This window comes from Drosophila kikkawai, chromosome 3R, assembly GCF_030179895.1.
Source record: "Drosophila kikkawai strain 14028-0561.14 chromosome 3R, DkikHiC1v2, whole genome shotgun sequence".
Lineage (NCBI taxonomy): Eukaryota > Metazoa > Arthropoda > Insecta > Diptera > Drosophilidae > Drosophila > Drosophila kikkawai.
Genome location: NC_091731.1, coordinates 87,991 through 149,050, shown reverse-complemented (window position 1 = coordinate 149,050; position 61,060 = coordinate 87,991). Strand labels below are relative to the sequence as shown.

The 61,060-nt window shown below is 51.4% G+C and overlaps 3 protein-coding genes across 3 annotated transcripts; 2 read left to right on the top strand and 1 right to left on the bottom strand.

Moving 5' to 3' along the window:
• Nucleotides 1-3,298: 3,298 nt before the first annotated feature.
• Nucleotides 3,299-4,114, top strand: LOC138928948 (uncharacterized). Its single transcript, XM_070287303.1, has one exon. It carries the CDS (start codon nucleotides 3,299-3,301, stop codon nucleotides 4,112-4,114), a length of 816 nt encoding a protein of 271 aa, XP_070143404.1.
• Nucleotides 4,115-13,753: 9,639 nt separating this feature from the next.
• LOC138928946 (uncharacterized) lies at nucleotides 13,754-17,238 on the bottom strand. The gene is made up of 3 exons (XM_070287302.1): nucleotides 16,408-17,238; nucleotides 16,261-16,328; nucleotides 13,754-15,992 (listed from the first exon to the last, which is right to left on the bottom strand). The coding sequence occupies exons 1-3, from the start codon at nucleotides 17,236-17,238 to the stop codon at nucleotides 13,754-13,756; spliced, it is 3,138 nt and encodes a 1,045-aa protein (XP_070143403.1).
• Nucleotides 17,239-41,031: 23,793 nt separating this feature from the next.
• On the top strand, nucleotides 41,032-41,430 carry LOC121503260 (uncharacterized). The gene has a single exon (XM_041777522.1). It carries the CDS (start codon nucleotides 41,032-41,034, stop codon nucleotides 41,428-41,430), a length of 399 nt encoding a protein of 132 aa, XP_041633456.1.
• Nucleotides 41,431-61,060: the final 19,630 nt, after the last annotated feature.

Genomic DNA, 61,060 nt, shown 5'->3' with positions numbered 1-61,060 from the left:
CGACGTAGCGGTGGTCGTAGTCGCCAAGGAGCGCACCGCAGCAGAAGCTCTGGCAAACGATGCGATCACATCGATCGAATCGTGGCTCGCGAGTGCGGGCCTGGAGCTAGCGGCGCAAAAGACGGAGGCAGTCCTGATATCGAGTAGGAAGACCGTGGAAACGGCCGAGATCCGAGTTGGCGGAGCCGTGATTAGATCGCAGAGGGCAATAAAATACCTCGGCGTTCTGATTGACACCCGGCTATCATTTAAGGAGCACCTGGAGTACGCCCAGAAGAAGGCCAGTAGGACGGCAGGTAGCCTGTCTCGGATACTCCTTAACACCAGAGGACCTAAGCAAACCATCAGGAAGCTGCTGACTAGCGTCGTAACCTCCCAGTTGCTGTACGCGGCACCGGTGTGGGCTGAAGCCGTCGAGACCAAGTCCTATATGCGGGGAGCGGAGTCTACATATAGACTGTGCGCTGTCTGAGTGGCAAGCGCATTCAGGACGGTCTCGGACGACGCCGCGCTTGTGATAGCGGGATTGGTCCCTCTGAGGGAGTTGGTCCGCGAGAAGGCTGAGCTGCGCAACGCGCTCCGTGGGCACCATAGGCCAGATCGCGCCGCGAAGTCCGAGGCCAAGATAGTGGCTAGAGGAAAGAGCTACGAGAGCTGACAAGCCAGATGGGACGCCTCGTCCAAAGGGGGATGGACGTACAGCTTGATCCCATACATTGAGGGATGGATGGAGAGGAAGCACGGGCAAGTGGATTTCTACCTGACCCAGGTGCTGAGCGGGCATGGCTGCTTCCGTAGCTACCTAAAGAGGTTCGGCCACGAGAACGAGGACGGCTGTCCGGAGTGCGGATCCGGCGTACAAGAAGATGGCCGCCACGTCGTCTTCGAGTGCCGAAGAAAGGGCAGCGCTGGAGGCGGTAGCAGGAATGGAGATCAGTGTAGGCACGCTGGTGCCGCTAATGCTGGAGAGCCCAAGGACGTGGGAAGCGACGGCGGAATTCGCGGCGAAGGTGATGAAGTCACTCAGGCTCCTGGAGAGGGGCAGGAACGAGCGGATGAGCTAAGCGGCCTGCCACTGTGCGAAGCAATGCTTTGCGGCAGTACCGCACAGTGAGGGCCACGGTTTCGTCCGCGAGAGAGGATGAGATAAAATTGCACACTATATACTATAGTTGTAATTGTTATTTATAGTTGTAAATAATAAATAAATTATATTGAATACAAAAAAAAAAAAAAAACACCCGGCATGATGCCATACACACACACACACTCACACACGCACACATCACCAGGATCGTGCCTGGAGTTTGGCGTTCACTGGGCTCCAGACGCCCAAAAGTCCCGGCAGCCAGTCCGCCGCAGGAACTTGGAGGTAAGGGGAGGGGGAATCTCTCACCTCTCTTCCCAGCTAAACGCCTTCCACTTTCACTACTCTTTCGCGGTTTCCACTTTCCACGAGCCTTTTTTCCCCGCGTTTTCTTTTGGCACACACGCACAGCTGATCGCAGCTGATCGTAGTGTTGCGCAACGCCAACGCAGGAGCTTCTACAGCCGCGCTTAACAGCACGACACATTTAGTGTTGGAAAGCGCTCGCGGCCAAGCTTCCCGCCCTACCTCTAGTAGTGTTGGGAAACGAGAACAGCCCGCGCAAATTCGAAAATTTAAATTAAAAGCTAAGCCAAGTGTTGGCCTTTTAATTTAACCCGCAACTTGCACGAACAGCTGGAAGGCCAACCTACACGGTCCCAGTTTCCGCACCTGGCCCCATTTGGGAAAAAAAAGGCAGAAGGCCGCGGATCTGGCCATCATCCAACCCCTCCGCTGCGGCGGCCTCAAAAGGGGCTCTGGGGACCGAGAAGGAGCGGTATAACTCCCATCAAGCATCCGCTGGGGGAAATCCCTGTGCACCGAGGGATCCCAAAAAAGGAGCAGGTGCGATGAGCAAGGCTAAGCCAACAGGCCGGGACGATGAGACCCAGGCCCTAGCGATAGCGAGAGCCGAGGAGGAGCTCCTGCTAAGCTTCCAAAGGACGAAGCAAAAGGTGCACCACTCGCCACCCGCGGGCAGCAACGAGACGCACCCGATGTCAGCGCCCCCGAAAGTGCATGCGCCGATATTCACCTTCGGCGAAGAAGATAAAGAGGTGGCCACTCCCAAGAGATGCCGCGATGCAGCGAGTCCTGATGGAAAGCAAACGGGGGCCAACAAGAAGCAAAGGGTCGAAGCAAACACGGCCGTTCTAGTGGAGAGACTGGGCGCAATGCTGGACGAAATGGTGACCAAGTTCACCGACACGAAAGGCAACAACAAGAAGGTGGTCCTCCACGTTACGCAGGGGACGATCGACGCGATGATCGCTATGAAGAAGCTGCAGCTTGAAATCAGCGCGTCATTGGCCGGCAGCCACACCAAGGGCACCACGGCTTGCGCAAGCCAGCAGACCACCCCCACGCTGTCTGGCACGGCCCCTAGTGCTACACCCGCGAGCAGCCGTGTAACTGTGTGTCAAGCGCAAACCAAAGCCCAAAGCCCCCCACGCAATGGCGGAGAGCAGAGCCCAAAAAGGGGAGCAGGCCCCTCGCACCATGAAGCCCAGGAAGCAGCGCTCCGATGCTATCCTGATTAAGTGTAGTGAAGGATCCTATGCAGACATGCTGAGGATTGTTAAGACGGAGCCCTCACTCCAAGGACTCAAGGAAGGCGTGCAAGGCCTGCGAAGGACTGCCAATGGCGGACTCCTTGTACGGATGCAGAAGTCCCTCGACCCATTCACACGGCAACTGCAAGCGGCCCTCAAAACGGCCATCTCCGGCAAGGCGGAGGTGACCGTCATGCAGGAGACGGTCCAGGTGGAGATCCGTGATCTTGATGACTTGACCAGCGGAAAGGAAGTCACAATGGCACTATTTGCCGGAGAGGACTGCGACATTCCAAGCGACGCTGCGTCCAGAATGCGGAAAGCGTTTGGAGGAACGCAAATTGCGACGGTAAGCCTGAAACCCGAGCACGCGCGGAGACTGCTCGAGAAGGGCAAGATCCGAATTGGATGGGTAGTATGCCGCATCCGGGAGAAATTGGAGCCGAGGCGCTGCTATAAATGCATGGGCTTCGGTCACACCTCGGCAAGATGCCGCGCTTCTGAAGCTACGGCCAAAGCCACACAGGAAGCATGTTTCAAATGTGGAGGCACCAGCCACAAGCACTATACTTGCCAGGGCAAGCCCAGATGCATTCAGAGCACGCGACCCTGAGCAGGATCTGCCCTGAGTACGTGAAGGCGGCCAAAAACAATATCAATGGTTAAGGTTCTTCAACTCAACCTTAACCACTGTAGATCAACCCAAGATCTACTGTCCCAGACGGTCAGCGAGCAGAACATTGACGTCGCTATACTGAGCGAGCCCTACCGGCCAAAACCAGAAGGAGTCTGGCAGCAAAGCACCAATGGCGGCGCAGCCATTTGGAGCTGCGGGCAGCCCCCGGGCCACATAGCGCAGAGGGCGACGAGGCCTGGCTATGCCAGGGCTAAGTTTCAAGGGACAACCATATACAGTTGCTACCTAGCCCCGAGCTTGCACACAGACGAGTTCAGGGAGATAGTGCAGGAGATCGATCAAGATGCTCGCGGAAGATCACCGGTGATAATCGCTGGAGACTTTAATGCATGGTCCACAGCCTGGGGGAGTACGAGAACGACCCAGCGGGGAACTATCATCCTTGACGCCTTTTCCACCCTGGATGTCTGCCTACTAAATGATGGAAGAAGATGCACATTTAGCAAGTCAGGCCGTGAGTCATACATTGACCTGACCTTCGCTAGTCCGGAGCTCACCAGGAACAGCTACTGGGAAGTCACCCACCTGCTCACCTATAGCGATCACGCGGCAATCGTCTTCCAGACGAGGCAAAATCAGCTTCACCAAACCAGCCGGGAAACTGCCTACAGGGTACACACCCTAAACTACGAGGTGCTCCTAAACTGCATGGATGCCAACACCATTACAGGCGAGGCAAACACCTGCGCGGATGCCATATCCGCCAGGATCAAGGCAGCCTGCGACGCGGCAATGGAAAAATCCACTAAGGGAGGCGGAAGGCGACCAGTCCCCTAGTGGAACCAGGAAATAGCCTCAGCCAGAAGCAAGTGTCTCGCTGCAAGGCGGAGATGCCAAAGAAGCCGAGGACGCACCACGCAGGAGCTGTACGAGTCATGGTACAGGGAAATGAAAAAGGCCCTCAAGGTGGCGATCAGGAATTGCAAGCACAGGTGTTTCCAGGAGCTGTGCGATGCGGCTGACCAAGAACCGTTTGGCTCAGCCTACAAAATGGTTACGGGTAAGCTAACCAGGCAGCCGACCCCAACCTCCCAGCAACATCTGGGAACAATAGTTGACACGCTGTTCCCGCCACAGCCGCCACTAAGACTACCCAGCGTGGCTGCGGGCGAACCGATCCCCACCTGCGAAGAGGAAGTCCTTAGCGCGCTGACAAGCTGCCAAGCATCTAAGGCCCCCGGACCAGATGGCATTCCCAATGCAGCTCTGCATGCCATAGTGAAGGCTTACCCGAAGCTATTTGTGCAGCTGTATAACATATGCATTGCTGAGAAAACCTTTCCAAGAGTTTGGAAGAAACAGAGACTCGTGCTCATTACGAAGCCTGTCAAGCTGAACGACGACCCGTCCTCATTTCGGCCCCTATGCATGCTGAATACGATTGGCAAAATATTCGAGCGCATTATAGGCAATAAACTAGAGAGGGAAATCGAGGAGCGCGGTGCCCTATCAACCCATCAGCACGGTTTCCGCAAGAAGCGAAGCACTATTGATGCGATCCGCGAGGTAACACAGCTTGCGGAAAATGCCATTAAAGGCGAAAGATGGCAAGGAGGCTCCAAGAAGTACTGCCTCGTATGCACCCTGGACGTCAAAAACGCGTTCAACTCTGCAAACTGGAGTCTAATCCTCCAAGCACTCCAGCGTGGCGGCATATCTGGCTATATTATCCAGCTGATTGCCGATTACTTCAAGGACCGCGTCCTGCTATACAGCTCCGACGCCGGAAACCAGAGACATCACGTGACAGGAGGCGTACCCCAAGGCTCAGTCCTCGGGCCACTTCTGTGGAACGTCATGTATGACGACATACTGAGGCTGCCACTACCCCAAGGTTGCTCTGTAATTGGCTTTGCAGACGATATCGCACTTGTCACGGTGGAGAAACACCTATCAGACGTCTCTACTAAATGTAGCCACGCGATAGACATTCTGATGTCGTGGCTAGCAGACAACGGTCTCTCCCTTGCCGAGCAGAAAACGGAGGCCGTACTTATCAGTAGCCGAAAGGTTGTCGAGAAGGTCAACTTCCGGGTCGGCTCGACCACCATCGAGTCCAGCCCGACGGTTAAATACCTTGGGGTCCTGATCGACCACAGGCTCAACTACAAGTGTCACTTGGAGTACGCAGCGGCCAAGGCGTCCAAGGCCACTGCCGCCATCTCGAGGATGATGGCCAACATGCGCGGTCCTAGGCAGCACAGTAGACGGCTGATATCAACAGTCGTGACGTCAACCCTACTCTACGCCGCACCGATATGGGCGGAGGCCATGCTGGTTGCGAGCTACAGCCGCCAATGCAGGACGGTGTATCGACGCTGCGCGCTGCGCATTTCCAGCTGCTTCTGCACGGTCTCTGAAGAAGCTGCGCTGGTGGGTCGATCCCTATGGACCTGCTGGCAGCGGAACGCAGGACCGGTAACTCGGGCAGCAGAACCCAGAGGAGCATCACTGTCGCAAGGTGGCAGGCGAGGTGGGATAACGCGAGCACTGGACGCTGGACACATCGGCTTATCCCCGATCTGGATCAGTGGATACACAGACGTCACGGGCAAGTAGACTTCTACACAACGCAGCTGATCACGGGCCACGGATGTTTCAAAGCCTATCTTCACAGATTCAAGCACGAGGCCGACCCATCCTGCGACTATTGCGGCGATGCATCCGTTGAGGATGCAGAACACGCCTTCTTCGAGTGTCCGCTTTTCCGCGCGGAAAGAGAGGCAGCAGAGGCAACAACCAACCGTCGCCTTACACCCGAGACCATAATTGGGTGTATGCTGGAGACCCCATCCAACTGGGATGCGGTTACGGACATGGCAGCAACCGTCATGAGGGAGCTAAGGCGCCGGGAGCAGACCCGACGCACTGAGGGCCTTAGATGAGCGGCAACCTGACCGCCAGCCACCCCGCGAAGTATAGCTTCGCGGCAGTCCCGCGGGAGTGGACTCCTTCTCAAAAACTTCCACTATCCTAATTTTTTGTAAAATTACTTCCTTTTCATCTTTAAATAATAAAAAAAAAAAAAAAAAAAACAGCACGCACACATCACCCGGCATGAAGCCAACGGCATGAAACCAAATAAACCCCGCGAAGGGAAGTTCAAAACGAGCACAAAGCTTTTGAAGTTACGCGCACAAGTGGCAACGCTGTCAGCGATAGTATCAGCATCTGGCAAGCCAAGATCGATCGCGGCAGCGCTGTCGGCAGATATTAGGTCACGACCACACTGCGGAAATTAGGTCAATTAATTCTCGCAAAATTCTCCATCGCGCAAGTCGTGCCGCTCCGCAAGTGAAAAAGTCTAAGTGCCAAAACCGCGTGTCCGCGTCGGGACCAAATTATACTGCAGGACCTCCAAGGATATCCAGCCAGGGTGAGCATGGCCGCCGGCCATTAAGTATATTGGGGATTTATCCCACACCCGCCGCCAGAAGTTATTTTCCCGAATAAAAGTACCAATTAGAAAACATGTGCCTAAATCAAATTGCGCGTTTTCCCTGTCTTCGATCGCGGGCCGGCGCCCCTCCCCGGCAGTGACCAATTCCCCTCCTGCTTTCCCCGTAGCACCGGAGTAATTCCGGGTGCGGGCAAAAGCCGGATTTTTTGCTGGATTTTCTCCGAGCCAGTGGTCCCGCTGCTGGATTCTTCCGAGCGTGGACACAGGCCTTGGCTGCTGGACTCCTCCGAGCCTTTGTCCTGCCCCGAAGGCGCCCCCCTGCTGGATCATTCCAACCCTAGGCGTGGGCGTGGCCGCTGGATTATTCCGGGCCACTCGTCCCGCCGCTGGGTAATTCCGGGCGCGGACGCGGGCTTGACCTCTGGATTATTCCGGGTCGCCCAGTTTCCTGGCCAATAAGCGAGCCCTACCGGTCAAAACCAGAAGGAGTCTGGCAGCAAAGCACCAATGGCGGCGCAGCCATTTGGAGCTGCGGGCAGCCCCCGGGCCACCTAGCGCAGAGGGCGACGAGGCCTGGCTATGCCAGGGCTAAGTTTCAAGGGACAACCATATACAGTTGCTACCTAGCCCCGAGCTTGCACACAGACGAGTTCAGGGAGATAGTGCAGGAGATCGCTCAAGATGCTTTAATGCATGGTCCACAGCCTGGTGGAGTACGAGAACGACCCAGCGGGGAACTATCATCCTTGACGCCTTTTCCACCCTGGATGTCTGCCTACTAAATGATGGAAGAAGATGCACATTTAGCAAGTCAGGCCGTGAGTCATACATTGACCTGACCTTCGCTAGTCCGGAGCTCACCAGGAACAGCTACTGGGAAGTCACCCACCTGCTCACCTATAGCGATCACGCGGCAATCGTCTTCCAGACGAGGCAAAATCAGCTTCACCAAACCAGCCGGGAAACTGCCTACAGGGTACACACCCTAAACTACGAGGTGCTCCTAAACTGCATGGATGCCAACACCATTACAGGCGAGGCAAACACCTGCGCGGATGCCATATCCGCCAGGATCAAGGCAGCCTGCGACGCGGCAATGGAAAAATCCACTAAGGGAGGCGGAAGGCGACCAGTCCCCTATTGGAACCAGGAAATAGCCTCAGCCAGAAGCAAGTGTCTCGCTGCAAGGCGGAGATGCCAAAGAAGCCGAGGACGCACCACGCAGGAGCTGTACGAGTCATGGTACAGGGAAATGAAAAAGGCCCTCAAGGTGGCGATCAGGAATTGCAAGCACAGGTGTTTCCAGGAGCTGTGCGATGCGGCTGACCAAGAACCGTTTGGCTCAGCCTACAAAATGGTTACGGGTAAGCTAACCAGGCAGCCGACCCCAACCTCCCAGCAACATCTGGGAACAATAGTTGACACGCTGTTCCCGCCACAGCCGCCACTAAGACTACCCAGCGTGGCTGCGGGCGAACCGATCCCCACCTGCGAAGAGGAAGTCCTTAGCGCGCTGACAAGCTGCCAAGCATCTAAGGCCCCCGGACCAGATGGCATTCCCAATGCAGCTCTGCATGCCATAGTGAAGGCTTACCCGAAGCTATTTGTGCAGCTGTATAACATATGCATTGCTGAGAAAACCTTTCCAAGAGTTTGGAAGAAACAGAGACTCGTGCTCATTACGAAGCCTGTCAAGCTGAACGACGACCCGTCCTCATTTCGGCCCCTATGCATGCTGAATACGATTGGCAAAATATTCGAGCGCATTATAGGCAATAAACTAGAGAGGGAAATCGAGGAGCGCGGTGCCCTATCAACCCATCAGCACGGTTTCCGCAAGAAGCGAAGCACTATTGATGCGATCCGCGAGGTAACACAGCTTGCGGAAAATGCCATTAAAGGCGAAAGATGGCAAGGAGGCTCCAAGAAGTACTGCCTCGTATGCACCCTGGACGTCAAAAACGCGTTCAACTCTGCAAACTGGAGTCTAATCCTCCAAGCACTCCAGCGTGGCGGCATATCTGGCTATATTATCCAGCTGATTGCCGATTACTTCAAGGACCGCGTCCTGCTATACAGCTCCGACGCCGGAAACCAGAGACATCACGTGACAGGAGGCGTACCCCAAGGCTCAGTCCTCGGGCCACTTCTGTGGAACGTCATGTATGACGACATACTGAGGCTGCCACTACCCCAAGGTTGCTCTGTAATTGGCTTTGCAGACGATATCGCACTTGTCACGGTGGAGAAACACCTATCAGACGTCTCTACTAAATGTAGCCACGCGATAGACATTCTGATGTCGTGGCTAGCAGACAACGGTCTCTCCCTTGCCGAGCAGAAAACGGAGGCAGTACTTATCAGTAGCCGAAAGGTTGTCGAGAAGGTCAACTTCCGGGTCGGCTCGACCACCATCGAGTCCAGCCCGACGGTTAAATACCTTGGGGTCCTGATCGACCACAGGCTCAACTACAAGTGTCACTTGGAGTACGCAGCGGCCAAGGCGTCCAAGGCCACTGCCGCAATCTCGAGGATGATGGCCAACATGCGCGGTCCTAGGCAGCACAGTAGACGGCTGATATCAACAGTCGTGACGTCAACCCTACTCTACGCCGCACCGATATGGGCGGAGGCCATGCTGGTTGCGAGCTACAGCCGCCAATGCAGGACGGTGTATCGACGCTGCGCGCTGCTCATTTCCAGCTGCTTCTGCACGGTCTCTGAAGAAGCTGCGCTGGTGGGTCGATCCCTATGGACCTGCTGGCAGCGGAACGCAGGACCGGTAACTCGGGCAGCAGAACCCAGAGGAGCATCACTGTCGCAAGGTGGCAGGCGAGGTGGGATAACGCGAGCACTGGACGCTGGACACATCGGCTTATCCCCGATCTGGATCAGTGGATACACAGACGTCACGGGCAAGTAGACTTCTACACAACGCAGCTGATCACGGGCCACGGATGTTTCAAAGCCTATCTTCACAGATTCAAGCACGAGGCCGACCCATCCTGCGACTATTGCGGCGATGCATCCGTTGAGGATGCAGAACACGCCTTCTTCGAGTGTCCGCTTTTCCGCGCGGAAAGAGAGGCAGCAGAGGCAACAACCAACCGTCGCCTTACACCCGAGACCATAATTGGGTGTATGCTGGAGACCCCATCCAACTGGGATGCGGTTACGGACATGGCAGCAACCGTCATGAGGGAGCTAAGGCGCCGGGAGCAGACCCGACGCACTGAGGGCCTTAGATGAGCGGCAACCTGACCGCCAGCCACCCCGCGAAGTATAGCTTCGCGGCAGTCCCGCGGGAGTGGACTCCTTCTCAAAAACTTCCACTATCCTAATTTTTTGTAAAATTACTTCCTTTTCATCTTTAAATAATAAAAAAAAAAAAAAAAAAAAAAGCACGCACACATCACCCGGCATGAAGCCAACGGCATGAAACCAAATAAACCCCGCGAAGGGAAGTTCAAAACGAGCACAAAGCTTTTGAAGTTACGCGCACAAGTGGCAACGCTGTCAGCGATAGTATCAGCATCTGGCAAGCCAAGATCGATCGCGGCAGCGCTGTCGGCAGATATTAGGTCACGACCACACTGCGGAAATTAGGTCAATTAATTCTCGCAAAATTCTCCATCGCGCAAGTCGTGCCGCTCCGCAAGTGAAAAAGTCTAAGTGCCAAAACCGCGTGTCCGCGTCGGGACCAAATTATACTGCAGGACCTCCAAGGATATCCAGCCAGGGTGAGCATGGCCGCCGGCCATTAAGTATATTGGGGACTTATCCCACACCCGCCGCCAGAAGTTATTTTCCCGAATAAAAGTACCAATTAGAAAACATGTGCCTAAATCAAATTGCGCGTTTTCCCTGTCTTCGATCGCGGGCCGGCGCCCCTCCCCGGCAGTGACCAATTCCCCTCCTGCTTTCCCCGTAGCACCGGAGTAATTCCGGGTGCGGGCAAAAGCCGGACTTTTTGCTGGATTTTCTCCGAGCCAGTGGTCCCGCTGCTGGATTCTTCCGAGCGTGGACACAGGCCTTGGCTGCTGGACTCCTCCGAGCCTTTGTCCTGCCCCGAAGGCGCCCCCCTGCTGGATCATTCCAACCCTAGGCGTGGGCGTGGCCGCTGGATTATTCCGGGCCACTCGTCCCGCCGCTGGGTAATTCCGGGCGCGGACGCGGGCTTGACCTCTGGATTATTCCGGGTCGCCCAGTTTCCCTGGCCAAATAATCACGTGCAAATATTTTCTTCCCCATTTTTCCTCGCTAGCTGGCCAGAAAATTATCGGCGCTTCTCCGTTCTGGGTGTCTCACAAATTATAAATTTTGTGAGGGGACTCTGGGCCGCTGAGGTTTATCCCGGCCGCCCAGACGCTTTCTTACATGGCGCCGATATTTTTTTTTAGGTCAGAAAAATATATATATATATAGGGAGAATATGTGGCACAATGCAAACAGGTCGCGCCAATTCTGCGGCAGACGGCAGCGGCGAAGCATAATACAAAGAGAAATAGGCAATACAATTTTCCACCCGCCACGCGGGATGGTAGGTAGGTAGGTAGGTATAAGTGGTGAGGCAGCCCTGGCCGCCTCCAATTAGAGCTGAGCTCCGTTTTGATCCACACCCTCGATTTGCTGTTGTCTGCGCCCTATTTAGTACCAGCCCGTGTCATTCAGGTAAGCTAGGATGGCCGCTACTGGCTGCCTTCCAACTTCCCCTAGTGACTCGAGTTGGTGTGCTCCGAAGTGTCGGGCTCATTGATTGTTGAGTGCCGGGAGGTGGCACAGCAGATGCTCTGGTGTCTCCTGCTCGCTTGGTTCCTTGCAGCTTCTGTATTGTGGGTTGTAGGGCAGACCCATCTTACAGACTTGCGTGCCTATTGGCCAGTGGCCGGTGATGGGTGTCGCTACCCCCCTGATGTCCTTTTTGCTCTTGGAGATCAGTTCTGCGGTTCGCTTCCTATTGAATTCTGGCCAGCATAGTTTCGATCTTCTGTGCTCTGCCTTCGTCGACCATTCCTTTCTGGCTAGTTGTTTGAAATGGTCCTGAATTGCCGTCTGGACTGAGTTCAGGGAGATCTGGATGTCTGTTGTTGCTGAGTGTTCTTCTGACCCTTTTTTGGCCAGCTCGTCTGCTTTCTCGTTTCCGTCTATGTCATTGTGTCCGCGTACCCAGGCTATTTGTACCCTGTAGTCCTCTGCGAGTCTGTTTTGTGCCCTTTTACATTTGGCCACTAGTTTTGAAGTCGTCCGTGCTTGTGCGAGGGATTTGATCGCCGCCTGGCTATCTGAGTATATCCTCACCTTGGTATTCCGAAGGCCTCGGTCTAGCGAAAGTTCCGCAGCTTTCAGTATCGCGAGAACCTCCGCCTGGAAAACCTTCGCTGACTCTGGGAGGTGGAAGTATTCCTCCACCTTCCAGCTTTCGGCGTAGATTCCGGCCCCTACCCCGCCGCTCATCTTTGAGCCGTCGGTGTAGAGTGATACCCCATCCGGTTCGGTTACTCTCCCTCTCTTCCAGTTGTAAGGAAGCTTCTGGGCGGCCGGGGTGATCCTCTGCGGCCCAGAGTCCCCTCACAAAATTTATAATTTGTGAGACACCCAGAACGGAGAAGCGCCGATAATTTTCTGGCCAGCTAGCGAGGAAAAATGGGGAAGAAAATATTTGCACGTGATTATTTGGCCAGGGAAACTGGGCGACCCGGAATAATCCAGAGGTCAAGCCCGCGTCCGCGCCCGGAATTACCCAGCGGCGGGACGAGTGGCCCGGAATAATCCAGCGGCCACGCCCACGCCTAGGGTTGGAATGATCCAGCAGGGGGGCGCCTTCGGGGCAGGACAAAGGCTCGGAGGAGTCCAGCAGCCAAGGCCTGTGTCCACGCTCGGAAGAATCCAGCAGCGGGTCCACTGGCTCGGAGAAAATCCAGCAGCCAGCCCCGAATCCTCGTCCAGAAGAATCCAGCGGCAGGGTTGCTCAGAGGGCCACGCCCACACTCGGAAAAATCCAGCAGCGCGGCGTCCGTTGGGACAGGACAACGGCTCGGAGGGATCCAGCAGCCGATGCCTGCGTCCGTGCTCGGAAATATCCAGCAGAGGGACAGTTGGTTCGGAAAAAAATCCAGCGACCAACCCCAGATCCTCGCCCGGAAAAATCCAGCAGCGGGAGGGCTCTCTGATGGGCAAGGGGGAAAGGGGACCGGCGGCCTCGCTGCAAGTCCGGGCTCGGAAAAATCCAGCAACCACGGGCTCCTGTTCCCGTCCGGCTTTCGCCCGCACCCGGAACTACTCCGGTGCTACTGGGAAAGCAGGAGGGGAATTGGTCACTGCCGGCGAGGGGCGCCGGACCGCGAACGAAGACAGGGAAAACGCACAGTTTGGTTTAAGCACATGTTTTCTAATTAGGTAATTTTATTGATAAAATAACTTCTGGCGGCGGGGTGGGATAAATTCCCAATATATTTAATGGCCGGCGGCCATGCTCACCCTGGCTGGATGTCCTTAGAGGTTCTGCAGGATAATTTGGTCCCGACGCGGACACGCGGTTTTGGCACTTAGACTTTTCACTTGTGGAGCGACACGACTTGCGCGATTAAGAATTTTTCAAGGATTAAATTGACCTAATTTCCGCAGTGTGGCCGTGACCTAATTCCTGCCGGCAGCGCTGCCGCGATCGATCTTGGCGTTGCCAGATGCTGATACTATCGCCGACAGCGTTGCCACTTGCGCGCGTAACTTCAAAGCTTAGTGCTCTTTTTGAACTTCCCTTTGCGGGGTTTATTTGGCTTCATGCCGGGTGATGTGTGTGTGTGAGTGTGTGTGTATGGCTTCATGCCGGGTGTGCGTGTGTGTGTGTGTTTTTTTTTGTATTCGAGATTTATTCCACTATTTACTATCTTACATTTACAAAAATTTACTCTACTGATTACACAAGACGGAAAAGATTTTAAAAGATTTTGCGTAGAAGTACGGGCTCACGTCGTGCGGTACCGCCGCATGGCATTGCTTCGCGGGCGCAAAAGCCCCTACTCCGGCCGCTCCTTCCGCCTTCGCTCCAGGGTCCTGAGGGTCTTCATCACGCAAGCGGCAAATGAGTTTGCCGCTTTCCACACTCTCTGGTCTTCGAGCATCTTCGGTACCAAGGATTCGGCGCTGATCGTGGATCCAGCTACCTCCTCTAGCTCCTGCCTCTCCTGGCCAAACCTCCGGCACTCTAAGAAGACGTGTTCCGCGTCCTCCACAATGCCAGATCCGCACTCCGGGCACCAATCCTCCGTCTCGTGGCCGAAGCGCTTTAAGTAATGGCGAAAGCATCCGTGGCCGCTTAGCACCTGGCTCAGGTAGAAGTTGACCTGCCCATGCGACCTCTCTACCCATCGCGCTATGTCTGGGATGAGTCGGTACGTCCAACGGCCTTTAGAAGAGGAGTCCCATTGGGACTGCCAGTTTTCTATGCTCCTCCATCTAGCGGCAACCTTTAGCTCTGCTCTGGACGGCAGTGCCCTCCTGTTCTGCATGGCTGCGAAGATTTCCTTCCTCTCCCGGATGAGCTCCGCCAGTGGGACTTGCCCTGCGATGACCAGTGCCGCGTCTTCCGAGATAGTCCGGAACGTGCACGCGATCCTGATAGCGCATACTCTGTAGGTCGCCTCCACTCCTCGCATGTAGCTTTTGACCGAAGCAGCTTCGGCCCAAACTGGTGCCGCGTACAGGATCTGCGCGGTCACCACAGATGAGAGGAGTTTCCTCGTGTACTGCCTTGGACCTCTAGTATTCGGCAGCATCCTGGAGAGCGCTCCAGCCGTACCGCTGGCCTTTTGGTGGACGTACTCTAGGTGCTCCTTGAAGGACAGCCGGGTGTCGATGATGACGCCCAGGTACTTGATCGCCCTCTGCGACCGGATCCTCGTCCCTCCAACCAGCACGCTAGCAGTCTCCACCGCTTCCGTCTTGTGGGCCGCCAGCTCCAGACCTGCAACCGCCAGCCACGACTCTACGGCTTGGATGGCCGTGTCCGCGCGCGCCTCCACAGATGCTAGCTCCTTTGCTACCACCACTATAGCGACGTCGTCCGCGAATCCAACCAGGTTGGTGCTGACTGGCATCGAAAGCCTCAGCACGCCGTCGTACATTGCGTTCCAAAGGAGAGGACCCAGGACGGAGCCCTGCGGGACTCCGGCTGAGACGTTGTGCTCTTTGGGACCCATGCTCGTGTCCATCATGAGTACCCTGTTGCTGAAGTAGCTGTGAGCTACGTTCAGCAAGTACCCCGGAATGTTACAGTTCCTCAGGGACTCTAGCGTACGGCTCCAGTCTGCCGAGTTAAAGGCATTCCTGATGTCCAGGGTGACCACCAGGCAGTAGGACTTGCTTCCTCCTTTCCACCTGGTTCCGGCAATGGCATCCTGCGCCAATTTGACAACCTTTGCATTGGCGTCCAGCGTAGACTTTCCCTTCGTGAAGCCATATTGCTCCGGGGAGAGTCCACCAGCGGCTTCGATGGCTTGGCTCAGCCGGGTTGAGATCACCCTTTCGAATACCTTGCCGATCGTGTCCAGCAACAGGCCGGCAACTTCGGACGTCAGCAGCGATAGAGTCAGCTTGGTTGCTCTACTCAAAATCGCGTCTGGCCCCGGAGCCTTCTTGGGCTTCAGGCTTCTACCGGCAAGGGACCCACTCGTGCGAGGCGCGGCGCCTATCGAGCACTCGATAGCCTCGTGGTCGCTGGCGGTATAGGCCTCGCTGATCTTCCATCGGGCGCGGCTGGCCAGCGCACTGCTGACATAGGTGAGGTCGATTACCGAGCCCACCCCAGCCCTGCTGAAGGTCTGCCGGGAGCCTTCGTTCAGAAGGACTACGTCCAGGGAGGCGAAGGTCTCCAGCACCGCTCGACCTCTGGCGTTGGTCCGAGAGGACCCCCATTCCATGGCCCAGGCGTTAAAGTCTTCGCCGACCACCACGTTGCTCCTCCCACGCAGGTCGCTGCACAGCTCGTCCAGTACCCTGCCAAACGCTTCCAGTGAAAGGCTGGGTGCCAAGTAGCAGCTGTATAGCCAGGTTCCGCCAATGTTCGCCCGAACGAACCCTTCCGCTGATTTGGTGTCGCGCATCTCCGGGGCATACGCTCCGCAGCTCCACAGGGCCGCTTTGCCAGAGAGGTCAGTGGCCCAGTCGCGGTTGCTACCAACCCTGAAGGGCTCGCTTAGGACTGCCACCTCCGAGCCAAGCTCTCGAACCGTCTGCGACAGGAGATCCTGCGCTGCCCTGCAGTGGTTCAGATTGAGTTGAATCAACTGCATGGAGGTCGAAGATTCCCCTTTCCACTATCTGAGACTGGGCATCCCCTGGCGCCTGCCTTGTGCCTCGTCTCCTTCCTTCCAGCCGCAGCGCATATGAAGCATGACGGCTCCTTGTTGCACGAGGCCGCCTTGTGTCCCGGCTCGCCGCAATTAATGCCGCAACAGCTCCTGTCCACAGGGCCCTTGCAGTGGATCGCAATATGCCCTGGTTCTAGGCATCTGAAGCACCTCACGGGACCAAGTCGTTCCCGGATCCTGCAGATGGACCATCCAATCCGAACTTCACCATGATGGAGGACGGCTTTGGCAAGGGATACGGGAAGGCTGACTATTGCAGTTTGGGTTTCTGCAAAGCTGCGGCGCATACTCCGCACTTTCACCCTCTCCGCCTCGAAGTTAAACTGGCCCGCGAGGGCGGCGCAGACCTCCTGCTTCGTCGCGATCTTGTCGATGTTGCGCACTTCCAAGACGAGGACTTTTGAGTCCTCAGTCGTAGCGCGCACTGACGCTGAATCTACGAGCACCTTCTCGATGTTCTCCTTCATTGTCGCGGCGCTCTTGGCGCTACCCTTCGCCACCTCCAGGAGCAGGTTGCCGTTGTTGGTTCGGCGAACCTTTGACACACAGCGTCCCAGGTCCAACAGCTGCTTGTCGTCTCTCCTCGTCACCATTGCGAGCACCTCGCTGTAGGACTTGCCGCTCGCGTAGCAAATGACAGCGTCTGGCCGAGTGCGACGCGCTGTTCTGGTCTTCCTCGCCACGACCTTCCATTCGTTTTCGGGGTTCTCCTGGCTCACAGGCTTCCGGGCTGGCCTATGCTGCTCCGATGCAACATGCACAGCCGCTGGTGGCTTCGCACGGGGCTTCTTGGGCACCTTTGCGCTTTTCTGCTGCGCTAGACGAGGGAGTGGCGAGGCCAGCACCGGTGCGGGTAATCCCGGCGCCTCTGGCTGGCTTGGCCTTCTCCACGGCTCGGTTTGGACCGATGCCTCCTTTTTCCAGGCGGTCGCCTTTTGCTGCTCCTTGTCCGCGCTTTGGGTGATCTGGGCGCTATTCCGGCACAGGTTATTCGCGACCCGGCTCTCCTGCCTGTCGCTGACACCTGCCGCGGCCGTTCTGTTTGCTACAAGGATGTTGGAGTGCAGGGACTTCACCTTGGCAATCATCTCCCTCAAGGATATGGTGATGTGACGCGTCGTTTTGTCCATCATCTTCAATGAAACCTCATGCAGCAATTTTCCCATCTCCTGGAGATCCTGCTGGCAAGCTGCCTCTACTGACGCCTTGCATTTCTTGGCCGGCGTAGTTCTTGGTGAACCAGCCGGGCTTGCAGGGTCGTGACCTCTTGGGGGGCGGCGTAGAGTCTGAGCTCTGCCCTCCTTGGGTCTTGTGCAGCTGTGGCGATCGGGCGAGCTTGCTGCTCCTGCTGAACGCCGCTGCCTCTTCCTCTTCCCTCGATGCACATGGCGACCCCGCCAGTGCTGTTCCGCCCACGACGGGGTTTACCTCTTCCGCCTAGGCGGGGAATCGGAGCTTGGTCAGATCCGAGACCTTTTTCCGCCTGCCACCAGCGCGACCTTACACGGCCTCGGGTTAATAATTATTTAATTGTTTAATTCATTAAATCAGGCAACCAACCAACTAGTAGAACAATTCCAACTGATCAAACCAACCAATCAACTAAGCCAACTAATTCAATCAACCAATTAAAACAATCTAACTAACCAAACCAATCAAACAAATTTAACTTAATAAAATTTATTAAATTACTTAAATCAATTAAGTTGACCAGCTCAACAAAATCAATCCAATCAATTAAGTCAGTTTAAATTAAATTAAATAAAATAATTTATTCAAATCGACTAAACAAATCAAATCAAACAAAGCAACTAATCAATCAAGTCAACTAAATCAATTAAATTATTAATCAAACCAATAAGATCGATCAGGTTAATCAAATCAATAATTAACTAGGTCAATCAACTCAATCAAATTAATCAATTAAGTCAATCTAACCAATTAAATCAGCTAGACCAGTCAGGCTAATCAAACTAATAGAATTAATTATTTACTTATTTATTTAATTTATTTATTTTGAATCAAATGTAAATCGCGGAAGGGCGGGAAGCTTGGCCGCGAGCACTTTCCAACACTAAGAGTGTCGTGCTGTTAAGCGCGGTTGTAGGAGCTCCTGCGTTAGCGTTGCTCAACACTACGATCAGCCGCGATCAGCTGTGTATGCGTGCCAAAAGGGAAACGGGGGAAAAAAGACTTGTGGATGGTGGAAAGCGTGAGTGGAGTGAAAAAAGAAAGGCGTTTGCTGGGAAGAGAGGCGAGAGTACCCCCTCCCCTTACTTCCAAGCTTCTGCGGCGGTTTGGGTGCCGAGATTTGTTGGGCACCTGAGGCATGATGGGTTTGAAATCCAGGAACGTTCCGGGTATGTACCACTGACGCCGGGAATCTCGCACTACACTTCTGTTCCTTTTCCAGGAAGAACTTAGCACTTTTAACCGGCTTTAAAGGATAAAACTTCGGAGCACGATTAAAACTCGACTTAGTACGTATACGGTTGATCTGTGTGAGTGTGTGTGTGTGCTTAGTCTTAGTCTTAATCTTAGGTATAATATGTACATAAGTAGTTTTAAGCTTAAAGTGTAGGGTAGTATTTACATATATATATATTTATAAGGTTGTGGCGACCAGTCGTGTCGTCACACAGTCTTCCCTTGTAGGGTATATAGTGGTGTATGTGTTACCGAATCGCAGTTCGGTTGTCATGTAGTCTTTGTCTACTGTCGTCCGATAGTTTATTGGTCTGAATCCTGCAGTGTCCGGTGTGGTAGTCTTTCCAGCTTTGACTAGCCTTAAGTCGTACCGCACCTTGTGCTGCAGTGTTCCTGATGAAATGCTCTATCGGTATTATGTTCAGGATGGCGTTCAGCGCCGCTGCGGGGCATGATCTCAGTGCTCCCGTGGCTCCTGCGCATGCCGATCTTTGTATCCTTGTTAGTTTCTGGATGTTGTATGCCCTTGTTAATGCTGGCCACCATACAAGTGCTCCGTATGTGAGTATGGGTCTTACCACCGCTGTGTAAAGCCATATTATTATCTTGGGGTGGATGCCCCAGTTCTTTCCGAACATCTTTCTGCAGGAATAGAATGCTATGCTTACTTTCTTGACTCTCTCGATGATGCTTTGTTTCCATGAGAGTTTCGCATCCAGTATCACTCCCAGATACTTTGCCTGCTGTGATATCTCTAGTTCTATGCCATTTATCTTTTGCTTTGTGAATCTTGGGACCTTAGTTCTCCTAGTGAAGAGCATTAGTTCCGTTTTACTTGGATTTATGCCCAATCCGCAGGCATGGCGTAGTTTTTGAAAAGTAGAGCCTTTTCTATGTATCGCACTACCTCGTGTAATGCTGTTTCCGTGGATCGGCCTTTCCTATACGCATGTTGCGCATTGAAAATGTTTTCTCCGTTCTTTCTCTGATGTGGATATCAATGATCCGTTCCAGTGTTTTCATTAGGAAAAAGGTAAGGCTTATCGGCCTATAATCCTGGCTTGGATGTGTCCCCTTCTTCCTGGTTTTGGTATGAAGACTACCCTCGCTTCTTTCCATGGAAGTGGTATGTGTGCTGTTTTAATGCATGCTTGGAAGATTGCTTGCAGCCATTTTCCCGTGCTTGCTTTTGTTGTTTGTAGCATTGCTGGTATTACTCCGTCTGGACCCGGGCTTTTGTACTTGTCAAAGGAATCTATCGCCCAATGGATTATTTCCATGGTGATGATCTTTTCTACTTGTAGCTGCTGGTCTGCCCCCTGGCTTACCATTATTCTAAGTTCTTCTTTTTGGTTTCCTGGGAAGTGCGTATTCACCAGGATTTCCAGTGACTCTTCAGCTGACGTACTTCCTGTCCCGTCGGGTTTATTTATGAGCGTGGGGCTTGTGTGTCCTCTCGATAGGATTTTACTTAGCCTCGCCGTGTCTCTGAGTCTTTCAAGCGATTCACAGTAGCTGCTCCAAGATTCCTTCTTGGCTACGTAGATTGCCACGCGGGATATTCCCGTCAAAAAATTTAGCTTCGCTGCACCGCTTGAAATTTGACGTCGCTGCCCGCGTCGATTCCGGCAGAGGGACGCTCTCTGCTGCTATCGCTCTGTCGTTTTATTTGCGTACGCCCGAGAAATATTCCCTCCAAAACTTAGCTTCGCTGCATCTCCGCCCGCGTCAACGCCGGCAGAGGGACGCTCTCTGCCGCTATCGATCTGTCACTTTGCTGCGCCGCTGCTACCGTGGGCAGCAATTAATAAAGCTACACTGGGCAAAAGAAGTTAATCACCGACGAACTATCATAGTCATCACATCGCTCAAGTTTTCCGCCGTCGGAAAAATATTTTTTTTTTCGCAAAACGCCAGTGACTAAGATCCTTTCGTGGTCAAGAACATCCCTCGAGGACACCTGAATATTTTTCTTCGAATTTAATAATATCCTTCAAGGACAGTGCCTAGAAAATTCTTTCGCCGTCGCATTTAAAGACCTCAACGGGAAGAGCCTTTGATACAACAAAAAAAATACCACGGGTACCCAGAGGATCCTGCGTGATCCTGTAGCCGAGTTAAAAACAAAGCGGATCCTGTGCGATCTCAAAAACGCAGAAGCCTAGTACACACGCCGAAATAATTAAATAAAATAACGAAATAAAAGAAAATAAAATAATTGAATAAAATAATAAAAATACTAAAATTAAATAAATAATAAAATAAATACAATTAATAAAATCAAATAAAATAATTAAATATAATAAAATATAACTAAATAAATAATAAAATAACAAATATAATAAAGTTAGCATTCGTAATTGCAGACTTGAGGTCATAGCCGGCTTCGATTTTATAAAAATCAAAGACTCGGCTATAGCTAAAAACAACAAAAAGAACTTGTCAATAGACAAGCAGCAACTGTGGTGACGATCGTTTCGTTGGCGCTACCCAACTCATCAGACCACTTGCTGACTATTGCAAATTTTCTTGGTACTTTACCTTCAATCTTAGCTTAGACCCGTTGGGAATCGTAAGTTTCGATGTAAAGGCAAAAGCAAACCCTGAAAATCGGCAATAATAATTTTTAACCAGTCGTTTGGCATGCAAGTCTCTCAGACTTGCCATAAGCCAAGCTTTAAAGCTTTTACGTGTGGAGGCGTGGGCTTTTTTGGGGGCGAATCTCCCCTTTGGTTTAGTTTGTTTTATTAGCATTGACCTATATTTGTTAGCATTCGTAATTGCAGACTTGAGGTCATAGCCGGCTTCGATTTTATAAAAATCAAAGACTCGGCTATAGCTAAAAACAACAAAAAGAACTTGTCAATAGACAAGCAGCACCTGTGGTGACGATCGTTTCGTTGGCGCTACCCAACTCATCAGACCACTTGCTGACTATTGCTAATTTTCTTGGTACTTTACCTTCAATCTTAGCTTAGACCCGTTGGGAATCGTAAGTTTCAATGTAAAGGCAAAAGCAAACACTGAAAATCGGCAATAGTCCTTTTTGTTGTTTTTAACCAGTCGTTTGGCATGCAAGTCTCTCAGACTTGCCATAAGCCAAGCTTTAAAGCTTTTACGTATGGAGGCGTGGGCTTTTTTGGGGCGAATCTCCCCTTAGTTTAGTTTGTTTTATTAGCATCGACCTATATTTGCTAGCATTCGTAATTGCAGACTTGAGGTCATAGCCGGCTTCGATTTTATAAAAATCAAAGACTCGGCTATAGCTAAAAACAACAAAAAGAACTTGTCAATAGACAAGCAGCAGCTGTGGTGACGATCGTTTCGTTGGCGCTACCCAACTCATCAGACCACTTGCTGTTTATTGTAAATTTTCTTTACCTTCAATCTTAGCTTAGACCCGTTGGGAATCGTAAGTTTCGATGTAAAGGCAAAAGCAAACCGTGAAAATCGGCAATAAAACAAACTAAACCAAAGGGGAGATTCGCCCCAAAAAAGCCTACGCCTCCATACGTAAAAGCTTTAAAGCTTGGCTTATGGCAAGTCTGAGAGACTTGCATGCCAAACGACTGGTTAAAAACAACAAAAAGAACTATTGCCGATTTTCAGGGTTTGCTTTTGCCTTTACATCGAAACTTACGATTCCCAACGGGTCTAAGCTAAAATTGAAGGTAAAGTACCAAGAAAATTAGCAATAGTCAGCAAGTGGTCTGATGAGTTGGGTAGCGCCAACGAAACGATTGTCACCACAGCTGCTGCTTGTCTATTGACAAGTTCTTTTTGTTGTTTTTAGCTATAGCCGAGCCTTTGATTTTTATAAAATCGAAGCCGGCTATGACCTCAAGTCTGCAATTACGAATGCTAACAAATATAGATCGATGCTAATAAAACAAACTATAATAAAGTTAGATAAAATAAATAAATAAAATAATAAAATTATCGAAAATAAAATAATTGACATAAAACGAAATCAAATAAAATTGAATAAAATAATAAAAATACTAAAATTAAATAAACAATAAAATAAATACAATAAATGAAATCAAATAAAATAATTAAATAAATTAATAAAATTATCGAGGATAAAATAATTAAAATAAACAGAATAACAACATTTCGATTGTTTACGTAGAGCGATTACACGCGATTCCGTGACCCGTGCCATTGCGAATTAATTCTCTGTCGTCGTATCCCTGATCATTTATTTCCGCAACGATGGGCGTCACATGGATCAGCTATCGTAAAAAGATGGAGCTGGAAGCCATTCTCGGCGAGTTCGGACTCGATCGAAGCGGCACTGTGGACGAGCAACGTGCTCGACTCATCGCATTTTCACAACAAGCGGATAATTCCGAGGAAATCCAAGGTCGACTTGAGGAACTGGAGCGCCGGTTCGGGAACGCACCCACGGGCGAAATAAAGTCACCTATACCCCTGGATCCGGCCCTCATATCACCAGAACCGACCACGTCGGCATCGTTGGTACCACCTTCGCTTTTCCTTCCGCGTAGTACTTCACCTGCCATAGGGCGACGCCCGAAGGCGAAAGAACCTCCGCAATCCGCGAGTCACCCTAGCGACGCCGGCTTGGGAGCAATCCTGATCGACAGGATGACGAAGTGGGGTCTTTCGTTCGACGGATTCACTCGGGTTCATAGAGCACATCGAGGAGCGGGCCGATACTTGCCGGATCGACCGGAGATATCTGGTTCAAGCCCTGGTGGTGCTGCTGACCGGCCGCGCCGAGAGTTGGTTCCGCACGAGCGGACTCCAGCAGGCCAGCTGGGTCGAGGTTCGCCGTGAATTTCTTGATTTTTGCCTGCCACCGCGGTACTGTCAGAGGTTGGAGGACGAGATCAGGACGCATTTCCACAGGCCCAACGAGCCATTTAAGGGATACCTGACTGACATTCGTTTGCAGATGCGTCGGGCAGGATTCTCCCCGGACCGGGAACTGGAAAGGATCTACGAGAACATGCTGCCGGAATATCAACTCTACACACGGAGGCAGGATTTCCACCCCTGGCGGAGCTTACCCACCTGGTAGTGGACTACGAGGTGACGCGCAGCCGGAATGGAGGCCAGGATCATCGCTCTCCGAGCCCTCGACAGGAAGCTAGACTCAGCTATGGGAAGCCGGGCGGACGTCGCGCCGTGCCCCACCAGCAGCCCATTGGGCAACCCTTTTAACGGGGGTACCAGCCGAAACGCGAACACGAGCCAGAGCACAGCCTCTCTCGTCACATCGGAGCCAGTCAACCTTCGCGACGCCTGCCGCAACTGCGGTCAACCGGGACACTTCTCAGTAGAGTGCCGGAATCCACGCGTCATTTTCTGCTGGGACTGCGGACGCAGAGGAACCCGGACTATCGATTACTGTCGGCGTGCAGCATCGGGAAACGGGAACGGGCCTCGAGTGACCGGGAATCACCCGGGGAACCCGTTCAACCCACGCAGCCAGTATGAGGAACCCTCCACCAACACCAGGGACGGATTCGCGCCGCCATCACCATGAAAGGGCGAGGATTCGTGGCCACCCTGGACACCGGAGTTCCGCATAGCTTCATCAGCGAGGAACTAGCCCGAGAACTAGGCAACGCGGACAACACGCGAGATATTCGCACCCAAGTCAAGTTGGCCGATGGGACATGCCGGGAACTAACTCGGGCCCTCGCCGCCAATATCCACCTGGGGAGCCAACGCGCTCCAACCATGAGTGATGAGCGAAGTCCTAAACGACGTTCTCCTGGCCGAGTCACACTCTGCCCGCCGGGAACCAGCGACGACGGAGCCACGCTCCAGCCACACGGAACCAGCAACGGTCAGAGAACCGCCGCAACCGGCGCCACGCCCCCGCCCTCGGGCCACTGCCCCCGAAACCAACCGGGAGACCGCCAGCACCACGCCTGCCGGAGAGGAGAGCACATCCTCCCGGAGGTCGGCAGTCATACCGGACACAGACCCGTCCACGATGGGGAACCAGCCGCCAAGTTGGAGCCATGTCTTGCCTGTGGCGGATGCCACCGCCGAGCAGCGAAATCCATGTCGCACCTCCATGAAGCGTGTCCGTTTCCAGGACCACGCCGAGGAAACGCGCAAGACTCGCCTCTCTGCGGAAACATTAACTCGGTGAGTCACCCCGCTGGGGATCCAGATTCAGCCGAGGCGGAAGAGCTCGAGACACACAGCTACCCAGAGCCCTGGGTAGAGGAATTCTTGGAGAAGGAGTTGGCCTTGTTCGAGGACCTTTCAGGGGTGTCCCACATAGCGGAGCACCCCATCATCATGCGCAGCGATCGGCCACTGAAGCAGCGATACTTCCCGAGGAACCCGGCAATGAGGGCCATCATCCACAAACAGATCAACGAGCTTCTTCGAGACGGGCGGATCGAGCGCTCGAAGAGTCCGCACAGCGCGCCCATTGTGATTGCGGCGAAGAAAAACGTAGACGTACGCATGTGTGTTGACTACCGTCAACTCAACGAAAACTCGGTCCCCGATGCCTATCCGCTCCCGAGGATTCTCCAGATTCTGGAACGCCTCCGGAACGCCAAGTTCATCTCGACGCTGGACTTAAAGAATGGATACTGGCAGATACCAGTAGCCCCGGGCAGCCGAGAGTGTCCGGCTTTCACCGTTCCCGGCAGAGGATTATTCCACTGGCGGGTGATGCCGTTCGGCCCACATTCCGCCCCTGCCACGTTCCAGCGCGCTTTGGATACAGTCATCGGGCCTGACATGGAGACGCACGCATTCGCCTACCTGGACGACATCATCGGACAAAGTTGCCGCGATCCGCGAGCTGAAGCCACCAACTTGCCTAAAGGAACTCCGGAGGTGCCTTGGGATTTCATCCTGGTATCGCCGCTTTGTTCCAAAATTCGCCGACGTTGTCGAACCCATGACCGCGTTGCTGAAGAAAGGCCAAAAGTGGGAGTGGACATCGAGACAGGATCACGCTTTTCAGGAGCTGAAGGCGCTACTAACGAAGGCACCGCTCTTGGCCTGTCCGGATTTCGACCAGAAATTTGTTCCACAGACGGATGCCAGCGAGTACGGAATAGGAGCCGTATTGACGCAGACCATCGAGGGACAGGAGAGAGTCGTCGCCTATGCCAGTCGCCGGCTCAACCCGGCCGAGAGGAACTACTCCGTTACGGAGAAGGAGTGGCTCGCCATCGTCTGGGCGATCAGGAAGATGCGATGCTACCTCGAGGGGTACCGTTTCGACGTGCTGACGGATCATCACTGAAATGGCTGAATTCGATTGATAACCCGACGGGCAGGATTGCACGCTGGGCTCTCGAGTTGCAGCAGTACCAGTATGACGTCCATTACCGGAAAGGGGCCCACAATCTTGTGGCCGACGCCCTTTCTCGCCAACCGCTGCCTACCGCGCAGCAAGCACAGGTACAAGGAGTCAACTGCCGCTGGATCAAGAAGATGCTCCAGAAGATGCGGACAGAACCCGCCAAGTTCCTCGACTACAGGGAGGAGAACGGACAACTATATCGCCGCATTGGTCTCCTGCCAGAAGAGGAGGAGTACACGCCATGGAAGCTGTGCGTTGGGTCGGATTACCGCCAACGCGTCCTCGAGGAAAGCCATGACCATCCAACCGCCGGACACTTGGGAATCCGGAAAACTAGTAATCACGTGGCTCAGCTATACTTCTAGCCGGGTTTATTCCGCGACGTCGCGCGCTATGTTCGTCACTGTACGAGTTGCCAGAAGTTCAAGGTAAGCCAGGAGAAACCTGCGGAGATGATGTTCACCCGTCAGATCGACGAGCCATTCCAGGTTCTCTGCGCGGACTTCGTCGGACCGCTTCCACGATCGACGCAAGGCAACACCATGCTGTTGGTGTTTCTGGATTCCTTCAGTAAGTGGGTGGAGTTGGTGCCACTACGGAAAGCCACTGGAGCACAGCTTGAACGCGCTTTTCGGGAACGGATCCTGAGCAGATTCTGAGTGCCAAGGACCTTCGTCTGCGACAACGGCACGCAGTTCACAGGTCGGTCTTTCCAGGACTTCTGCAAAACGCTGGGCATGGAGCTGCAGCACACGGCGCCGTATACGCCAAGGCAGAACCCGACGGAGAGAGCCAACAGGACGATCAAGACGATGATCGCCCAGTACCTGGATGGAGGCCCGCAGAATACATGGGACCAGTTGTTGCCGGAAATCTCCCTGGCCATCAACAGCAGTGTCTCCGACACAACAGGATTTAGCCCAGCTTTCCTGACGCAGGGGCGGGAACCGAGGCTGCCACGGACTCTATACGATGAGCTCACACCAGGACGAGGCACTCTAGAGGTGGCCCCAACGGACCGAAGCCAGCAGCTGAGGGACATCTTCTGAGTAGTGCGAGACAACGCCGAGCGCGCTACGGCTGATCAGGGCCGACACTACAATCTGCGCCGACGGACTTAGAAGCCGCCTGTAGGATCTCTAGTGCTGGTGAGACGCCACGCACTCTCCAACGCTGCTGAAGGATTCGCCGCCAAACTGGCCGCGAGATACGAGGGACCCTTCCGAGTGGCGAAGTTCCCTTCACCAAACATCGTCCAGCTACACGTACCCGGCAGCCGCCGACGTCGTACTTCGAGTTTGGGACAGCTACCCTACCGACAGGGAGAAGCAGATGACCACGCCGAAGGCGCGAGCGATGACAGCGACTACGAGGAGGACCACGCCGAGGACACGCACAACCCAAAGCAGTCAGACGCCACCGACACGAGCCCTGGGGAGAAATACCCCACTCCACGCCGCCGCCACTAAGCCACGCCCAGATCGAAAGATGGCCATGTTCAGAGGGGCCACTTGCTGACAGGCGCGCCTGTCCAACGCTCCTACCCCCCTAGGGGGGAAACATTGGCCCTCTCTTTCCTAAGAAAGCGCCCCCTAACGACGCCGTCTCTTTTGCTCTTTTCTCTCCACAGACACATCGATCAGCACGCAGCCCAAACGCACACGGGGCAGCAGATCGCAGCAGAGCGACGTCGCCAGCAGCATCAACCGCGCCGTTCTACGGCCGCCAACCACACTCACCGGTGACTCCGCCAGCAGGCACACGACCGCGGCTCGGGGAACCAGCGCACGGCAGCGCCAACCACACGCGCACTGGCATCACGCCTACGATCCCGAGCACGGCCGCATCGCCACCAACCCGGACCAGCCATCTCGCCACGATGACGAGCACCATCTCATCCCCCAGGGACGACGCCTGGATAGGGCTCGCCCTTGATGAGCTGCTGAAGGGTCTCCAGATGGGGCATCGGCCCCAACCTCCACTCCTCGCGCCACTCCGTGTGGCCGGAGGCCGCGGACAAATTCCGTCCGCGGAGTAGCTCGACGTCCCGCCGGATCACCGATTCGGCCCAATACGGGTGGACACCACCCCGCCACGACCACGGCCAACCGAGGCCGCCCACACGCCTGCCGACCAGGGCAAGCAGCCACTCGCGGATCAGGGGCCGCCGCCTTTGGTCCACCGACTCAGGCCACCCAAGGGCAAGCCCCAGGAGATAAACCATCACCACGGGAAGCACCACAAGCAGCCGGCCCGTCGACGCGCCCGCACACCGGCCGAGTCGCCACGACACCTACCGGCCACGTAACCCCATCATCAAGGGCGGCGCCGCGAGCCGCCATCACTCCGGCACGCTCACGCACCGGCCCGACTGCAACAACGCTTGGGACACGCGCAGTCCAGGCCATAACACCGCTGGTCCCGTCAGGGGCTGCAGCGGCACCAGATCCAGACGGCGAGGTGGAAGCGGCGCTACGAGAGTGCCTAGGCGACCTTCTACCCGACGTGCTGGAGGAGATGGCCCACGGGGCCGAAGAGTTGGACCTGGAGGACCTTTTCGGGGAGTCTCCCGACGAGGACGGAGTGGAGCTCCCAATGCGCCCCGCCTCCGGCCAATCCGTCGACGAGCCACGGACACCGTCACCACAGTTCCTTGCGGATTACGAGGTGATCTCCAGCGACGAGGGAGAGGAGGCTGAGATCATCCAGATCTCCGACGACACCGAGCCAAATTTTAGACCGCCGGGCACCCCGCCGCCGGCGTACGAGGACATTTTCGGGCCGGGTCCGTACACTACCGGCCGCCCGATAACCTCCTGCGCGGCCTCAACACCGAGCCACTCACCGCTGACAACGTCACTCCACGCCAGGCAGATAGGCCGTCGACAAGCCGACGCTTCGACTCGACGACCGACGAGGACTCCGCCGACGAGAGGCCAGCCGTGGCCGTACCGAGCCGCCCTCCGCTACCAACACCCGGCGAATACGCCGCGGCAGTGGCTCGACGCAGGGTTGAGGACCTGACCGACGAGCTGGGCTCGTCCCCCGCCGGGCAGGTCCGGCCAAACAATCCGGAGCCACGTTCGGCCAGGGACCGACCACCAACACCAGCACCGGCACGCCGAGGCCGCCGACGGAGCGCGCCCTGGGCGGACAGCTCCAGTGAATCCTCGTCCGAGGAGGAGTTGCCCCGCGACCGCCAAGGTCACACCCGCTGGGTACCCGTTCCCGACGGATGGAGCACGCCCAACGGCACGCTACCCGTCGGGCTCATCATACGGATTCAGCAGCGACTCCAAGTAGCCAGACGAAGGGCCCGACGCTACCTGGAGGAGGAGCAGGGCCAGCGGTTCCGGGTACAACTGAACCAGGACGACCACGTCCGGGTCTTCCTACACCCCACCCGGAAGTAAGGAGGGAGTGTGACGACACAACTGGTTGTTACAAACTTATAAATTGTAAATAATACCCTAAAACTTAAGCTTAGAACTACTTATGTAAATATTATACCTAAAATTAAGACTAGAACTAAGCACACACACGCACACACCACCCGGCATGAAGGATCACTGCCAAGGAGCCAGTGACCCTTCCAGCGAGCTCCGGAGAGGCCGACGTTCGACCCGGCAGCAAAAGCCGCCAGGCCGGGAAAGGCGGTACTGACACTTCAAGGACCGTATGCAGTTGATTCAGCTCAACCTGAATCACTGCAGAGCGGCGCAGGACCTGCTTACGCAGACAGTGCGCGAGGTAGCGGCGGATGTGGCCATACTCAGCGAGCCATACAGGGTGAGCGTGGGAGGAGAGTGGGCCAAGGACCGCTCTGGCAAGGCGGCCCTTTGGCTCTGCGGAGGCAGGCGACTACGGATGTCCAATATCCTGGCTGCGGACGGATTCGTGCGGGCGGAAGTTGGCGGCTACTGCGTCTATAGCTGCTACTTGGCGCCTAGTCTCCCACTAGAGGTGTTCAGTAGGATCCTGGATGACCTAAGCTCTGACCTTCGTGGGAGGCCCGAAGTTATAGTCGGAGGAGACTTCAACGCCTGGGCCCAGGAATGGGGATCGACCAACGCCAGAGGACGCGCGGTGCTCGAGGCGTTTGCATCGACAGACGTCGTCCTCCTTAACGACGGTGAGCGGCATACGTTCGTCAGAGCAGGAGCAGCCTCCATCATCGACCTTACGTATGTGAGCGGAGCAATTTCCCAAACCGCTAGATGGGGAATTTGCGACGCATACACCGGGAGCGACCATGAGGCTATCATATGCTCAGTGGGAGGTCCCGCGGAAGATACCCGTGCAGCACCGCGGCCCAGCAAAGCCTACCGGCCAGACACGCTGTGCACGCAGGCGTTCACAAACGCGCTGGACGGCATGGCGGCCGAAGTGACGGGGGCGAGAAAGGCCCTCAAGACGGCCATAAGGGACGCCAAGAGGAACCGTTTCCTGCAACTCTGCGACGGGGCGGAGGACGACCCCTGGGGCGGAGCGTACAGAATGGTGGTCAAAGGGCTGAGAGCCGGCAGCACTGCTCCATCGGACCCCGTAGCCCTAGAAGGCATAGTGCGAGCGCTTTTTCCGACAGGATCTCCCGTGACTGTCGAGCCCAGTGCAGAGCACCACCCCAACGATGCCTGCGAAGTGTCGGAAGAGGAGGTGATCCGGATGGGTAATAGCGTGCCCCCAAGGAAGGCGCCGGGGCCGGACGCTGTACCCAACAGGGCATTGAAGCTGTCCATCGCCTTACACCCGAGGGAGTTCGCAACCCTGTACTCCAAGTGCCTGGAGGAGGGGAACTTTCCGGAGAGGTGGAAGAGGCAGATGCTACTGCTACTCGCCAAGCCGGGCAAGCCCCCGTGGGAGCCATCCTCCTATAGGCCCATTTGCCTCACGGACACCACTGGTAAGGTCTTCGAGCGGATCATATCCGTCAGATTGACTGCGGCCATCGAGGAGGCCGGAGGTCTCTCCCCAAACCAGTTTGGGTTCAGGAAAGGGAGGTCAACGCTGGACGCCATCGAGACGGTGACGGGAATAGCCAAATCGGCCATCGCCGGTAAGAGGTGGAAAGGCGGCTCCAAATTTTATTGTCTAGTGGTAACGCTAGACATACGAAACGCCTTCAACACCGCAAGCTGGAACCGAACGCTGGAGTCCCTCGCCGCCCTGAATATTCCAGGGTACCTCATGAGGATAGCAAGGAGCTATTTCAGTGAGAGAGTGCTCACTGTGGCAACGGACTTGGGCTCCAGAGCATACGAAGTCTCCGCCGGAGTCCCTCAGGGCTCCGTGCTGGGACCCCTGCTCTGGAATACCATATACGACGGCGTCCTGCGGCTCCCAATGCCCAGTGGCACGACCGTTGTGGGGTTCGCTGACGACGTGGCGGTGGTCGTAGTCGCTAAGCAGCGCACCGCAGCAGAAGCACTGGCGAACGATGCGATCACATCGATCGAATCGTGGCTCGCGAGAGCGGGCCTGGAGCTAGCGGCACAAAAGACGGAGGCAGTCCTTATATCGAGTAGGAAGACTGTGGAAACGGCCGAGATCCGAGTTGGCGGAGCCGTGATCAGATCGCAGAGGTCAATAAAATACCTCGGCGTTCTGATCGACACCCGGCTATCGTTCAAGGAGCACTTGGAGTACGCCCAGAAGAAGGCCAGCAAGACGGCAGGAAGCCTCTCGCGGATACTCTTCAACACCAGAGGACCTAAGCAGACCATCAGGAAGCTGCTGACTAGCGTCGCAACCTCCCAGATGCTGTACGCGGCACCGGTGTGGGCTGAAGTCGTCGAGACCAAGTCCTACATGCGGGGTGCGGAGTCTGCATACAGACTATGCGCTGTCCGAGTGGCAAGCGCATTCAGGACGGTCTCGGACGACGCCGCGCTTGTAATAGCGGAAATGGTCCCCCTGAGGGAGTTGGTCCGCGAGAAGGTCGAGCTGCGCAACGCGCTCCGCGGGCACCTTGGACTTGATCGCGCCGCGAAGTCCGAGGCAAAAATGGCGGCTAGACGAACGAGCTACAGGAGCTGGCAAACCAGATGGGATGCCTCGTCCAAAGGGAGATGGACCCACAGCCTGATCTCCAATATTGAGGTCTGGATGGAGAGGACGCACGGGCAGGTGGATTTCTACCTGACCCAGCTGCTGAGCGGTCACGGCTGTTTCCGTAGCTATCTCAAGAGGTTCGGCCACGAGAACGAGGACGGCTGTTCGGAGTGCGGATCCGGCGTACAAGAGGATGTGCGCCACGTCGTCTTCGAGTGCCGCCGGTTCGCCGAAGAAAGGGCAGCGCTGGAGGAGGTAGCAGGAGCGGAGATCGGTGTAGGCACGCTGGTGCCGCTGATGCTGGAGAGCCCAAGGACGTGGGAAGCGACGGCGGAATTCGCTGCGAAAGTTATGAAGACACTTAGGCTTCTGGAGAGGGGCAGGAACGAGCGGACGAGCTAAGTGGCCTGCCACTGTGCGAAGCAATGCTTTGCGGCCGTACCGCACAGTGAGGGCCATAGCCGCGCCAAATAAACCCCGCGAAGGGAAGTTCAAAACGAGCACAAAGCTTTTGAAGTTACGCGCGCAAGTGGCAACGCTGTCAGCGATAGTATCAGCATCTGGCAACGCCAAGATCGATCGCGGCAGCGCTGTCGGCAGAAATTAGGTCACGGCCACACTGCGGAAATTAGGTCAATTAATTCTCGCAAAATTCTCCATCGCGCAAGTTGTGCCGCTCCGCAAGTGAAAAAGTCTAAGTGCCAAAACCGCGTGTCCGCGTCGGGACCAAATTATCCTGCAGGACCTCCAAGAATATCCAGCCAGGGTGAGCATGGCCGCCGGCCATTAAGTATATTGGGGATTTATCCCACTCCCGCCGCCAGAAGTTATTTTCCCGAATAAAAGTACCAATTACCATGTTGCTAAATCAAATTGCGCGTTTTCCCTGTCTTCGATCGCGGGCAGGCGCCCCTCGCCGGCAGTGACCAATTCCCCTCCTGCTTTTCCCGTAGCACCGGAGTAATTCCGGGTGCGGGAGGAAGCCGGACGGGAACAGGAGCCCGTGGCTTCTGGATTTTTCCGAGCCCGGACTTGCTGCGCGATGCCGCCGGTCCCCCTTTCCCCCTGCCCATCAGAGAGCCATCCCGCGCTGGATTTTTTCCGGGCGAGGATCTGGGGTTGGTCGCTGGATTTTTCCGAGCCAATTGTCACGCTGCTGGATTCTTCCGAGCGCGGACGAAGGCATCGGCTGCTGGATTCCTCCGGGCCGTTGTCCTGTCCCAACGGACGCCGCGCTGCTGGATCACTCCGAGCGTGGCCTGGGCGTGGCCGCTGGATAATTCCGGGCCACTCGTCCCGCCGCTGGATAATTCCGGGCGCGGACGCCGGCTTGACCGCTGGATTATTCCGGGTCGCCCAGTTTCCTGGCCAATAATCACGTGCAAATATTTTCTTCCCCATTCCCCCACGCTAGCTGGCCAGAAAATTATCGGCGCTTTTCCGTTCTGGGCGTCTCACAAATTATAAATTTTGTGACGGGACTCTGGGCCGCTGAGGATCACCCCGGCCGCCCAGACGCTTCCTTACAAAGGAATCAGAAGGATAGTGAGAAGTGAGTGGAAAGGGCGAGACGAAGTGAGAGCAGCCATGTTGGCTTAGCAATTGTTGTTTTTCTTCACATTTTTCTTCTTGTGTTTCGGTGGCATACATATGCCGTACAGTGAGCCAAGAGCTGTGTTTTAGTGGAAAAAAAGAAAGAAAACATTTTTGTGATCACCCAACAGGTGCAGAGCTCCCGGAAGCGCTTTCGTCTAGGGAACCCGGATTTCTGGTGAGAGTGAAAATTGGTTTTTAACATGTTCTACTAAAATATTGAAGTGTTGATCAAGTGTACAAGATTTGCTAGGTATTGTCCCACGGTTCGTCGCGGTTGAAACCGTAGGGGAGTTTAAGAGGCATTGGAGAAGACAAGTGAGAGGGAATGCAAGATTTCAAGTTCAAGGGCAAGTGTTGAAACAGATGGATTTGGAACCGCAGTTTGCCTAGCCAGAATAGTTTGATAGCCACTGAGCAGATAAACGACAATTGTAATTTCAAGTTCAAGGCCAGCAATGAATTCGAAAGTGAAATCGCTCCCTCTCTCTTGTGCTTGCGCTGCCTTTAACCCTCGTGCGCCGTTGGCAATTGAAAATTAAAGTTTATATTAAAAGTTTTTTATTTCTTTAAGCATTCACAAGCATTCGACCTTCATCGAGTGCAGACGTGCTTACGGACGACCGCTACGCGGGGTTTATTCCCGAAGTGTTTTTTCATGGTGAAAAAGTAAATTCGGAACTCTAAACTACGTACTGTCAGCTAGGCCAAGCCCTACAGTGCGTATGACATACGGACACTAGTGCGTGAGACGAGCTGCAAAGTTCATTTATATGGTGCCACGCGTAACAAGCTCAAAATAATGAGCGGCGATCAAAAGAATGAGCGTAGAAGCTCTGTAAACCAAAAAAACGGTTGTTTCGCTTATTTCTCAATTCGCGATATCGAAGCAGAAAACACGTCTACCAAGCCCAAACCGGCTCTACTGACCGCCGACGGCACGAGAGCGCGCTCTTGCTCACCCGCCCTACTCCTACCTACCACCGGCTTCGATGGAAGACGCACCAACAACAAGTAGAGCTGCAATTTCTGCAAACGTAGCAAAGGCAACAGCAACAACTAAACCAACGACCAATATTGCGAAATCGGTGCCAACGGCCGCATCGCCAAATTCAATGGTAACAAAAACCGTGAACTCCGAAAAGCAACAAGCGGTTCCGGCCATACAGACTGGCATGGATCGCTACATTCAAATTAAGCGTAAGCTTAGCCCACATAACACGGTTGGTAACAAGCCTAAGATCACCGTGTCAAAAGCTACGACCCAAACAACTCCAACAAATTTTCTCCGCTAGCAGCTGATGAGAATAACCAAGCAGAGCAGGACCAGGAGACTCAAAAACAGCCAAAGCCCCCACCCATTTATATTAGGGAGAAAAGCTCAAACGCCCTGGTCAACAAAATTGTTGCGCTGGTCGGGGACGGAAACTTTCATGTTGTTCCGCTTATTAAAGGGAACATTTGCGAAACAAAAATTCAAACCAAAACAGAAGAACACTTCCGGGCTGTGTCTAAATGCCTGGAAAATCCAAAAAGAATTTTTACACCTACCAACTAAAAAGCAGCAAGGGACTGCAAGTCGTGTTAAAAGGAATTGAACCAGACGTCGCCCCCTCTGAGATAGTGGAAGCCCTGAAAGGCAAGGGTTTTCTTGCCAAGAATGTCAGCAACATTATAAATAAAAACAAAAAGCCGCAACCACTTTTCAAAGTCGAACTGGAGCCAGAAAGTAAAACCATGAAGAAGAATGAAGTTCACCCGATCTACAAGTTGCAGTTCCTATTGCATCGAAGAATCACCGTGGAAGAACTGCACAAGCGCAACGGTCCTGTGCAATGCACAAATTGCCAGGAGTATGGACATACAAGGACATACTGCACCCTTCGGTCAGTCTGCGTAGTCTGTGGAGACTTCCACAATTCCGCACACTGCCCTGCGAACAAAGAAGACCCCAATACGAAAAAATGTGGAAACTGTGGAGGAAATCACACAGCTAACTACAGAGGCTGCGTGGTCTACAAGGAGCTGAAGAGTCGCATGCGACGAGCAACAGCTACACGCCAACAAAATACACAAAATGTGTATTATAATTCAAAAACTACTCCAGAAGTATTTTTTGCCAAAGCAGCCAGATCCTCTTTTGGTCCGCTAGGTGCCCCAACGGGCATCTCCTACGCTGAAGCTCTACGAACAGGTATGCAAAATCCTCCCCCCTCAAACTCGGTAAACGCTCAGCAGGCCCCAGGACAGTCACAAAACAACCTGGAATCCATGATGGTGACCATGCAACAAAGTATGATGGAACTCATGTCATTTATGAAAACGACCATGCAAACGCTTGTCCAGAATCAGAACATGGTGATACAGTTGCTTGTAGCACAACAGTCGAAATAATCATGTCAATCAATGTCAGCTCAATACTGAAACCGACATCGACTCCTGCACCTCCGCACTGGAAGAGGTACTTGTGACTGCAGCCAGAATCTCAACACCACAACAGACGGATGTGCAAAAAATCAAATCCAAAACGAACCAGCAAATTGAACAGCTTATCCAAGAAAAGAGGCGTCTGCGACGGGCGTGGCAAACCAATAGATCGCCATGCTCAAAGCAACGTCTAAATAAAGCCACACGCAAACTAAGCCGGGCCCTGAAGCAAGATGCCGAAAAAGCACAATTAAGATATATTGAAAAACTCTCGCCAACCAGCACAAAGCATCCCTTATGGATCATCACCCCGATAAGAAAGTCATCTGGTTGCTGGGCCCGCAGCGACAAAGACAGAGCCGAAACTTTTGCCTCACATCTCCAGGTCGTTTTCCAGCCGAACCCTGCTGCAAATCCATTTGAACTACCGCAAATCCACACTCAAACGGAATCTACTCCAGCATCTTTTCGTCCGAACGAGATAACGAAGGTCATCAGGGAACTGAAGCCGAAAAAGGCTCCCGGCGATGACCTAATAACTCAAAAAATGATAATTGAACTTCCGAATTGTGCTATTGAGGTCTTCAATGGGATCATAAGTCTCGGCCATTACCCAACAAAATGGAAAAAATCTATAATTATAATGATACCGAAGCCCGGAAAAGATCACACGATTCCGTCATCTTACCGACCAATAAGTCTACTATCATGCTTGTCCAAATTATTTGAAAAATGCCTACTAAAGCGCATAATTCCTTATCTGGGAGCTCACAACATCATCCCAGCTCATCAATTTGGCTTCAGAGAAAAACATGGAACTATCGAGCAAGTTAACAGAATAACATCAGAAATTCGCACAGCCTTCGAGCATCGAGAATATTGCAGCGCGATATTTCTCGATGTTTCTCAAGCATTCGACCGCGTCTGGCTCAACGGCCTCCCCACAAGCGACCAGCTAACATTATCCACTTTCGCTGATGACACTGCGATCCTCAGCCGTTCCAGATGCCCAGTCCGTGCAACAGCCCAGCTCGCCAACCACCTCAAGGTAGTCGAGAAGTGGCTATCTGACTGGCGTATCAAAATAAATGAACAAAAGTGTAAGCACATAACGTTCACTCTCAACAGACAAACATGCCCCCCGCTCTACCTGAACAGCACACTGATCCCCGAAGACAACGTGGTAACGTACCTGGGCGTCCACCTGGACATGGCGAAGACATATTGAATGCAAGAAACTTCATCTAAAACTAAAAGCCAGCAGCCTCCACTGGCTCATAAACTACCGATCGCCCCTGTGCCTGGACTACAAGGTCCTGCTCTACAACTCCACACTAAAGCCAATATGGACGTATGGCTCCCAGCTCTGGGGGAACGCGTGCAGTACCAATCTAGACATCATACAGCGCGCCCAATCAAAAATCCTGAGAACTATCACTGGGGCACCATGATATATTCACAACGAAAACATCCACAGGGATCTCGGCATTCCTGCAGTTAAGAACGAAATAGAAAAACAAAAAGCGTCCTACAAGGAAAAACTCTCCACCCATCCAAATCCTTTAGCAAGGGACTTGATACGAGTTTCCAGGAGAAGCCGTCTACTACGTAACGACCATCCAACCCAGCCATAATTAGTCAGGGCCATTTACTCTGTACCAGTCTCATGACTGCTAGTTAGGTAGTATTGTAAGATTTGATACACTTATTGTTAGTCTCATTAATGAGAAGATTCAATAAATAAAAGCAAAGCTTAAAAAAAAAAAAAAAAATTGTTTAATTCCGAGTCTCCTCCTTCGTAACTCTTTGCATTCCTCACGCTCGTCCTTTTTATATTTCTAAAAGCTTTGATCAGTTTTATTGAGTTTGCATTCTTTTTAATGCCTCTCATTTTAAACACTCAAGGATAAAGATTTTAATGCCATCTATTTTTGTTTATCACATTTAATTTATACGGCCGCATGCCCGGCAAATACTGTATTTATATTTTTAGTCTGTATTTTAGCTGTAAGAAACTTTATTTAGCATTTTTAGAAATAAACATAAAATGTGGTGAAAACTCTGCGGATTGCCTATGGCTAGGGAAACTCCTTCGTGATTATCCGTTAGTAACATTAAGGGCCGACTGTATCTTTATGATTGGGAAAAGATGGCCATGGCAGGGAGGGCGAACTGTGTCCTCAACATCATCTGAGGATCACCCGGAAGTTTGAGCAGGATGGCTACCCAATTTTTCTGCTGTGTTGTATTTGATTTCGCCCCAAACCTCTTGAATTTTGTCGCTGCACGCAAAGTACATATATTATGACTATTTAGGGAATGAGCTGAGGGTAAAGTAGAAGGACAAGATCACCACCCCTACGTAGCCGACGAGAAGCAGCCGGATAATTGCGCGTGCGTCCTTTTTACTTTTATTGACCACCGAGCTTTCGTAATTCGTTACAGGCTAGCGCGCCGGAGACGCACCCGGTATTCGTTTTCGGCGATATAAACGAGAAGCAGGCAACCCCGAAGCGAAGCTGAGATGCGGTGAGCCCTGACCGGAAGTAGGCCGAAGCCCACAAGAGGCAAAGAGGTCGAAGCTAACGCCCCAGCACTAGTTGAGAAGCTAGGAGCAATGCTAGACGAAATGATTGCGAAGTTCACCGACACTAAGAGCAACAACAAGAAGGTAGTACGGCATGTCACACAGGGGACGATTGATTCGATGCAAGCTATGAAGAAGCTACAGCTCGAGATCATTGCCGCACTGACAGACGGCCACAGCAAGGGATCCACCACGTGTGTAAGCCAGCAGACCACCCCCACGATGGCTAGCATGAACTCTAGCGTTGTGCCCGAAAGCAGACCGAGAAATGCGACATGGCAGCAGGTCAAGGCAAAACCCAGACCTAAGAACATAGAAGTTAAAGCTGCGAGCAGCGACAACAAGGGAAGCCGTGCACATCACCCTGCAATGCCCAGGAAGCAGCGCCCCGACGGAATCATAATCAAATGTAACGAGGGAACAAACGCAGACATGCTCAAGATTGTCAAAACTGAGCCCTCCCTACAGGGACTCAAGGACAATGTGCAAGGACTGCGGAGGACAGCGAACTGTGGACTCCTCTTAAGAATGCAGAAAACCCTGGACCCATCCACGCAGCAGTTGCAAGCAGCCCTAAAGACTGCCATCTTCGGTAAAGCAGAGTTGGCGGCTATGAAGGAGACGGTTCAAGTGGAGATCCGCGACCTGGACGACACGACCAGCGCGGAGGAGGTCACCATGGCCCTGTTTGTGAGAGAAGAGTGTGACATACCACGAGTCAACCTCAGACCCGAGCATGCGAGGTTGCTCGAGAAGGGCAGAATCCGGATCGGATGAGTCGTATGCCGCAGCCGAGAGAAAACTGAGCCAAAGCGATGCTACAAATGCATGGCCTTCGGACACACCTCGGTAAGATGCCGAGCCTCTGAGCGCGGACGGTGGGGCAGCCATCTGGAGCTGCTGACAGCCTCCGGGCCACCTATCACAGAGAGCTTCGAGACCTGGCTACGCCAGGGCAAAATGCCAGGCGACTACCATATAAAGCTGCTATATTCCGCCGAGCATGCACATAAATGCATTCAAGGATGTAATCCAGGAGATTGCCCAAGACGCTCGGGGACGATCCCCGGAAATAATTGCCGGGGACTTCAACGCGTGGTCCACCGCGTGGGGGAGCACGGCAACAACTCAGAGGGGAACCGCCTTACTAGATGCCCTGGCGACCCTGGATGTCTGCCTTCTTAACGACGGAGGCAAATGCACATACAGCAAGGCAGGCCGAGAATCAATTATCGACCTAACCTTCGCCAGCCCGGAGCTCACTAGGAACGTCTACTGGGAAGTCACTGACCTCCTCACCTACAGCGACCACGCAGCGATAGTGACAAAGACGAGTCACTCCCTGCCGAGCCTTCCGAATCGGCAACCTGCCTACAAAGTAGGCACTCTAAATGTCGAGGAACTTCTAGAAAACATGGATGGCAATACCATTTCTGGCTACTCAAACACTTGCGCAGACGAGGTATCTGCGAGGATCAAGACAGCTTGCGATGCGGCAATGGAGAGCTCGACTAGAGGACATAGAAGGAGACCAGTCCCCTGGTGGAACCAAGAGATAGCCACAGCCAGGAAAGAGTGCATCTCTGCGAGGCGCAGGTGTCAACGAAACCGTGGACGGCCCATGCAGGAGCTATTTGAGTCTCGCTATAGGGAAAGGAAAAAAGCTTTAAAGGTGGCCATTAGAGCAAGCAAGAGAGAGTGCTTCCAGCAGCTGTGTGACGAGTCCGACCAGGATCCTTTTGGATCTGCCTACAATCACGTCATGGGTAAGCTCAACCGACAGCCGACCCCAACAGCCCAGGAACAGCTTGGAGCGATAATCTCCACCCTCTTCCCTGCACAGCCGCATCTTATGCCACCCAATATAGCGGCGGGCGAAACTATCATCATCAACGAAGAGGAAGTCCTAAGCGCGGTGGCCAGCAGCAAAATATCCAAGGCCCCGGGACCAGATGGCATCCTAAACGCGGCACTGCACGCCATAATCAGGGTAAACACGAGCCTATTCACAGAGCTGTACAACTAATGCATCGGCGAACATACCTTTTCCGAGAGTCTGGAAGCAGCAAACCTCGTGCTTATCCCGAAACCAGGTAAACTGAACGACAATCCTTCCTCATACAGACCCCTCTGTATGCTAAACACATTGGGGAAGATATTTGAGCGCTTCATATGCAGCAGACTGGAGAGAGAAACCGAAGAACGCGGAGCACTCTCGTGCCACCAGTATGGGTTCCGAAAGAAGAGAAGCGCAATCGACGCGATCCGAGAAGTGACCCAACTTGCAGCAATAAGCAATACTGCCTTGTATGTACCCTCGACGTCAAAAACTCATTTAATTCGCCAAACTGGAGCCTAGTCCTGCAGACATTGCAGCGCGCCGGCATATCTGGATACCTGATTAAGCTAGTAGCCGACTATTTCAAAGACCGAGTCCTATTTTATGAATCGGATACCGGCAACCAACAGCATCAAGTCACAGGAGGCCTACCGCAAGGCTCAGTTCTTGGGCCTATCTTGTGGAACGTCATGTACGACGGGGTTCTCAGACTGCCATTACCCCCTGGCTGCGAGGTAGTGGGGTTCGCTGATGACAATGCACTGGTCACGGTGGAGAAGCACCTTACCGAAGGAGTGCTCATAAGCATCAGAAAAATAGTAAAGAAGGTGAGCTTCAGGGTCGGCTCGACTATCATCGAGTCCACCCCGGTGATCAAGTACCTGGGAGTCATGAACGACCACAGGCTGAACTTCAAGACCCACCTGGAAAACGCAGCGGCCAAGGCATCCAAACCTACTGCTGCCATCTCGAGGATGATGGCCAACAACCGCGGCCCCAAGCAGCATAGCAAGCGACTGATAGCGACAGTGGTGACCTCGACCATCCTGTATGCCGCGCCAATATGGGCTGAAGCCATGCAGAGATAGAGATTCCATCCAATTGGGGTGCGATTGCGAAAATGGCAGCATCCGTGATGCAAGAGCTGAGAACCCGGGAGCAGATCCGACGCACCGAGGATACCTGAAGAGAACCGGAGAACGGATCCCTGAAGAGCGGCAACTGACCGCCAGCGGACATTTCTATTTCTTAACCTTACTCTATTTCTTATGTACAATACTTATATCTATTAAATAAAAATAAAAAATAAAATAAAAATAATAAAAAAAACACACTCACACAGGGATGAGGAAGTGAAGTGATATACGAAATACATAGCCTCAACGACTGAAGTGTTCCAAATCGGTTATCGATATTACTATCGATTAGAATATTCTTTTGGACGACTACTGTACAAATTTCAATCAAATCGGTCCCAAAGCTTTTTTAAAACCACGTGTGGAAGTTTGCAAGCTCGTGAATTTTAAGGAATGGAAAAAGAGCAGTACCGATCGGTGATAAGATTCCTATTTTTGGAAGGGAAGTCGCGCTCCGAAATCAAAGAGCGCTGTGTATGGTGGCTCTTCTCCGTCGATGGCGACCGTCAAAAATTTGAATGAATGAAAACAATGAATTTTAACGTGGTCGCATATCCGTTTTTGTTGAGTCACGCCCAGGTGCCCCAAAAACGGCTAGTACGGAGGAAAATATGAACAAAATCCATGACCTCGTATTGGGAGACCGCCGATTGAAGGTGCGCGAGATAGCCGATACAGTAGGCATCTCAAAAGACCGCGTGGGCTATATCCTGCACGAAGTTTGGGGGATGAGAAAGCTGTCGGCGCGATGGGTGCCGCGTTTGCTTACTGCAGACCGATTCGATGCCGAATTGCGAAAAAATCGGCCCCATTTGGCCAAAAAAAAGTTCTTTTCCACCATGACAATGCACCGGCACACACCTCCGCTCTCGCCACCGCAAAGTTGGTCGAATTGCGGTACGAATTGCTGCCCCATCTACTGTATTCGCCAGATTTGGCTCTGTGCGATTTTTTTTTTTTGTTTCCAAACATGAAAAAGCGTGTGAAAGCGTGTGACGTTTAACGCACAATTGAACAAGTAAATAAATAAATAGAAATGGAACAAGTAAATAAATAAATAGAAATAAGAACAAGAATACATAAATAGAAATAATAACAAGAATACAAAAATAGAAATAAGAATAAGAACAAACGCCTGGAGTCACAAAATACAAATAAACACATGATGTCACAAGAGATGTATTAAATCATAAGAAATAAGAATAAAACATGAAGTACAACAAAGACAAAAATAATTTGAAGTCAAAACCCACCGCGAAGAGCACCAGTTTAATTCAAATGCGCGCGCGCCATGAGCAGAGACAAAGGGTCACACTGGCCCGCTAAGGGTCTGGCCGCACTATTATGGCAAATTTCTTCGGGTGCGACAGCCACACTCGATCGCTCCAGAGCCCTATATAAGGCGAGCCTCAGCCCTTGGAAGGCATTCAGTTTTCGGCCAGCGATCGGCCAAGTCCTCTACAGGAGCAAGGGTAAGCCAACAGGAAGGAGCCGCCTAAGGAGCAAGGACGAGTAAGGTGAGCTTCAGGGTCGGCTCGACTATCATCGAGTCCACCCTGGTGATCAAGTACCTGGGAGTCATGAACGACCACAGGCTGAACTTCAAGACCCACCTGGAAAACGCAGCGGCCAAGGCATCCAAACCTACTGCTGCCATCTCGAGGATGATGGCCAACAACCGCGGCCCCAAGCACCATAGCAAGCGACTGATAGGGACAGTGGTGACCTCGACCATCCTGTATGCCGCGCCAATATGGGCTGAAGCCATGCAGAGATAGAGATTCCATCCAATTGGGGTGCGATTGCGAAAATGGCAGCATCCGTGATGCAAGAGCTGAGAACCCGGGAGCAGATCCGACGCACCGAGGATACCTGAAGAGAACCGGAGAACGGATCCCTGAAGAGCGGCAACTGACCGCCAGCGGACATTTCTATTTCTTAACCTTACTCTATTTCTTATGTACAATACTTATATCTATTAAATAAAAATAAAAAATAAAATAAAAATAATAAAAAAAACACACTCACACAGGGATGAGGAAGTGAAGTGATATACGAAATACTTAGCCTCAACGACTGAAGTGTTCCAAATCGGTTATCGATATTACTATCGATTAGAATATTCTTTTGGACGACTACTGTACAAATTTCAATCGAATCGGTCCCAAAGCTTTTTTAAAACCACGTGTGGAAGTTTGCAAGCTCGTGAATTTTAAGGAATGGAAAAAGAGCAGTACCGATCGGTGATAAGATTCCTTTTTTTGGAAGGGAAGTCGCGCTCCGAAATCAAAGAGCGCTGTGTATGGTGGCTCTTCTCCGTCGATGGCGACCGTCAAAAATTTGAATGAATGAAAACAATGAATTTTAACGTGGTCGCATATCCGTTTTTGTTGAGTCACGCCCAGGTGCCCCAAAAACGGCTAGTACGGAGGAAAATATGAACAAAATCCATGACCTCGTATTGGGAGACCGCCGATTGAAGGTGCGCGAGATAGCCGATACAGTAGGCATCTCAAAAGACCGCGTGGGCTATATCCTGCACGAAGTTTGGGGGATGAGAAAGCTGTCGGCGCGATGGGTGCCGCGTTTGCTTACTGCAGACCGATTCGATGCCGAATTGCGAAAAAATCGGCCCCATTTGGCCAAAAAAAAGTTCTTTTCCACCATGACAATGCACCGGCACACACCTCCGCTCTCGCCACCGCAAAGTTGGTCGAATTGCGGTACGAATTGCTGCCCCATCTACTGTATTCGCCAGATTTGCCTCTGTGCGATTTTTTTTTTGTTTCCAAACATGAAAAAGCGTGTGAAAGCGTGTGACGTTTAACGCACAATTGAACAAGTAAATAAATAAATAGAAATGGAACAAGTAAATAAATAAATAGAAATAAGAACAAGAATACATAAATAGAAATAAGAACAAGAATACAAAAATAGAAATAAGAATAAGAACAAACGCCTGGAGTCACAAAATACAAATAAACACATGATGTCACAAGAGATGTATTAAATCATAAGAAATAAGAATAGAACATGAAGTACAACAAAGACAAAAATAATTTGAAGTCAAAACCCACCGCGAAGAGCACCAGTTTAATTCAAATGCGCGCGCGCCATGAGCAGAGACAAAGGGTCACACTGGCCCGCTAAGGGTCTGGCCGCACTATTATGGCAAATTTCTTCGGGTGCGACAGCCACACTCGATCGCTCCAGAGCCCTATATAAGGCGAGCCTCAGCCCTTGGAAGGCATTCAGTTTTCGGCCAGCGATCGGCCAAGTCCTCTACAGGAGCAAGGGTAAGCCAACAGGAAGGAGCCGCCTAAGGAGCAAGGACGAGTAAGGTATATTGGTAAAGTGGTAACTAATAGTCGGACCCCGACCATACCTTACGTATATAACTTGCGGAAGACCTTAGGGCCTCCGTGCACGTCTCAATCTTAGAAGACCTAAGGGCCTCTAACAACTTCTCAATCTTAGAAGACCTAAGGGCCTCTAACCAACTTCTCGATCTTAGAAGACCTTAGGGCCTCTACCCACTGATCTCTTGGTGGAAGACCTCAGGGCCTCCGCATATTTCACTAACTTGAAAGACCTTAGGGCCTTCACCGATTACTCTCGCTCATCTAGAAAGATAGACCACTCGAAACCCCAGCACGGGAACGGGCCACGGACCCCAGGGCGACGGAACGCATCTCGAAAAGGACGAGCGGACGGCGGACCACCGGGCGACGAAACGCATCCGAAGAAGGACGACCCAAGCCGGCGTACGTCGAACTGGAGCAGATATTCTCAATTGCCAAACACCAAAACCCCGTCTTACCTCTTTGTACCCTTATCTACAATAAATTGTTTAGTCCAAGTAGGTCGTGGCGAGGAAGCCAGGTGCTCTGCGGCTGGAAGAAGTGAGACGAGGCACAAGGCAGGAAGCAGGGGATGTCGAGCCTCAAAAGGTGAGAATCCTAAGCCTGAATGCAGTTGATTCAACTGAATCTGAATCACTGCAGGGCTGCGCAGGATCTTCTGTCGCAGACGGTGCCGGAGCTTGGCTCGGAGGTGGCAGTCCTGAGCGAACCCTACAGGGTTGGGAGAAGGCTTCGTCCGGGCGAACGTTGGCGGCACTTGGCTGTACAGCTGCTATTTGGCAACCAGTCTCTCACTGGAGGCGTTCGGCAGGATTCTGGATGAGCTGAGCAGCGATTCGGGGTTCGGTAATCGACCTCACCTTCGCCAGTAGCGCGATTGCCATTCGACCCCGCTGGAGGATCAGCGAGGCCTACATCGCCAGCGACCACGAGGCCATTGCGTGCTCGATAGGCACCGCATATCGCTCAAGAGGGTCCTTACTCCCAGATAGGAAGGCGTTCAGGCAAGACACTTTTAGGCCGCGGGCCTTTGCAAACGACCTCGAGGGCTTCACAGCAGAGGAGGGTGATGGAGCCAACGAGTCGGCCAACAAACTAGCGCTTGCTGTAGGAATGCGTGCAACCAAAACATGCTACAGAGGAAGGCGTTTAGGAAGCATCACTCTCCGGTGTTTTGGTGGAGCGAGGAGATTGCTGACCTTTGCCGCAAATGCCTCCGAAGCAGAAGGCTGTTGTAGCGAGCTAGAGGCACCCCGCGCCTTTTTATGTGCAACGATCGCTACAAGGTGGCAAGGAAGGAGCTGAAGATTGCCAGAAAGAACAGCAAAGTACAAGATTTGCTAGGTATTGTCCCACGGTTCGTCGCGGTTGAAACCGTAGGGGAGTTTAAGAGGCATTGGAGAAGATAAGTGAGAGGGAATGCAAGATTTCAAGTTCAAGGGCAAGTGTTGAAACAGATGGATTTGGAACCGCAGTTTGCCTAGTCAGAATAGTTTGATGGCCACTGAGCAGATAAACGACAATTGTAATTTCAAGTTCAAGGCCAGCAATGAATTCGAAAGTGAATTCGCTCCCTCTCTCTTGTGCTTGCGCTGCCTTTAACCCTCGTGCGCCGTTGGCAATTGAAAATTAAAGTTTATATTAAAAGTTTTTTATTTCTTTAAGCATTCACAAGCATTCGACCTTCATCGAGTGCAGACGTGCTTACGGACGACCGCTACGCGGGGTTTATTCCCGAAGTGTTTTTTCATGGTGAAAAAGTAAATTCGGAACTCTAAACTACGTACTGTCAGCTAGGCCAAGCCCTACAGTGCGTATGACATACGGACACTAGTGCGTGAGACGAGCTGCAAAGTTCATTTATATGGTGCCACGCGTAACAAGCTCAAAATAATGAGCGGCGATCAAAAGAATGAGCGTAGAAGCTCTGTAAACCAAAAAAAACGGTTGTTTCGCTTATTTCTCAACTCGCGATATCGAAGCAGAAAACACGTCTACCAAGCCCAAACCGGCTCTACTGACCGCCGACGGCACGAGAGCGCGCTCTTGCTCACCCGCCCTACTCCTACCTACCACCGGCTTCGATGGAAGACGCACCAACAACAAGTAGAGCTGCAATTTCTGCAAACGTAGCAAAGGCAACAGCAACAACTAAACCAACGACCAATATTGCGAAATCGGTGCCAACGGCCGCATCGCCAAATTCAATGGTAACAAAAACCGTGAACTCCGAAAAGCAACAAGCGGTTCCGGCCATACAGACTGGCATGGATCGCTACATTCAAATTAAGCGTAAGCTTAGCCCACATAACACGGTTGGTAACAAGCCTAAGATCACCGTGTCAAAAGCTACGACCCAAACAACTCCAACAAATTTTCTCCGCTAGCAGCTGATGAGAATAACCAAGCAGAGCCGGAGCAGGAGACTCAAAAACAGCCAAAGCCCCCACCCATTTATATTAGGGAGAAAAGCTCAAACGCCCTGGTCAACAAAATTGTTGCGCTGGTCGGGGACGGAAACTTTCATGTTGTTCCGCTTATTAAAGGGAACATTTGCGAAACAAAAATTCAAACCAAAACAGAAGAACACTTCCGGGCTGTGTCTAAATGCCTGGAAAATCCAAAAAGAATTTTTACACCTACCAACTAAAAAGCAGCAAGGGACTGCAAGTCGTGTTAAAAGGAATTGAACCAGACGTCGCCCCCTCTGAGATAGTGGAAGCCCTGAAAGGCAAGGGTTTTCTTGCCAAGAATGTCAGCAACATTATAAATAAAAACAAAAAGCCGCAACCACTTTTCAAAGTCGAACTGGAGCCAGAAAGTAAAACCATGAAGAAGAATGAAGTTCACCCGATCTACAAGTTGCAGTTCCTATTGCATCGAAGAATCACCGTGGAAGAACCGCACAAGCGCAACGGTCCTGTGCAATGCACAAATTGCCAGGAGTATGGACATACAAGGACATACTGCACCCTTCGGTCAGTCTGCGTAGTCTGTGGAGACTTCCACAATTCCGCACACTGCCCTGCGAACAAAGAAGACCCCAATACGAAAAAATGTGGAAACTGTGGAGGAAATCACACAGCTAACTACAGAGGCTGCGTGGTCTACAAGGAGCTGAAGAGTCGCATGCGACGAGCAACACCTACACGCCAACAAAATACACAAAATGTGTATTATAATTCAAAAACTACTCCAGAAGTATTTTTTGCCAAAGCAGCCAGATCCTCTTTTGGTCCGCTAGGTGCCCCCACGGGCATCTCCTACGCTGAAGCTCTACGAACAGGTATGCAAAATCCTCCCCCCTCAAACTCGGTAAACGCTCAGCAGGCCCCAGGGCAGTCACAAAACAACCTGGAATCCATGATGGTGACCATGCAACAAAGTATGATGGAACTCATGTCATTTATGAAAACGACCATGCAAACGCTTGTCCAGAATCAGAACATGGTGATACAGTTGCTTGTAGCACAACAGTCGAAATAATCATGTCAATCAATGTCAGCTCAATACTGAAACCGACATCGACTCCTGCACCTCCGCACTGGAAGAGGTACTTGTGACTGCAGCCAGAATCTCAACACCACAACAGACGGATGTGCAAAAAATCAAATCCAAAACGAACCAGCAAATTGAACAGCTTATCCAAGAAAAGAGTCGTCTGCGACGGGCGTGGCAAACCAATAGATCGCCATGCTCAAAGCAACGTCTAAATAAAGCCACACGCAAACTAAGCCGGGCCCTGAAGCAAGATGCCGAAAAAGCACAATTAAGATATATTGAAAAACTCTCGCCAACCAGCACAAAGCATCCCTTATGGATCATCACCCCGATAAGAAAGTCATCTGGTTGCTGGGCCCGCAGCGACAAAGACAGAGCCGAAACTTTTGCCTCACATCTCCAGGTCGTTTTCCAGCCGAACCCTGCTGCAAATCCATTTGAACTACCGCAAATCCACACTCAAACGGAATCTACTCCAGCATCTTTTCGTCCGAACGAGATAACGAAGGTCATCAGGGAACTGAAGCCGAAAAAGGCTCCCGGCCATGACCTAATAACTCAAAAAATGATAATTGAACTTCCGAATTGTGCTATTGAGGTTTTCAATGGGATCATAAGTCTCGGCCATTACCCAACAAAATGGAAAAAATCTATAATTATAATGATACCGAAGCCCGGAAAAGATCACACGATTCCGTCATCTTACCGACCAATAAGGGTACTATCATGCTTGTCCAAATTATTTGAAAAATGCCTACTAAAGCGCATAATTCCTTATCTGGGAGCTCACAACATCATCCCAGCTCATCAATTTGGCTTCAGAGAAAAACATGGAACTATCGAGCAAGTTAACAGAATAACATCAGAAATTCGCACAGCCTTCGAGCATCGAGAATATTGCAGCGCGATATTTCTCGATGTTTCTCAAGCATTCGACCGCGTCTGGCTCAACGGCCTCCCCACAAGCGACCAGCTAACATTATCCACTTTCGCTGATGACACTGCGATCCTCAGCCGTTCCAGATGCCCAGTCCGTGCAACAGCCCAGCTCGCCAACCACCTCAAGGTAGTCGAGAAGTGGCTATCTGACTGGCGTATCAAAATAAATGAACAAAAGTGTAAGCACATAACGTTCACTCTCAACAGACAAACATGCCCCCCGCTCTACCTGAACAGCACACTGATCCCCGAAGACAACGTGGTAACGTACCTGGGCGTCCACCTGGACATGGCGAAGACATATTGAATGCAAGAAACTTCATCTAAAACTAAAAGCCAGCAGCCTCCACTGGCTCATAAACTCCCGATCGCCCCTGTGTCTGGACTACAAGGTCCTGCTCTACAACTCCACACTAAAGCCAATATGGACGTATGGCTCCCAGCTCTGGGGGAACGCGTGCAGTACCAATCTAGACATCATACAGCGCGCCCAATCAAAAATCCTGAGAACTATCACTGGGGCACCATGATATATTCACAACGAAAACATCCACAGGGATCTCGGCATTCCTGCAGTTAAGAACGAAATAGAAAAACAAAAACATTTGCTGACCTTTGCCGCAAATGCCTCCGAAGCAGAAGGCTGTTGTAGCGAGCTAGAGGCACCCCGCGCCTTCTTATGTGCAACGATCGCTACAAGGTGGCAAGGAAGGAGCTGAAGATTGCCAGAAAGAACAGCAAAGTACAAGATTTGCTAGGTATTGTCCCACGGTTCGTCGCGGTTGAAACCGTAGGGGAGTTTAAGAGGCATTGGAGAAGACAAGTGAGAGGGAATGCAAGATTTCAAGTTCAAGGGCAAGTGTTGAAACAGATGGATTTGGAACCGCAGTTTGCCTAGTCAGAATAGTTTGATGGCCACTGAGCAGATAAACGACAATTGTAATTTCAAGTTCAAGGCCAGCAATGAATTCGAAAGTGAATTCGCTCCCTCTCTCTTGTGCTTGCGCTGCCTTTAACCCTCGTGCGCCGTTGGCAATTGAAAATTAAAGTTTATATTAAAAGTTTTTTATTTCTTTAAGCATTCACAAGCATTCGACCTTCATCGAGTGCAGACGTGCTTACGGACGACCGCTACGCGGGGTTTATTCCCGAAGTGTTTTTTCATGGTGAAAAAGTAAATTCGGAACTCTAAACTACGTACTGTCAGCTAGGCCAAGCCCTACAGTGCGTATGACATACGGACACTAGTGCGTGAGACGAGCTGCAAAGTTCATTTATATGGTGCCACGCGTAACAAGCTCAAAATAATGAGCGGCGATCAAAAGAATGAGCGTAGAAGCTCTGTAAATCAAAAAAACGGTTGTTTCGCTTATTTCTCAACTCGCGATATCGAAGCAGAAAACACGTCTACCAAGCCCAAACCGGCTCTACTGACCGCCGACGGCACGAGAGCGCGCTCTTGCTCACCCGCCCTACTCCTACCTACCACCGGCTTCGATGGAAGACGCACCAACAACAAGTAGAGCTGCAATTTCTGCAAACGTAGCAAAGGCAACAGCAACAACTAAACCAACGACCAATATTGCGAAATCGGTGCCAACGGCCGCATCGCCAAATTCAATGGTAACAAAAACCGTGAACTCCGAAAAGCAACAAGCGGTTCCGGCCATACAGACTGGCATGGATCGCTACATTCAAATTAAGCGTAAGCTTAGCCCACATAACACGGTTGGTAACAAGCCTAAGATCACCGTGTCAAAAGCTTCGACCCAAACAACTCCAACAAATTTTCTCCGCTAGCAGCTGATGAGAATAACCAAGCAGAGCCGGAGCAGGAGACTCAAAAACAGCCAAAGCCCCCACCGATTTATATTAGGGAGAAAAGCTCAAACGCCCTGGTCAACAAAATTGTTGCGCTGGTCGGGGACGGAAACTTTCATGTTGTTCCGCTTATTAAAGGGAACATTTGCGAAACAAAAATTCAAACCAAAACAGAAGAACACTTCCGGGCTGTGTCTAAATGCCTGGAAAATCCAAAAAGAATTTTTACACCTACCAACTAAAAAGCAGCAAGGGACTGCAAGTCGTGTTAAAAGGAATTGAACCAGACGTCGCCCCCTCTGAGATAGTGGAAGCCCTGAAAGGCAAGGGTTTTCTTGCCAAGAATGTCAGCAACATTATAAATAAAAACAAAAAGCCGCAACCACTTTTCAAAGTCGAACTGGAGCCAGAAAGTAAAACCATGAAGAAGAATGAAGTTCACCCGATCTACAAGTTGCAGTTCCTATTGCATCGAAGAATCACCGTGGAAGAACCGCACAAGCGCAACGGTCCTGTGCAATGCACAAATTGCCAGGAGTATGGACATACAAGGACATACTGCACCCTTCGGTCAGTCTGCGTAGTCTGTGGAGACTTCCACAATTCCGCACACTGCCCTGCGAACAAAGAAGACCCCAATACGAAAAAATGTGGAAACTGTGGAGGAAATCACACAGCTAACTACAGAGGCTGCGTGGTCTACAAGGAGCTGAAGAGTCGAATGCGACGAGCAACAGCTACACGCCAACAAAATACACAAAATGTGTATTATAATTCAAAAACTACTCCAGAAGTATTTTTTGCCAAAGCAGCCAGATCCTCTTTTGGTCCGCTAGGTGCCCCCACGGGCATCTCCTACGCTGAAGCTCTACGAACAGGTATGCAAAATCCTCCCCCCTCAAACTCGGTAAACGCTCAGCAGGCCCCAGGGCAGTCACAAAACAACCTGGAATCCATGATGGTGACCATGCAACAAAGTATGATGGAACTCATGTCATTTATGAAAACGACCATGCAAACGCTTGTCCAGAATCAGAACATGGTGATACAGTTGCTTGTAGCACAACAGTCGAAATAATCATGTCAATCAATGTCAGCTCAATACTGAAACCGACATCGACTCCTGCACCTCCGCACTGGAAGAGGTACTTGTGACTGCTGAAATATGATGATCCCGATCGTGCCGAAAATGTATAAGACTTTTATTTAAGTTTTCAGTTGATATTTTATTTATTGGTTTGGTTAAGTAGGAGCAGCTAAGGTGCCGCTCCAACTCTCAAAAGGTTTCTGATTTTTACAATATTCCTTAAGTTATAATTTAAACTAGGTCTCGTAGCTGCGCTGCTCGCAGGCAGCGGCAGAGAGACGGCTGCATATATATATTCTTATGTGTAAAGGAAAGTACTTATGTACCTTGGCTATGCACTCTCAGGTGGAGGCGCGAGGGGTATGCGTGTGCAGTCCGTTCGATACAAATATGCCGATGCTAGCACTTTCGGTGTGCGGGCTAAGCCATAGCGATCGGTTCATATTTCGGCCAATTAAGGTTTATGACCGGGACATTGAAATATGTAAACACTGCAATAAAGTATTACAGTGCGCACTCTTTAAGTACTCTGGGTACAGTGCGTATTCGTTATGTGTGCATACTACACTGCAGCCAGAATCTCAACACCACAACAGACGGATGTGCAAAAAATCAAATCCAAAACGAACCAGCAAATTGAACAGCTTATCCAAGAAAAGAGGCGTCTGCGACGGGCGTGGCAAACCAATAGGTCGCCATGCTCAAAGCAACGTCTAAATAAAGCCACACGCAAACTAAGCCGGGCCCTGAAGCAAGATGCCGAAAAAGCACAATAAAGATATATTGAAAAACTCTCGCCAACCAGCACAAAGCATCCCTTATGGATCATCACCCCGATAAGAAAGTCATCTGGTTGCTGGGCCCGCAGCGACAAAGACAGAGCCGAAACTTTTGCCTCACATCTCCAGGTCGTTTTCCAGCCGAACCCTGCTGCAAATCCATTTGAACTACCGCAAATCCACACTCAAACGGAATCTACTCCAGCATCTTTTCGTCCGAACGAGATAACGAAGGTCATCAGGGAACTGAAGCCGAAAAAGGCTCCCGGCGATGACCTAATAACTCAAAAAATGATAATTGAACTTCCGAATTGTGCTATTGAGGTCTTCAATGGGATCATAAGTCTCGGCCATTACCCAACCAAATGGAAAAAATCTATAAATATAATGATACCGAAGCCCGGAAAAGATCACACGATTCCGTCATCTTACCGACCAATAAGTCTACTATCATGCTTGTCCAAATTATTTGAAAAATGCCTACTAAAGCGCATAATTCCTTATCTGGGAGCTCACAACATCATCCCAGCTCATCAATTTGGCTTCAGAGAAAAACATGGAACTATCGAGCAAGTTAACAGAATAACATCAGAAATTCGCACAGCCTTCGAGCATCGAGAATATTGCAGCGCGATATTTCTCGATGTTTCTCAAGCATTCGACCGCGTCTGGCTCAACGGCCTCCCCACAAGCGACCAGCTAACATTATCCACTTTCGCTGATGACACTGCGATCCTCAGCCGTTCCAGATGCCCAGTCCGTGCAACAGCCCAGCTCGCCAACCACCTCAAGGTAGTCGAGAAGTGGCTATCTGACTGGCGTATCAAAATAAATGAACAAAAGTGTAAGCACATAACGTTCACTCTCAACAGACAAACATGCCCCCCGCTCTACCTGAACAGCACACTGATCCCCGAAGACAACGTGGTAACGTACCTGGGCGTCCACCTGGACATGGCGAAGACATATTGAATGCAAGAAACTTCATCTAAAACTAAAAGCCAGCAGCCGCCACTGGCTCATAAACTCCCGATCGCCCCTGTGTCTGGACTACAAGGTCCTGCTCTACAACTCCACACTAAAGCCAATATGGACGTATGGCTCCCAGCTCTGGGGGAACGCGTGCAGTACCAATCTAGACATCATACAGCGCGCCCAATCAAAAATCCTGAGAACTATCACTGGGGCACCATGATATATTCACAACGAAAACATCCACAGGGATCTCGGCATTCCTGCAGTTAAGAACGAAATAGAAAAACAAAAACATTTGCTGACCTTTGCCGCAAATGCCTCCGAAGCAGAAGGCTGTTGTAGCGAGCTAGAGGCACCCCGCGCCTTCTTATGTGCAACGATCGCTACAAGGTGGCAAGGAAGGAGCTGAAGATTGCCAGAAAGAACAGCAAAGTACAAGATTTGCTAGGTATTGTCCCACGGTTCGTCGCGGTTGAAACCGTAGGGGAGTTTAAGAGGCATTGGAGAAGACAAGTGAGAGGGAATGCAAGATTTCAAGTTCAAGGGCAAGTGTTGAAACAGATGGATTTGGAACCGCAGTTTGCCTAGTCAGAATAGTTTGATGGCCACTGAGCAGATAAACGACAATTGTAATTTCAAGTTCAAGGCCAGCAATGAATTCGAAAGTGAATTCGCTCCCTCTCTCTTGTGCTTGCGCTGCCTTTAACCCTCGTGCGCCGTTGGCAATTGAAAATTAAAGTTTATATTAAAAGTTTTTTATTTCTTTAAGCATTCACAAGCATTCGACCTTCATCGAGTGCAGACGTGCTTACGGACGACCGCTACGCGGGGGTTATTCCCGAAGTGTTTTTTCATGGTGAAAAAGTAAATTCGGAACTCTAAACTACGTACTGTCAGCTAGGCCAAGCCCTACAGTGCGTATGACATACGGACACTAGTGCGTGAGACGAGCTGCAAAGTTCATTTATATGGTGCCACGCGTAACAAGCTCAAAATAATGAGCGGCGATCAAAAGAATGAGCGTAGAAGCTCTGTAAACCAAAAAAACGGTTGTTTCGCTTATTTCTCAACTCGCGATATCGAAGCAGAAAACACGTCTACCAAGCCCAAACCGGCTCTGCTGACCGCCGACGGCACGAGAGCGCGCTCTTGCTCACCCGCCCTACTCCTACCTACCACCGGCTTCGATGGAAGACGCACCAACAACAAGTAGAGCTGCAATTTCTGCAAACGTAGCAAAGGCAACAGCAACAACTAAACCAACGACCAATATTGCGAAATCGGTGCCAACGGCCGCATCGCCAAATTCAATGGTAACAAAAACCGTGAACTCCGAAAAGCAACAAGCGGTTCCGGCCATACAGACTGGCATGGATCGCTACATTCAAATTAAGCGTAAGCTTAGCCCACATAACACGGTTGGTAACAAGCCTAAGATCACCGTGTCAAAAGCTACGACCCAAACAACTCCAACAAATTTTCTCCGCTAGCAGCTGATGAGAATAACCAAGCAGAGCCGGAGCAGGAGACTCAAAAACAGCCAAAGCCCCCACCCATTTATATTAGGGAGAAAAGCTCAAACGCCCTGGTCAACAAAATTGTTGCGCTGGTCGGGGACGGAAACTTTCATGTTGTTCCGCTTATTAAAGGGAACATTTGCGAAACAAAAATTCAAACCAAAACAGAAGAACACTTCCGGGCTGTGTCTAAATGCCTGGAAAATCCAAAAAGAATTTTTACACCTACCAACTAAAAAGCAGCAAGGGACTGCAAGTCGTGTTAAAAGGAATTGAACCAGACGTCGCCCCCTCTGAGATATTGGAAGCCCTGAAAGGCAAGGGTTTTCTTGCCAAGAATGTCAGCAACATTATAAATAAAAACAAAAAGCCGCAACCACTTTTCAAGGTCGAACTGGAGCCAGAAAGTAAAACCATGAAGAAGAATGAAGTTCACCCGATCTACAAGTTGCAGTTCCTATTGCATCGAAGAATCACCGTGGAAGAACCGCACAAGCGCAACGGTCCTGTGCAATGCACAAATTGCCAGGAGTATGGACATACAAGGACATACTGCACCCTTCGGTCAGTCTGCGTAGTCTGTGGAGACTTCCACAATTCCGCACACTGCCCTGCGAACAAAGAAGACCCCAATACGAAAAAATGTGGAAACTGTGGAGGAAATCACACAGCTAACTACAGAGGCTGCGTGGTCTACAAGGAGCTGAAGAGTCGCATGCGACGAGCAACAGCTACTCGCCAACAAAATACACAAAATGTGTATTATAATTCAAAAACTACTCCAGAAGTATTTTTTGCCAAAGCAGCCAGATCCTCTTTTGGTCCGCTAGGTGCCCCCACGGGCATCTCCTACGCTGAAGCTCTACGAACAGTTATGCAAAATCCTCCCCCCTCAAACTCGGTAAACGCTCAGCAGGCCCCAGGGCAGTCACAAAACAACCTGGAATCCATGATGGTGACCATGCAACAAAGTATGATGGAACTCATGTCATTTATGAAAACGACCATGCAAACGCTTGTCCAGAATCAGAACATGGTGATACAGTTGCTTGTAGCACAACAGTCGAAATAATCATGTCAATCAATGTCAGCTCAATACTGAAACCGACTCCTGCACCTCCGCACTGGAAGAGGTACTTGTGACTGCAGCCAGAATCTCAACACCACAACAGACGGATGTGCAAAAAATCAAATCCAAAACGAACCAGCAAATTGAACAGCTTATCCAAGAAAAGAGGCGTCTGCGACGGGCGTGGCAAACCAATAGATCGCCATGCTCAAAGCAACGTCTAAATAAAGCCACACGCAAACTAAGCCGGGCCCTGAAGCAAGATGCCGAAAAAGCACAATTAAGATATATTGAAAAACTCTCGCCAACCAGCACAAAGCATCCCTTATGGATCATCACCCCGATAAGAAAGTCATCTGGTTGCTGGGCCCGCAGCGACAAAGACAGAGCCGAAACTTTTGCCTCACATCTCCAGGTCGTTTTCCAGCCGAACCCTGCTGCAAATCCATTTGAACTACCGCAAATCCACACTGAAACGGAATCTACTCCAGCATCTTTTCGTCCGAACGAGATAACGAAGGTCATCAGGGAACTGAAGCCGAAAAAGGCTCCCGGCGATGACCTAATAACTCAAAAAATGATAATTGAACTTCCGAATTGTGCTATTGAGGTCTTCAATGGGATCATAAGTCTCGGCCATTACCCAACAAAATGGAAAAAGTCTATAATTATAATGATACCGAAGCCCGGAAAAGATCACACGATTCCGTCATCTTACCGACCAATAAGTCTACTATCATGCTTGTCCAAATTATTTGAAAAATGCCTACTAAAGCGCATAATTCCTTATCTGGGAGCTCACAACATCATCCCAGCTCATCAATTTGGCTTCAGAGAAAAACATGGAACTATCGAGCAAGTTAACAGAATAACATCAGAAATTCGCACAGCCTTCGAGCATCGAGAATATTGCAGCGCGATATTTCTCGATGTTTCTCAAGCATTCGACCGCGTCTGGCTCAACGGCCTCCCCACAAGCGACCAGCTAACATTATCCACTTTCGCTGATGACACTGCGATCCTCAGCCGTTCCAGATGCCCAGTCCGTGCAACAGCCCAGCTCGCCAACCACCTCAAGGTAGTCGAGAAGTGGCTATCTGACTGGCGTATCAAAATAAATGAACAAAAGTGTAAGCACATAACGTTCACTCTCAACAGACAAACATGCCCCCCGCTCTACCTGAACAGCACACTGATCCCCGAAGACAACGTGGTAACGTACCTGGGCGTCAACCTGGACATGGCGAAGACATATTGAATGCAAGAAACTTCATCTAAAACTAAAAGCCAGCAGCCTCCACTGGCTCATAAACTCCCGATCGCCCCTGTGTCTGGACTACAAGGTCCTGCTCTACAACTCCACACTAAAGCCAATATGGACGTATGGCCCCCAGCTCTGGGGGAACGCGTGCAGTACCAATGTAGACATCATACAGCGCGCCCAATCAAAAATCCTGAGAACTATCACTGGGGCACCATGATATATTCACAACGAAAACATCCACAGGGATCTCGGCATTCCTGCAGTTAAGAACGAAATAGAAAAACAAAAAGCGTCCTACAAGGAAAAACTCTCCACCCATCCAAATCCTTTAGCAAGGGACTTGATACGAGTTTCCAGGAGAAGCCGTCTACTACGTATCGACCATCCAACCCAGCCATAATTAGTCAGGGCCATTTACTCTGTACCAGTCTCATGACTGCTAGTTAGGTAGTATTGTAAGATTTGATACACTTATTGTTAGTCTTATTAATGAGAAGATTCAATAAATAAAAGCAAAGCTTAAAAAAAAAAAAAAAATTGTTTAATTCCGAGTCTTCTCCTTCGTAACTCTTTGCATTCCTCACGCTCGTCCTTTTTATATTTCTAAAAGCTTTGATCAGTTTTATTGAGTTTGCATTCTTTTTAATGCCTCTCATTTTAAACACTCAAGGATAAAGATTTTAATGCCATCTATTTTTGTTTATCACATTTAATTTATACGGCCGCATGCCCGGCAAATACTGTATTTATATTTTTAGTCTGTATTTTAGCTGTAAGAAACTTTATTTAGCATTTTTAGAAATAAACATAAAATGTGGTGAAAACTCTGCGGATTGCCTATGGCTAGGGAAACTCCTTCGTGATTATCCGTTAGTAACATTAAGGGCCGACTGTATCTTTATGATTGGGAAAAGATGGCCATGGCAGGGAGGGCGAACTGTGTCCTCAACATCATCTGAGGATCACCCGGAAGTTTGAGCAGGATGGCTACCCAATTTTTCTGCTGTGTTGTATTTGATTTCGCCCCAAACCTCTTGAATTTTGTCGCTGCACGCAAAGTACATATATTATGACTATTTAGGGAATGAGCTGAGGGTAAAGTAGAAGGACAAGATCACCACCCCTACGTAGCCGACAAGAAGCAGCCGGATAATTGCGCGTGCGTCCTTTTTACTTTTATTGACCACCAGAGCTTTCGTAATTCGGTACAGGCTAGCGCGCCGGAGACGCACCCGGTATTCGTTTTCGGCGATATAAACGAGGAGCAGGCAACCCCGAAGCGAAGCTGAGATGCGGTGAGCCCTGACCGGAAGTAGGCCGAAGCCCACAAGAGGCAAAGAGGTCGAAGCTAACGCCCCAGCACTAGTTGAGAAGCTAGGAGCAATGCTAGACGAAATGATTGCGAAGTTCACCGACACTAAGAGCAACAACAAGAAGGTAGTACGGCATGTCACACAGGGGACGATTGATTCGATGCAAGCTATGAAGAAGCTACAGCTCGAGATCATTGCCGCACTGACAGACGGCCACAGCAAGGGATCCACCACGTGTGTAAGCCAGCAGACCACCCCCACGATGGCTAGCATGAACTCTAGCGTTGTGCCCGAAAGCAGACCGAGAAATGCGACATGGCAGCAGGTCAAGGCAAAACCCAGACCTAAGAACATAGAAGTTAAAGCTGCGAGCAGCGACAACAAGGGAAGCCGTGCACATCACCCTGCAATGCCCAGGAAGCAGCGCCCCGACGGAATCATAATCAAATGTAACGAGGGAACAAACGCAGACATGCTCAAGATTGTCAAAACTGAGCCCTCCCTACAGGGACTCAAGGACAATGTGCAAGGACTGCGGAGGACAGCGAACTGTGGACTCCTCTTAAGAATGCAGAAAACCCTGGACCCATCCACGCAGCAGCTGCAAGCAGCCCTAAAGACTGCCATCTTCGGTAAAGCAGAGTTGGCGGCTATGAAGGAGACGGTTCAAGTGGAGATCCGCGACCTGGACGACACGACCAGCGCGGAGGAGGTCACCATGGCCCTGTTTGTGAGAGAAGAGTGTGACATACCACGAGTCAACCTCAGACCCGAGCATGCGAGGTTGCTCCAGAAGGGCAGAATCCGGATCGGATGAGTCGTATGCCGCAGCCGAGAGAAAACTGAGCCAAAGCGATGCTACAAATGCATGGCCTTCGGACACACCTCGGTAAGATGCCGAGCCTCTGAGCGCGGACGGTGGGGCAGCCATCTGGAGCTGCTGACAGCCTCCGGGCCACCTATCACAGAGAGCTTCGAGACCTGGCTACGCCAGGGCCAAATGCCAGGCGACTACCATATAAAGCTGCTATATTTTTATTTTATTTTATTTATTTATTTATTAAGAATAGCAAATATCTGCCATTTTGAATCCATATCCTTACCTCAGACCGGATAAGGAGTGTTTTTTAATGATATGCTCCGACTCACATCAGGTGGTCAGAGGCAAGGATAGGTGTCTTAAAATATTATTTTTGTTAAAGTCTAATGACATTTCAAAATATAAAAGAGAGTACATGTCGTTGTAAAGCGAACATAAAACGCGAAAAGGATCGTGTGCCTCGAAATTAGTTTTACAAATATCCAAAGCTATAGGCCAAAAGTAACGTGATGGCCTAGAAGGAACTGAAAAGCGTATTTGCTTAAGAAGATTACTGGAAAAAATATATCCATTTATTAATTTATTCCGCCGAGCATGCACATAAATGCATTCAAGGATGCAATCCAGGAGATTGCCCAAGACGCTCGGGGACGATCCCCGGTAATAATTGCCGGGGACTTCAACGCGTGGTCCACCGCGTGGGGGAGCACGGCAACAACTCAGAGGGGAACCGCCTTACTAGATGCCCTGGCGACCCTGGATGTCTGCCTTCTTAACGACGGAGGCAAATGCACATACAGCAAGGCAGGCCGAGAATCAATTATCGACCTAACCTTCGCCAGCCCGGAGCTCACTAGGAACGTCTACTGGGAAGTCACTGACCTCCTCACCTACAGCGACCACGCAGCGATAGTGACGAAGACGAGTCACTCCCTGCCGAGCCTTCCGAATCGGCAACCTGCCTACAAAGTAGGCACTCTAAATGTCGAGGAACTTCTAGAAAACATGGTTGGCAATACCATTTCTGGCTACTCAAACACTTGCGCAGACGAGGTATCTGCGAGGATCAAGACAGCTTGCGATGCGGAAATGGAGAGCTCGACTAGAGGACATGGAAGGAGACCAGTCCCCTGGT

Coding starts and splice junctions, on each gene's coding strand:
- LOC138928948 (XM_070287303.1), top strand. CDS start 3,299: ATGGTTAAGGTTCTTCAACTCAACCTTAACCACTGTAGATCAACCCAA.
- LOC138928946 (XM_070287302.1), bottom strand. CDS start 17,238: ATGATGGACAAAACGACGCGTCACATCACCATATCCTTGAGGGAGATG. Junction 16,329..16,407: donor TTAACTTCGAGGCGGAGAGG/GTGAAAGTGCGG, acceptor CCCTTGCCAAAG/CCGTCCTCCATCATGGTGAA. Junction 15,993..16,260: donor TCCGGGAACGACTTGGTCCC/GTGAGGTGCTTC, acceptor GAACCACTGCAG/GGCAGCGCAGGATCTCCTGT.
- LOC121503260 (XM_041777522.1), top strand. CDS start 41,032: ATGTACGACGGGGTTCTCAGACTGCCATTACCCCCTGGCTGCGAGGTA.